Genomic DNA, 71,552 nt, shown 5'->3' on the forward strand with positions numbered 1-71,552 from the left:
GAGGCACAGCAATGTAATGGTATTTATATCTGGAAGATTAAGAACTTCAGTGGACTTCAGAAAGCCCAGGAAGAAGAGCGACCTGTTGTGATGCACAGTCCTGGCTTCTATACTGGCAAGCCTGGCTACAAGCTGTGTTTGCGCCTGCATATCCAATTACCAAATGCTCAGCGTTGCGCTAATTTTATATCTCTGTTTGTCCACACTATGCAAGGAGAATATGACAGCCATCTGCCTTGGCCTTTCCAAGGCACTATACGACTTTCTATTTTGGATCAATCAGAAGGCCCTGAAAGGCAGAATCACGAAGAAGTAATGGAAGCCAAGCCAGAGTTACTAGCCTTCCAGAGACCAACAATTCACCGCAATCCAAAAGGTTTTGGTTATGTGACTTTCATGCACCTGCAAACCTTGAAACAAAGAACCTTCATAAAGGATGATACCCTTCTGGTGCGCTGTGAAGTTCTAACGCGTCTGGATTTCAACAGTCTTCGCAGAGAAGGATTTCAAGCTCGCAGTACTGATGGAGCCATGTAGCCTCTAAGTCTTAACCAGAGGAATGGAGCCACTAGTCGTCATCTTCCACCACAGATTACAAGCGTGCTTCATCACCCGTACAGGCTGCATTTGTAAAAGATCATAGTTGCCAACATAGTTGATCTTCAACTGAATAGAACTTTCTTGTTGCTGGTATACTTTTTTTTCTGTATGAGGTCATGTGTTCAAATATTTGGTATTGTTCTCTATTAAAGTGATAAGCTACTTCTGTAGCAAGCTAACTAAATGAAGTGTTGTTAATCAAAACTTAACTGCCTACAGGAAAATCCCGTTGAGGTACCTGTACTTAAGTCGTATCAGAAAAGACCTGTAAATCTTTTCGCCTCAGCGCCTTGGAATAGATACTGTAGCAGGGAAACAGCTAAATTAATACAGATGAGGGTTTTGGGTTTTTGTTTGTTTTTCACAGAGCTTGGGAAAGTTGAGACGGTTTCTATATTGACTTATCTAGAATTTTGAGTTGGCTATGCTTCTCTTGGACTCTGAAGTCAGGTTAAGACTTTGCTCACATCACCTAGGGTTGAGGTATGCTTTGTCCCTTCCCTCCTTGCGGAATTAGCTTCAGGAAGTTGCATGTCGATGCAGAGTTGATACTAGTATTTCTGAAAGACATGTGCTAGCGTTGTGGAGAAGGCTAAATGACTCTGAGCTGAGTTCACTGAAGAAATGTTTGTCATGTGGTCTGAAAGTGCCCCCCTAATTCTCTTTATTTTGATAAATCTTTTTGTAAGCGTGTGCTCCGGGCCCAGAATGTCAGTCACCATCACGAGAGAGCTAAAAGCGTAGCATTTGAATGAGATACCTTTGTGCTGGTGGGATCTCCTCCTAGTGCTGGACGTTTTTCAGGTTGTGAGTGAATACCTGAGCAAAGGTGTGTCCTAACTGGATAGGGTGATGCAGAATTTGCTTTACTGTTGTTGAAACCTGAATTTGTACCAAAGCTGAACTTGTGACCTGCATCTGTTCGAGTGATCTCTTCTGGGTGACGTATGACCTATGTCATCTCCTGTGGATTCTCAGTGGACAGCTGGCTGTATCAACATCCAGCTGTCGTGGGTATTTCCTCTCCCGTGAGACAATAGGAGCTGGGCCACCCTCAACACTTTGGAGGGGAAGAAAAGACTACTAATTAGACAGTGTGAGGAAAAATTGCAATCCTGTTTGCTCTTAGGAAAAAAAATCTGGCTTCCATAGTTACTCCTTTACCAAACACTAGACTCACTATGTCAAGGATTCATGAGCTTCCCAATGTTGTGTGTATTACTGTTTTCTGTACTGATTGTTTGTATGCCATATGTTAGTTTTGACCAGTCAAAGCTGAGCAATTCAAGTTCACTGGTGCTAAAAATTGTAACTTATCATGGTGCTGATAAAGTTCTGAACCTTGTCTTTAATAGAGGGAAGAAAAAGGTTTTGTTCACCCCATAACTTAAGTACGCAGTCTGATACAGAAGAACGAACTAAGCCGTATATAAGCATATGTATATTATTTCTCCAAGCTAGTGAAATAACCTGAAGACTTGCGACACTGCAAATTAAAAGATACTGAAGAATATTCCAGCTCTTTGGCCTCATCAGAGCAATCCCATGGGGATCATCAGTGGGGAAGGTGCATATGCTTAATGTATACGAGGCTAACGAGAGACTACTCATAGTGTATTGGTTTGGGAGGGTACTCCTCCTGCCTGCATGAGGTTAAAAGTTCCAGGACGCAACGTACCGCTTTGCTTGTCATATCCAGATGAGTAAAATTCATTTTGCAGATAGAGCCTATTAGTTGAAGAGGGATTGTGTTCAGTGGAGTATTGTCACTACTGAAACATGAACTTCATGGTAAATGCAGTCAGTCGTTGACTTATGTAGTGTATTCTGTGTGTTTAGAGGACAGGTGAGCATGTATTATTAAAAGTAGGAAAAGATCCATGCTTTAAAACTGTCTTTTAAAACCTCTGAAGTGGTTTTTTATACTGAATAGCCTCATCCTATTAGCTGAATTGTTTCCGAGTGTCTTCAGTTAGAGCATTCCTAGTAGTTAAATCATTCTTAACCAACAGCTTTTAGTGTACGTGACAGTGCCCAGGCCCGCCATATACAGAAGGCGCTGTACACTAGCTCTCCAGTCATTTTCAAGCTATGTTAGTTATCCATGTTTTTCGAAGATGCTCAAAGACTACTGTTCTCCTCTCATTTTTCTTTTTTTTTAATTTTTTTTTTCGAGGGGGCGGCAGGAGAAACACTTGTGATTTGAGGGCTTCTTCCTGCCACGGTTCCTTTCTCAACCCTAGTCGTATTAACAAAAACGGCCTTAGTCTGTGTTCTAATAGTTTACACCCAAGACCCACTAAGTGCATTAATACTTTCCTTCCTTTTGAAGCTTTGCATTATGAACTGAATTTTTGCTTTGAGCCTTATCTGCTAGATCTGATACACTTCTGCCTTGGGAGGAAACTCAGTTTGGTGGCAGGTTCAGGAGTTTAAATGATTCAGGTTAATATCGTACAATAGCACAAACCAACAGGGAATAGAAGGCTACTGCACGTGTAATGCTGTATTGGCCACAGTGATACGAATGCTTTATTCACTGCTGCTACTCTACTGGGTTTGTGTTGTAATATTACCAAGTAGAACTCGGAGTGATGCCAAATTCCTGTAATGCCAGAGTTGTACATGAGAGACTTTCAGAGCTAATTTGTTAAGTATCGGTTAAACTTTTCTGTCATGAAAAATTATAAATGTTAATGAAATGTTTATTCATCTCCTTGTTCCATTTTCCTCTTTCTTCCCCCACCTTCCGAGGTACTCTTCATTTTAACTGCAGTTCCAGAGCTTTCTCTTACAAATAAGAACATCATCTTCGGCTAATGGAAGAACTTACGAGTCTACGTGATTACCATCTCAATGTATAGTCTTGATGACTATTATCTTTTATTCAAACTTTTCTAAGCTCAGCACGAAGAGATTCCGTTTCTATGTGAAAATATATTTTTACTGAAACAGCCTCTTTTCTTTTCCCCTTCCTCCACATCTGATCTTTTCTTTTGGGAAATCATTTTACCATGGTGGATTGAGGTACCATTGCTAGAACTACTTAAGTGGAAGCAGAAAGGTGTGCAGTGTTGAGAGTTGTCTCAAACAAATACGAAGAAATACGGGGATTTAACCAGTTCCCTGTGTAATTTCTTCAGGAGTGGGGTTCTTTAGTTCTGTAACGCTTGATGCTTTGCAGCATTACTGGATCTCAAGGAGGTTTAGAAAGTGGCTTATCTTCTTTTACCTTCCAAATTTCTGTTGTCTTGAATGTGTTTTATTCAGCCACTCTTAGTATGTGTATTTGCAAAGCTGCTATGGCATAAATTTTCCAATTATAATATATTGCAAATGTGTTTTCTTTTTGCCTCTGAATGCCTTCCCCTGCAGGGCAGGGAAAATTATTTTACTAAAAATGTTGGTATGTAATGTATATGTGGGAGCTCAGATAATGTGAGATGTACAGACTTGTTTTTTTAAGTGGGCTCATGTTTGCTATCAAGGGTTTGAACTTGCTAATGAAATAAAATCAGGGTGGCCTTTCTGGTCTTACTTAGAGATGCTTTCACATCAAATATATTGATGATGGACACAAAAGATTATTCTGGGGTCAGTGTTAAAGGTTTGTATTGGTTTGCATATGGACAGAATGAAAGTACTCCTGTTCCCTTGGAAGTTTCGACAGATTGTTTAATATATTTTGTAATTAATGCACAGCTATATTTCTGACAGGATTTAAAAAAAATAATTAAACTGTGCGCTGTATGTTGCATTTTTATTCAGATGGAGGGCTGTTGAGAAAGATGAACTGATACAGGACCTCTGGGGTAGTTTCTGTCTTGTGGGTTTCAGAGTCAGACGGTTTTTAATGAGGGAGACCGTGTATCATACAGCACCAAGGGGGCAAAGAACGTACTTCAAGATAAAAAAACTTCTGTCATTTGTAAAGGGTAGCGATAGTTTTATTCGTTGCTAAAGCCAAGAGCTAGTGTAATTGATAATAAACTACGTGTTCTCAGGAGCATCCTGTAATTAAAGGTGCAGCTCTGAAAAACACTGCATGCTATCACCTCTCTGGTCACATCCTGCTTGCTTGTTATATTTGTCACAAAAACAACCGTGGGGTGAAGCTTTGTTGCAAGATACTCAGAAACCAAAGGGAGTTCCTCTGTCTATAAGAGAAGTGTTTGTTTCATGGCAATCTGCTAATTTATCTCAGCCGCAGAGGCATTCTGCATCTGTTCCAACAGCACCTGCAGGAAGGGAAATCCTGATTTCAGACTTCACACCCTCTAGAGTGTATAGTGTTCAAGACCTTCAAATTCTTCTGGGGAAACTTGGTGGTTATTTACTATACATAGTATCTAATGCAGTGCAGTTAATGTCAGATTAATTATGTCTGTCTTTCACCTAATAGCTTCCATGAGTAACAGATAGGAAAGCATGCTCAGATACCAGGATCTGTTGTGTTAATCCATTTTTAATGCTCCATATTTTTAAGTAAGCGCACTACAATCTTCTGGGATGAGATGAAGTAATAATAGCCTTTTTTTAAGCAGGAAAGAGGCATATGCAGCTGCACCTGTGAATGGAAAGTCAACATGCAGAAATAGAAGATGCCAGCAATATGAAAGTATGTCCACACCCATGTAAATATAAATGTCTCATGTATCCGTACATTTCTGAAAAAGCTTGGCCTCGTAGCGCTAAACTAGATGTGGACCGGGATATTCTGAATTAATATTTTATTAGACAAGTACCAGGTCATTCTCCACAGGAAGAACGTGTTTGTTTTAGCTAAACTCCTTACTAGTGCAAAACTAATGGCTCTGCTGCCTTACTCATCCCCAAAAAGCAGTTGCCCAGCGCAAAGGCTGTTCCATCTGGAAAGAGAAAACTCCTCATGCAATTCCTTCCTCCGCTGTCCTGGGTGAGCACACACAGCGCTGAACTTCAGCTCTTCTCCTTTAGATGCTGTGACTATTCAGCCTCTCCCAAGACAGCGTGTACAGAAGTCAACAAAACTTAGTAAATTAGCCCCGAGGAGTGGGCTGCTACTAACACGTGCAACAAATACAAGGGAATAGAATGGGAGGTTAATGGACCAAAAATGGTAAGTAGGGAAACTAGGTCTGTCGGGATGAAATGAGTAAGTTGCCTGATAGATGTTGCACATTTTGGCTCAAAAAAAAAAAAAAACCAACCACCAAACCAACAGCCACACGCCACCAAAATCAACCCCAAACCCCCACTCATGCCAGTCGAAGAGGAAATTCTTATGCTAGCAGGAAAAATGACCAAAGGAAACAGACTTCACTGTCACCACTGTCTCACCCTCATCATTTCCCCCCCCACTGAGCCTTTGTCTGCTCCATCTGGAAGGGGCAGCTCGACCGAGCGGACCCTGGTGCTGCCACCACCCTTACAGGACCTGAGAGTCTTAGTGACCTGGAATACAAAATTTCAGCATCTGTGGCCTTCAATGTCTTTTTCCTTTACTTTTATTTTACTTTCCTTTACTTTTTTTTTCAGTTAACCCTAACCTCCTTGATAAAAACACGTCTCTGAGCGCAGAGGCAGCCATTTAACAGTGACTTTAAGCTTGTCAGGGCTCAGAACGCGTGAAGAGTTCGTCCTACTTCTGCAGTCTTTTCCAGTTTGCAAAAAAACAATTACAAAAACCACCAACCCACAGACAGAACTGTCCGTGTTTCTCCTGTTCTCTCTTCTCTCATTTCCTCTTGCCTGCAAGGAAGCGGAAAGAGGTTCTGTTGTAGTAGTCGTAGCTTGAGTCCACCCTCACTTGTATTTTTATTCCAAGCAGAACTGTTACTATCACGGCTTCTCATCCCCTCTAAAAGACTGCAATTTTCTCCATTTCAAAAAAATACGTGATATTGTAAAAGTGAATTTACCTTGCTATTTTATGATGGAGGAGGAGCAGATAAAGACTGAGATACAGCATCATGAAGATAATTTCTCTCCTCAAAACCTGGGGCCCTGCTTCACTGTCTAGTCTTTTGGTGATCATGTTCTTTGAACCCGTTTGTTCCACTGAAACAAGCGTTCGGGTTTCACAGCTCTGAAAAGCTGAGTTTGGTTGCGGTTTTTTTTCCTCTCAGATGGAATAGGAAAGTTTCTGAAACTGTGTGAGAGGAGGAGACTGTGGAACAGGAAAATAATTTCCATATTCGCTGCAGTCCCAGCCCTGACTGATGAGCCTCCTTTTCCTTTCGGTTTGTGCTCTGACCCATCTCCAAGGTGATACAGCCCAGGAAGGCTACCGAGTTCAGCGATTTCATCCTGCTCCCTTGTCCGAGCCAGTTCGCCACGGCCTCTCGGAGCTCGCTGCTCTCCCGTGCAGCAGTGGATGGTTATTTCGGCCGGCGCACAGCCCCTGTGGAGCTGCTCACCCAGCACTGAGTCTGGGTGCCCTGGTCTGCTCGCGCTCCCCAAGATCCTAGCTGATGGTTTCTTACTGAGGTACCGGTGGGTTCGACTTGGCTCAGCCAGACCTGCCATGTGCCAGCCTGCAGCAAAATGAATTCTTAGGCCATATGGATGTTTTCTGGTGGCTTTTGTCCCAGAGACTTATCCTGCTCAACAACGAAGGGGCCAAGGCGTAAACGGAGCCGTGTTTCAGCACTTGGGTACTGACAACTTTGGGGAAAAAAAAAAAAAAAAACCACCTGTATTCTCTCAGCTCATTAAAAGCTGAAGCGATGCTTGCTAAAAACCCAGTGATGACCTGCCCAAAAATGTGAGTTTTCAGTTTCTTACCCCTCCCAGCCAGAATCTGATTGCCACGAAACTCAGCTGCTAATCGACACGCTGAAAAAAAAGAAGGAAAAAAAAAAGCAACAGGACAAACCTGACCTTATCTCACCTGCTGTGCGGAGAAGATGGTTTTGTGCAGAGTCCTGACCCCTCTGCTACAGACCAGTGCTGGTTATGTGCTGGTTTTCCCTTCCGCCTCCAGCAGCAGATACTCCTCTCGCTGACCGCTCGCGCGGCAGCCCGGGGTCAGGCAAAGGTGTCATGTGAAGTCCATGAGTTGGGCTCATCAAGTCCTACACCAGTAAGCTTGAGCGTAGCATTTTTATTTCCATTTTGGTGTTCAGGCATGCGTGCAAGGACTTGTTTCTCTCCAAGATTTAACTTCACTTCTGCTGCTGCCTTTACTTTACTGAAGTTTCAGCCAGGCGTGGACTTGGGCTTTGCTAACGGGGTGTTAAGGAACCAAGGTACTGCCAAGGAAAAGTGACACATATAGAAGTTTTACCAGTTTCAGTATCACACCCAGGTGTGATTGATAAACTTCACCCAGCATGGAGTTTGAACTCACCTAAGCAAGTGCCTCCAGCGCGACTCACCTCCTAGAAACAGCTCCTTCGGCTAACACCTGGGTTTCTTCATGCCAAAGACCTTTATATAGACATGCGCCTGTCCTCATCCTTCTAGTTACAATTCAGTGACTCAATATTTAAAATTCAACTCAGTGAGCTGCTTTTTTTTTGGTTTGCTTCAGCTATGGCACCCGGACTTTAAAAAAAAAATCAAAAGTAGGTACAGAGCGTGGTTTTGGATCCCCTGGAAATGGAAGAGATTTAGACGTTATAAGGGTAGAAAACACAATGCTCTTGAAAGGCAAGTCAGAATGGTTGGGAAAGGGGAGGTCAGACCACGAGACACCCTGACCAAACAATTAAATAGCAGGACAGAGGCGAACGGCCACGGCAGATTCCTTGGTTCCTTGCACACTGCTTTCAGGCAGCAATGGAAGCCAGTGTGTGAACGCAAAGGAGCCATACTTTAACCTCTGCCTATTTCTGACTCTCATGTATTCTCAGTCCAGCTGTAATAGTCTCAGATAAAGATAACAGAGTAATAATAAAGGTAATAAACTCAATACAAAAATAAAAGTGTATAATATAAACATATAAAAAGTAAGTACATATTTGAAAATTATTAGCAGTATGTAATGTAATACAATAGTATTGATATAGTGTATTAAGTATATACAAATATAATGTATAATATAGATAGATCATATATAAATATACCAAATATATATAAAGATAAAAAATACTAAAAATCATAAACTCTAATAAAGATAGTCTCAGTCCAGTCCAACTGTCCCAAGATTTTTGAGCCACAACTGCACATCCAATGCCTTCACATAGTATCACAGAATGACGGGGGTTGGAAGGGACCTCTGGAGATCATCTAGTCCAACCAAAATAGGGAACTGGTTTAGGTCAACCAGCTTGGACTTCCCACGCCCCTGCGGTTGGAGAAACTTGGCACGCCGGCAGCGAGCCTTGTCGGGCAGCCGCGGACTTCGGTTCAGCCTTTTCCCCCCGGTTACATGTACAGACACTTTGCTGGGCAAAGCAGCTCTGCAATAAACAGGTAAAGGCGACTTTAGCAACCGCAGCGAGAGAAAGGCCACCCGTTAGCAGTCTCAGGAAGGTGGAGGATAGGAGACAGCTTGAAGGGATATACTGAGGACGGGCATGGCTGTGGCTAACCCGAAAGCTTCATCTCCCGCGCACAGACCTTGCTTTCCCCGCACGCGGCGCCGGGGGCTGTTTGTGGTGCTGAGCACCTGCAGCCCTTCTGGGCTTGGCCCATGGGTTCTGCCCTCCTCCTCCCAAAAACACGTTTTCTGCGGTAATACCCCGTACACCCTCTGCCAGCATTAACAAAATTAACTTACCTGCTTTCAGAGCCACTTTGTGTCTCTCCGCACGGCACAGGCTGGGCACAGCGCCGGAGCTAGATGCACCGCAGCCCACGGATGGACGCGGGGGTAGGGGAGGTGAGGGGTGCCGGCTGTCCCGGGCACAGCCGAGGGGAAGGGAGGGTTGGATGGCAAATGGGGTAGGAGTCAGGGCAAGTGACCAAGGGCAAGCTTCCTTCCCTCTAAGACTCTCAAAAGCCCATCTGAGGTTCCCCCACTAAGGGCAAGCCCAAACAAGCAATGGAGGAACACCACATCTGCAAAGTAAATATCCGCTCCCACAAAGGCCTAATTCTGCTCCGCTTGCCTCGCCACAGCCCCGACAGCCAGGGGTGCCTGCTGCTGAACCCACCCTCCTTATTTCATAGGGAGCCAAGCCTTCGGAAGGACTGCCAGGCCAGCGGAGGTGCGGGTAAGGGGCTGCCGCCGCCCTCCGAAGGCATCACTGGCTCTGCAGGGGAATTGGCCAATTAGGAAAATTAGGGAAACGACAATTAGGAAAAAAGAGAAAAAGCTGGGAGAGGTGCAGATCATAACCGATTTCCACCCTCCCACTGTAAACCCCGAGCAAAGGAGGATGGCAATAATGGCGCAGCCAGGCAGTGGATTAGCTAAAGCATTGGGGAAAGTCAAAGAAATAATCTTCTGAAGACGTGCTTTCTGTTTGTCCGGCTGATGAGCCTGGGCACCTTGTTCACACCAGCTTGTACATTTTAATAAGCTGGGAGGGGGCTCGCGGCAAATGCTGCCAGGCCTCATTTACTTCAGCGTTTATTTTCATTTCAAAGAGCTGGACTTCTAAAGACAGAATCACTACAGTTGGAAAAGACCTGTAAGATCATCAAGTCCAACCACCAACCCAACACCACCATGCCCACTGAACCATGTCCCGCAGTGCCACGTCCACATGTTCCTTGAACAAAGGACGAGGGGATGCTCTCTTTGATGGGGGAATGACTAGACAGTGGCAGCTGCTTTTTGCCGCAGTGCTGTTAAGGATGAGCCACCGCTTTTAACCAGGCCTGTGGGTGCAGCGGGCAGCACGCCTCCAGTCTGCCGCCGGGCTTTCAGGGAAGAAAGATGTCTAATGCTCGAGAGCCAGGACAGAGACTGACGATACCCAGCGCCAGCCTGAACGGAGGAGCTCCATCTGCGCTACCAAATGCAGCGATGCTCAGCGTGTAATAGCTGCCCACCGCTGTCTTCTGAGCAAAAACTGAGGATGGGGGAAAATCACAAGAAATCCCCTCCTCTCTCCCTCCCCACCGCTCACTCAAACTTGTAAAGGAGAGTCATTCTGAATCCCTGAGATTCAAAGTCCCGAACGTACATCGGAGCTCCCCTCCCATTCCCACCAAAGGGAACAAAAAAGGATCAGAGCAGAGCGTTTCTTGTAAATATTGTGCATATACCACCCAAGGGGGACTTCTCACACATACCGTCACTCCCCTCCTTCAGAACAGCCTCTCCCACCCTCTCATCTCTTGTACCAACCACACAGCAAATAAACGATAATTCACTGGCCTGAGATGAGCCCGAAAAGGGCAGCAGGTTTAGCACTCGCGATAGCGAAGCTGCCCCTTAGAGAGAGATACGCAGGAGAGGAGGGAGGACTTCTTGTTTCTGCCCCAAGAACCCTTGATGTATGTTAGTCGACAAGCGGTTAGTGCAAAGTGGATTAAAAACCCACAGTGGAAAAGAGGGCTTGCTTACCAGTAACGGCTGTAAATCAGTCTAAGAGGCCTACAGGGTAGGTGATGTACGGCGCGGAGTCTGTGGTTTCTCGCTGACATTTAATAGCTATAAATTCTGTTATTTTCCAGGTAACCCTGGTGCAGCGCTGACTCGAACCCTGAGCATCTCGCAACTGGCCTGTCTGCTCTTTGAGGAGCCCAAGCAACTCTCACAGAACACATGCTTTTGGGTTAAAAAAAAGAAAAAAAGAAAAAAATAGTTTTCAATGATGACAGCAACTGCAGAAAACTCCTGGGTGTGCGCCAATGCAGCCGTCTTCATAAATTTCGAGATCAGAAGGAATGATTCTGCGACTCCAATCTATTTTCCAATGTAACAGAGGTTGTTACTGCACAATCTGTAATAATTATGCCACAAGAATTGTGAACTGGGATAAGCGGGAGTTAGCTCTGAAGCCTAATGACGGACACTTCAAACAGCGACTCCCTGAATATTGCTGCAATTTATAGCTACTGCAAAGCTGCTCTGTATTATGGTAGGAGTTTAGGGTAGGTGAGACCCTTCAAGCCAGTGTATTTTTGTTGGGTGTTTTTTTTAAGGAGTTTGCTTTCCTTTTGCTCATTGAAAAGGCTGATGACCAAACTATAATTAAGCCTCTACCCCACCTTCTGTTATACCAATTAGCTGGGAAAAGATCAGTCTCACCAGCTATTTCCTTTACCCGCATATATTTCTTGTTCATTGCCCTCATTCTCCCATACAGGTGGGTCTCCTACACGCACACCCGTATTTGTGGCCCGGAGAATGTGTTGGCCATACACAACTAGCAACTACTGATTAATACGGACAATTTTCAGTTCACTTCTTTCCTCACTGCAATTACAATTTCTTTTTATCGTTTGGACTGGAGAAACGCAGCCCAAACTACGAATACGCCCCGAGCTGGCACTCCTTGTGTACTCAGGACAGTTTTCACTGGACCTGGAGAAGTGCTTCAGGCAGGATTCGTCCCCTGGAAGGGATGAATTTACACATCGGGGAGATGTAAACTGGCCCAACAATTATACAGCACTTGCTCTCCCGGGTGGGAATAATGGCCGGGTGTAACTAAGACGGGGACTCAAGGTATCTTCAGGTGCAAGTACTGGATGAGGGACAGCCAGTTCTCGGGTGTAAAAAGTGGCAGCTATTTTACAGCATGCAATTTTGAGCACCGTGTTAATGAGAACGTGCTGTTCCTTTGCTGCTAAGCTGCTTTAAAAAGTGGCATTTCTGTTTTTAAGCTTTTGTTTATTTAGTGAAGTGCTTGGTGCCCTCACCAGGAGCTGTTGGGATAGCAAGGGGGACTGTACGCACTCTCCAAATGGGTGGAGAAGTAATAAAATCTCAATTAAGCTGTTGTCATGCTGCCAGATCCGCCTTCCACATTTGAAAAATGAATAGGATGACTAATTATCTCCTCTTTGCTCAGGGACATACCAAATACTAGCCATGTTCTTCCCACTTTGAATTAAGAGGAAAATATCCGGCGACTTGGTTTAGTGGGCATGGTGGTGTTGGGTTGACGGTTGGACCTGATGATCTTACAGGTCTTTTCCAACCTTAATGATTCTGTGATTCTGTGTGTGACTTTCCTATGGAGCTGGAATGTTTGTGAGCGAGAAACAAGCTGACTGTGGGCTGAGCTTCCAGCTCACATCCCCCTGGGAAACTCCCTGGGCACCGTGGCGCATCCGCCCCAGGGAAAGTCTTGCTTTCTCACCCGCTTTCCTGAGCTCTGCTGCCAGGCTGCTCCGGCTGGGAAGCGGCGCTTGGCTCTTGCGGAGAGCCGTCCCGCACAGGGAAGGGGGCAGCCGGGGAGTGCAGACAGCCCGGCCCCCCTCTACGTCTTTCGGCAGTTTAGACGCCCAATTCGTGGCTCGCTGTAACGCGCGGACATCTTTCAGGAGCAGGTGGTTTGCTCACAGGAGGATGGTCTCCCCCATCCTCCTCCACCGCCCGCTGAAGACACACCACTGACCAAGCCACAGGGGAGATTCGTGGGGCTATGGAAAGGGCCCGACTCTGGCTCAGTGAGGAGGGGCCCCGACCTCGTGGCAGGGATAGGTGCCTGCTGCACTAAAAAAAAAAAAAATCACTGGATAAAACACAATCGCTCGCTTCTGCTGGCTGCAATTTCCACAGCCGAATAGATCTTTCTCTGCCTCTAAATTTCAGTAGTGAATGAGCAGAGGAGCTCACTTCCACTTGCATAGCACCAATACTTAAAAATCACCCTTCTTCAGCCTTTCCCAAGTATGAGGAAGACCCATAGAGTGCGAGTGTCAGGGCAGGGCCCTGCCTGCAGCCCTCTGCACAGGCGGCATCTTTTCCTCTTAGCACAGAACTGGAAACACTGGAATAAGCTGCCCAGGGAGGTGGTGGAGTCACCATCCCTGGAGGGGTTCAAGGAACGTGTAGACATTGCATTGCGGGACATGGTTTAGTGGGCATGGTGGTGTTGGGTTGGTGGTTGGACTTGATGATCTTACAGGTCTTTTCCAACCGTAGTGATTCTGTGAACTTGCAATTCTGGCTCTGGCAGCTCGGTGCAAGTCGGTGTCATCAACTTCGGCTGTTCCTACACCGCTCAACTCCCCTTTTTCTCGCTGGACACCCCCCCGCCCCAATACGAGGTGTGTGCCTGGCCCAGGAGCCCTGCTGCTGGCATGGGGAAGGAGCCAGGTTGGGAAGGAACAGGGAATCCAGTTAGGGAAACTGGCTACTCTGGGTCTGCAGCAGAATTAAGAAGTTCATGTAAGTAAGTACACCAAAACCACCACAATTTGTCCCTCACCAGACAGTTTCTGCTCTCTGGAACACACAGGCTGCCTGTAAGAGCCAAACATTTTCAGTTTGTCAACTCAAGAGTTGTAAGCATCAAAAGACCATGCTTTCCAAGGGAACCCATTGCCGTTCGGACCTAAAAAGAATACCCTACCTCAGCGTCAATCCCAACCCTGCAGCGCTCCTCCTGCTGCCACCAGTGCCAGCACCAAGATCTACTGCATTTCTTCAGATAGAAAAAAGAAAAAACCAAACAAACAAAAAATAAACCAGGTTGCTGCCCACCCAGCTGGGGACTGAAGAAGCTCAGCTTGCTGGCAATAAAAACACGCTGCTTGCGTATGGGGGATGTCAGAAAAAAGGACGGTTGTACTAAGAAGAGCTTTCTGCTGAGGCCCCCTCAGTAAGTTTATGACAGAATTGTACAGACACAGAGAATAAATGACTTACCTTAATAAGAGGGGACAGATTTGGTGTGATGTGAAGCAAGTCAATCTAGGTAATTATCCAGTTTGGAGGTAACAGACAGTCTTTGGGAGGTGGTGAGAGAAATCCCTTCCTCCCATCCTGCCAGCTCTTCCAGGAGGTTTTCTCAAGTGGATGACCATGAGGTTAGAAAAGACCTGCCCTGTGCCCTTGTCACGGCTGCGTGATGCGGTGAGCGGCGACGAAGTGTAACCCCAGACCAGAACCCTGTATCCAAAACGCAAGCGTTTCTCACGCCACAGCTCTGGCCCGGGGACAGAGCCTTTGCTCTCCGCTTCCAGGGGATGAGAGCCCCTCCAGCAGAGAGCAGCCCCCCAGCTCTGTCCCCCAGCTCTTCGGTGCCAGCCTTGCGCTGCCGTCATGGCAGGGCGCAGCTTTCCGACCGCTTCCAGGCTCACCCAGCCTGCCTGTAAAAGGTACGGGCTTGCAGAGGCTCGTGCATCTCACATGGCTGTGAAAGCGGTGCTCGTGACCAGACCCTCAGTGTGGTTTACAGAACAAGTTTCGTTTACTTCAGTTTACAAAGTAAAGCCACCAGCTTTAATTCTCCCTAAAAACCAAAACAACCGGGGAAGTGCATGATTCAGAGTGGCTTGGTGCAAATTTTTGCAAAGTAACAGACACAAAATCAAAATAATTCAAATTATACACACATGTAAAACAAAAGAAATTCAAGTTAAAACCAGGACTAGATTCCTATTAGCCCTAGAGACGATCCAAGAATATGTCAGGAAATAAATAAATCATTCCAATTTTCACCATAAAAGTGGGCACTGCTCACTAATCCAAACGGTTTGGGTATTTACAGAAGGCAAAGGGATTAGAGGAGAAATAGAAGGAAGAAAAGTGTTCGTAAGAGTGAACTGAAATGCTGCGGGGTGATCGCTTCCCCACATGCCCCACTGCGACTAAGAGAAGGCTTTAAATCACCGCAAGGGGCCAAAGAAATTTGGCCGAAGAAGCGGTCAAAGAATTTGAGCAGGATGCCATCACCTGCCCCATGCTGGAGGGACCGTGCCAAGGCGAGACCAGCGTGGTCTGCCAGGGCTGGCTGTCACCCAGAGATTCTGAAGCTCCACCGCAACCCATGGCCACCCTGGGGCAGATGACAAGAAGTAAGTTGGCCTGGTCAGTCCAATTTATGAATAGGAGGGCAATTTATCCTAGAATCCATCCAAAAGGAAGACTGCTTAAAGCCACATCTTCCTGGCCTCCGCCGGACTGTGCGTGCTCCGAGGAGGAGGCAGCCAGCACAACTCCGTCTCTCTTCTTCAACACGTAAGCACGGCTGGTGATCAAAACACATGGCATTTCCACAAAGGCCAACAGCCAGGGTGCCTCGGGTGACTGCAAAAAAAAGCAGGTCCTTTCAACTATCCCAACATTTGCAAACCACAGGAGACAAAGCAACACCCTCATTTACAAAGGCAGTGTGACTTGTGCTCGTCACTGGTATTTCTGATGCTTTGTTACCAAATAATAATCTACTTGCTTTTTACTGCATATGCTGCTAAGGCCAAATCCTGACAAGTCGGAGCTGTACTGTCAGCGCAGCCTGCGGAGAAGAAGATGCTTAAAGCCCAACAGAAGCAGGGCAACTTCTGCAGTTAATGTCATAGCGTACAAAAAAAAAAATATCCTGGAGGCTCATCCTAACCTTCTGTTTCCTTGTCAAGACAGATTTATTTACAGTCAGTACCCCAGGGACTAGGCTCGAGTGGCAGTGGTGTTATATCCATATTTTTAATGGGATTTGGCATTTAAGGCAGCATTTCAGTTCACCTCTAAGCCTTTAATTACACTTGCAAATCTGCTTAGCAAGGCATCAGCAGAGTATCCTAGGGGATACTCGAACAGCTTGGTTCTGTTCCCATAGAAGCAGCATTTGAGTACCAAGTGATGCTACAAAGCAGACAGTGCGGACTGCAGTGCCTGACACAGACACTTGCAAACTGGACCCACTCCTAATCTTCAAAATAAAATCAAAGACAAAGACAGCAAAGAGCCCTCGCTTTATCTTAAAAGCAACCGCGCTCAGGCAGATACCACTGGAGGTCAGGAGTGCTTCATGAATACACTACAGAGAGAGGACTTCTTTCTACAGCCGGCTGGTTATCTTGGTTATACGCTCTCATGAAGTCTGCAAGTGCTAAAAGTACCCGAGCAGCCCAAGGATGAAATCCTGTTTCTCACCTGGCCTGGAATCACGATGGCCCAGTGCTGAGAAGCACCTTTACGTCTCCCGCACAAGTACGGACTCTGCCCAGTCTCTCCTTCCCAAAGGAATCCATTTAGATTTCTCCTTCCATTGTAAGCCCTACCACCACCGAAATTTTGAGAGCAAATTGATGCCAAATGGCAGGACGCTCAGGACTATATTTCGCCCCCAATTTACACACCCACCCCCCTCCTTTGCACCCACTTTCCACCACCCCCCCCCAAAGCTACGACTGGAACCAAATACGTATGAAGTACTCAGCTGGGACTCTACGTATTCTCAGATCTTTCCAGGTCTAGGGGGAAAAAAAGTCTGATGTTTTTCGTATTTGGACTTTTCATCCATGCCCCTGGGAGGCAAAGTGAAGGATCTCCTGCTCTCACAAGCCACCTGAGCAGATCTTTCTGCAGGATGCAAATGGTTTCATCCCTGAGTTCAACTTTAAAAGAGAAAAACGCGGTCCGCAGCCATCACCACCCTAGTGCCAGGAGCGAAGAGAACACCCAGCACAGAGCTCTCCGCTGCAGGAACAAAGAGCAAACAAGCAGCACAAAGCTGGGAAAGATGGAGAAAAGCAGCAAGAGGCTAATTTGTATCATACCAAAGAAATGGACGGAAACCTGAGGCCAAAGGGTTTGAACTAGTAGAGGAAGAAAGCTTACAGAAGGTAGACTGCGCTGTTCAACAGCGAAACCTTTGCAGCCCTCAGTGCTCGTTTGGGAGCAGCCTGGTACCTCCATCAACAATGATCCCAGACAGGCAAGAAAAACAAATCTAGAGAGCATTTCCAAAGAGACATAAAATTCCCCAAGGCCATTTCAATGATGTGAGCGAAAACTCCAATTTTTCTCTTTTTTTCCCAGCAGGGATGACATGACAGTTCGTCCAGCTTAGTGCATACAGTTCTCCTCTCCTCTCAGCAAGACTGCTTCTAGCTGACCGACGTGCAGTTCAGCTCTGCAGGGTCCTGCCTACCTTCTGCCATGACTCCCTCCGGCCCATCGGCAATACTGGGCTCACTGGAGCACTGCCTGTGGCTAAAACTGGGCTGCAGGAGGAGGCATTTGTCAGTACTGTCTGACTCCTCAATCACCATTCCCGTGTGCATCATGGAGGCCATTGCCAGGAGCTGAATATCCGAGTGAGCGTTGGCAACAGTGTGGCGACGGATGCTACCACATTTCTCCAGGTAAGCCTCACCCTCCTGCTCTGTCAGCGGGGTCAGGGCCATCTCACTGGGCTGCCGGCTCGTCACCACGTGAGATGAATAATTCAGTACACCGGTCTTAGGACGGGATCTGGAGTACCGTCTCTCTGGAAGAGAAAAAGGAAGCAGGAACGGTCAATAAGGCACAGACAAAGCATCGCCCGAACTGCTAGGCTGGCCTCGGGGAACAGAGAGGACTCAGCGTGCAGCCACAGAGCATCCCACCTCGTTACCACCGCTGAACAGCCAGGCGCTCATTAGTTCATACTGATGGGGTTTGGAAAGGAGGTCTGTCTCTCCCCCAGTAAGGAGACACCTCCCATCCCACCGTAAGGCAACAGTGCTGCTGCCTGCGAGAGAAGCGAGCCAAGAAGTAACGGGTGCAGCAGAGGGACTTTCTTCAGCATCCTGATGGTCTCCTCTGGTACCCAGGGGGGCAAGGACGGAGTAGGAGCTCTCACGTGCAGGTTCGCTAAAATCAGTGACGCTAAAGTGGCACAAGTCCCCAAAGAAACATTCAGTGAGGACCTGAGTTGCCATCACTTTCTCTGGAAAATTGCTCTCAGGAGATGCCATTAGCTGGTGTCATGAAATTCCGGATGCTTACATTGCGCTGCCTCTCCAGCTGCTGAGGGAAAGGCGGTTCTGCTAGCATTACCCCACTGTATTTTTTAAAGATTATGCAAGGAAAAAGAACATTTCATCCACTTTAAAACACATCTGGTTTTGGGGCTAGAAACTGAAAAGACCTAACAGTGCACAGCAACAGCCCACAACAGCCCGGGGGGAAAGGCGCAGAAGAGGAAGGCAGTACTTGCACAGCACGGGTGAAGGCGCTGCCACAGAATTGATGGGTGCAGGGTCTACGATCTGCTCGGCAAAAATATTAAGGGGGAAAACCACCTGGTTTAAAACTCAAACCCAAGGCGCAGTCCCCAGCCCCGTATCATGAAGCACCATTTCGATTCCGACACCGAAAGCTTTAAGAAAAGCAGGGGTCTGAGTGGGTGCCTTGGCTCACTGTAATTCACTCCCCTCGCAGGTCAAGTCGGAGGGCATCACTTTTCACCTGCTGCCTTCCACCGCTGGGCAGCATTGCCGTGTGGTGGTCTTAAACACCTCGTGTGGTCTGTCCCCGAAGCGGCTGATAAAGCTATTCCCTACCTGTCTCTCTGTTTCTCACCAACTTCCTTGAAGGGCAGGGTCTCATTTCATAAAGTCGGAAGACTTTAAGCCATACAAAACACTTCCACCAAGACTGCAGAGCATAAGAGATAGAGTAACAAAATGCAAAGCACTCATCACTGAAGGTTATAAAAGAGTTTTGGAAGCTTGCATCAGGAAGAAAAGCAGAAAACAAATGCTATATTGTTGCAGGGAGGAACGGGTGAGCAGCCAAAGCCCCACCACTGGCAGCAGCCAAGCTATGACAACACTTCACCCCGCTGCTGCCAGTAACACGGTCATTCAAAACGGTTCGTTTCGTGCTTAAGAGTACGTGCAAATAATTTTTGAGGCTGGTTACGGTAACTATACTCTTTAGGTGTCATCTGCAGCTCAAGCCACAGCAAGCTGTAGCGTTGAAGGGCACTGGGAAAAAGTAATTTAAGGGGGGAGCCACACAAGCATCCTTCCGCTCTGCACCCCGTCTTGCAGCTCCGTCGGCAGCGGCAGGCAGGGCAGCAGCAGGCGAGCATCCGAGCACAGCATCGGCATCACCAAACCCCGTGCACTGCATCGTGCTGCCCGTGCCTGGGTCTTGGAAAGTTGTCCTGGCATAGACAAGACCGAAATAACACTGGTGTCGTCAGCAATAGCTGCTTCTCCACCTTCACCAGTACTTATCAGGGCTTCTTCATATCTGCCTTCTGCAAGCAAAGCGAGTATTGATAGCAAAAGAGAGAAGCCAGCGGTGGGGGCAGTTACACACCTGCAACATGACCAACCCAGGCTGAGATCTTTAAATGCATTTAGGTGCCCATCTCCTGCCTACACTAGGAAGCCAGACACCTTTAAGAGCTGTTCCGCTCTTGGGCTGAGAGGAGAAAGAGAGCTCAGCAGGCTCTTGAGGTAATGGTTTATTGCACTCCCCCATCCCATGACTTAATATTTACATTATGTCTATCCTGCAGTGGCTTCAGCTATGCAGAGGTGTCTTATCTAATCTCTAGAGAGGTCCAAGGAGATTAAACGGAACCAAGCCGTGCAAAACACTGCTGGTTTTCCAGACTCCACAGCTGCAGATTTTGTAGGCAAGGGCTGGATCTTTGTTCTTCCTATACTACACCTTCAAAATTGAAACCTGCTTCATCTAAAACAGTTTGCAGCCCTTCCCAAAAAGCCAGAATACACAGGAAAAAGAGAAATCGTGGCCATGGCCTGATGTTCACTTAATAGATAAATAAAAATATTCCCGTGAGAAAAAAGTGCCAGTTTTGTGTGTAAACTTTTAGTGCTGCTGAAAGAGCCAAACCTGATGACCTGAGAGATTAAAGTCCACTAAAAGCAAGCATAATATAGGAAGCAATAATATAAAATTATCCCTGCCCAGCCTGGCGACCTTGCCTTCACATGAACTGGCAAAGAGAACCTGAGATCCTTTTCTGTCACGTCCTTGGCTGCTGTGGTAAAATGGTCAACTAGTATCATTAGTTACATCAACTACTGCAGTCGTCTGCGATCCAGCCAGTCTGTAGTCACCGTTTCGCAGGCTTATACACGATGTACGTACTTGTTTGCGCGGGTGTGTACGCACACACACTCACTGACTAGCAGACTGCACAGAGCTGATGCACGTGCCAGCGTTTCAAAGTCTGACATCATTCAGCTTTTGAATATAACCAGAACCTGGATGGGGAGATTGTAAAAACCTGCTGGTATCAAAGGAAACACCGACGGTAATTCAGAAGACCACACTCATCCCCTCAGACATATATCAGCATGGAAACAGGAGCATCGCACCACCTCCTGCGTGCAAAAATAAAGCAAAGGCTCCGAGTTCGACCGTACTGAAGTAACTGCTGTAACCCAGACACCCTGCAATGAGCTGAGCCCAGAATTGAGCAGAGGTTGCAAACCACCCAGGAATCTGGACAGACAAGCGGGCAGCGTGCGCTGGGGCTCGTGCTGCCGCAGCACAGCTGCTGTTCGCCTATACCGCGCGGCTGGTTACCAGCGTGAGCATGTTTATGCTAAAAGTAGACCCATATTTAGTCAGCGTTTGCATGGCATGGTTTTTAAGTAGGCAAGCAATCGATAGCAGCTTATCCCCAGTGCATACTTTAGTTTGGAGAAACTAAATTTTAACCCTTCTCCTCCCTTCTATTCTGTTAGAGTCAAGCTGCTACTTTCTGTCCCAGAAATAGCAGCATTTCACCATACTCTTCTTGCCACCATGATCTTTGGAGGTGACAAGGGTGCTGCTCAGACACTGTGCTTCAGATACAGCTGGATGTGAAAGACTGTAGAAGACAGCAGAAGAGTTAACCAAGTGACAGAAAAGGCCCGTTTTGAAAAATACCGAAACTCCCCTCCTACTCCTCTTATGGCAGTCTTACCCACCGACCAGGACAACGCTAGCACTTCACTCGTAGACTTGGAAACCCAACTGTTTAATATCTGAGCGCCTTTGATAAGCTAGACCTTCACCTGTGTCAATCCCTGACCATAAAATTTCACAGAAGTTGGGACAGAGGAGGGAGGAGGAAGGTGGTGCGAAATAAACTAAAGAGGTTAAAGGACAAAGTGCTCAAATTTTATCTGATGTCGCCACAGGAATTATCCAGCTTCACAGCAGCACTGGAATGGTCCAGTATCCCGCTGTCACAACAAAATGGGTACGACTCCAGTGAAACACGTGCTGGAAGCACACATGGCAGAGCTGGTGGCACTCAATGGAAGAGTTCTTCGTTCTCCCCCCACCAGCAAACCTTCTTCCTGAGGTTGTAGCTGTAAGGGCTGGGAGCAGGAAGGCTTGCCGGGGCAGTTACAGGAGGCCACGTGCTGTGTAACTAACACAAGAAGAGGAAAGGCAGTTCGGTCGCTATCTACTAGGGCTACGCAGCCTTCAGCTTGCCTGAGGAAACAGCCCCGGCTTTTGACTTCTGAGATTGCTAATTCAGTTAAGACCTGCTAGGTCTCTGCTCTTCTTTTCTCCCCACAACAGTAGTGAAGACATTCTTAAGACGTTAAGCAATGCTTTGTAACGCCAAGGGTGAGGGCTGCAAGAAACTGCCCAGAGGAGTTGAGGAGCTTCCCGCAGTGGAAGATTTGAAGAGCAAGTCAGCTGTAGAAATGGCTTACATATGAGTGAAAGAGAGATGGACAGTGAGGAACTTCTCAATTTCTCCTCAAGGGAGGGGTGACCTGACTCTTTCGAGGAAAAAAATATCCACAGATGGGTTTTGTGCAACAAAATTTAAATCCTTTATGATGAGAATCAAGTAAAAATTAGGCTAAACTCTGAACATGCATTTATTGCTTTACTTTTCCCCCTTTACTTTCTTGGCCACAAAAGACAGTCTCTTAAGGGAGTTGTCGTGCATAGTTTAACTAGAAATTTTACTTCTATTTTGGTGCTTTATGGCCAGGAACATAAACTGGGAGGAGTTTTTAAGGGGGTTTTTGCAAGCAAGCTCAAATCAGCAGTGATGTTAGGTTTAATACATAGGGGCAATAGGGTGAATGTTTTCTCTTCTTCCCTATTCCCAATTTAAACACTGTTTCTTAGACAACTGGATCCCTTCAGCGTACTCCAGCCTTACCATGCAGGTTAATTTACATGGGCAAAGCAAGAAGGGTGGTGACAGAAGAGCAGGTGGGGACGCTGCCCTCTATGAATCCCCTCCGTGAGCTGCCCTCTCCCCTTCCGCACCTATCCCTGCTGCACTCCTCTCTCACTTTAAGTCAACTTTAAGATACAGCAGCCTTGCAGGCTGAAGCCTTATGTGTATTCACAGCTGTGGTCAGACACCTTCAGTCGCATTTCTCAACACTCGTTCGTCTTGAAGGCTCCAGTCCAGAGGGCAGTTTGGCCTCCACAGCATCCGTTGAGAATGCAAGCGTACCCAAAGCCCAACAGTGCGTTTCCAAAAAGCTACTACAGGGAACCTACTGGGCTTCATCGTCATTACACGCTGCCCAGTGAGAGAAGAAACTGGCTCTGAGAAAGCAAAAAGGTGACAGAAAGAGGGAGAGGAGAAAGAAGTTTGATTAGAAGTGGGAGTTAAGGAAAAGAAACCACCACCACAGCAGCGCTTTGAAAATACCAAGATTATTTACAGAAACGTGCTGCTCTGCTGTCAATGTTGCGTAATGCAAACACAAGTTCGTTCTTTCCTCCCGCTCGGCACAGGGTGGAGCAAGGGCAGAAGGCCACCTTGGAAACACACACAAATAAATGACAGCTAAAATCGAAGTAAAGGCAATGATTTCAAGGCACATAAACTTTACAAGGCCAGTCCGTGTGAATTTGTTTGGTTTTTTTTTTAGTAACACTAATGCCTTGTTCAGCTGGCAGAAATCCAGGATGGCTAGAAACTTCAGCGCAGGTCAGGCAGCTACCTTTCAAACTAGCCCAGCAGCACGCTGTTATAGACCTTTATAGATGTCCATAAACAGCAACACAATCAAAATTTGTCAAAGCTCAACTTTTATGGGGGAATGTGGTCTAGATTTAGCCTCAGGATCAGGTCTGCGAATCAATGCTGAACTGTATAACCACGTTCACGTACATAAAAGATATTTAATTGCCCGACAACCACAAGAACAAGAACTCTGAGCCACAGCTTGCCTAAAGTGATGCCATGGGTTTGTTACAGGCACAGATTGTCTGAGTCCTGATAAGTCCTACCGCAAGACCATCTTTTCCCCTGTGCTGCTAAGGTGTAGTACAAGACAGGCTGGGTGTCTCCAGCTTGCTACAATTTGCATTGAAGCAAAGGCTAAAGCATGTAAAAGCAGAGGGAGACCGGAGCTTTCTTCACTTGTTCTATTTAAATCTTCTTGACTATCAAATCAGTATCACTATGCCCATTTCTTAGCTAGCCAATCTCTTCTGGTTGGCCAGGCGTGTAAGCAGAGCTCCTGGATCATGCGTGGAGAAGTTTTCCACTGTAAGCATCCCCTTCCTGAACTGAAGTGCCAGTTCTCTCACCTAGACCCATTTATCCACAGTTTAAACACAGAATATTTTTTTCTCTTTTTTGAAACAGAGTCCTCAGATGGAAGGAAGACTCCATGCAAAAACAAAAACCCGTAATCACTCAGAATGAGGATCCAACAGTTTTGCTGTTTACGAAGGCTGGCTGATGCAGCAGTGAGCGTGGGAATCCAGGCAGCTGAAGCGGGCTAGCACGCAGGGACAGAGAACAGGCAGCAAAGGACCAGGTGCAGTCTCTCACTGGGGTGGGAGCAGTACGTCAGGCACGAACCAGGGAGTTTTAAAATCCAGCCCGTCTCCAGAGAGAGGGGAGAGTTTGCACGTATGTGTGTGCGTGTGCAGTGGTGGGGCAGTAATAACTCACTCAGTGGTGGAAAGTAAAAAGCCCGTCACAAAAAAATACATTCAGAAACATATCAATCAGGACACTCTCGAGGGTGTCTTAACCTTTGTTTTCTGTCTCTCACGGAGTCAGGCACTGTTGCCTTTTCTAGCACAGATGTGTACTGCCTCGCATTAACCAACCTGTGTACCCAACAAGAGCTTCTGTCCGATGCGCATGTCTTACCAAGCAAGCAGGCGCTACCAGAGAAGCTGTGATCCTCACACAAACCCAAGTACGGCGATACCACCTGCTTGACCAGTTCTTCCAGCTGTAGGTAGCCCTCACTGGGGCCAGTAGGCTCATGGACACTCTGAAATTCAAACGTAAGAAGTCAACATTACCCTTACATAGTTTTGAGTAAGATTTTTGAGTAAAGCCTGGGGTCTGTCAAATATCTCTGCACTGGAATATCCCAACCATATCGGTAGACCCTTTGGAGAAGCACAGCTGATTGATAAGCCCAAATGGAGGTTTGGGTGCCATTCGGGTCGACCTCCTTGTTCAAGTCACAGCCATAACCCTATGGACTCCGAGCAGCTAGCTGTCTTTTTTCTGACCAAGGGATAGAAAGGTACAAGGTACACTCACACTGAGGATTTGCACAGTGTAACTACAACGATATAATTACACGAGGGGCAGTTCTACCAGGAAACATCTCTTTGTAGAAAAGCCTTAACACGCCTTGGGCAAAGCACTGCTCTTTTCCTAGGCAGGACTGCAGGAAAAACACCCTCCCTAGTTCAGCTTACAGCTGTGAAGATGGTAGATAACACTAACCAATTTAACAGTAATTTCAGAAACCATTCACAGACTTAACTTCCTGCAAAGCCTCAATAAGCTTTTCTTTCTCAAACGTGTCACTTTGAGACCCTGTTTGCCCTCAAGATTCTTTTATTAAAATATTGCAGGGAAACTGAGCTAGCACTTTAGTATCTCCTGCTATTACAGTCTGGGTCACTGGGAACATCAGAAGAGCAAGAATTTACACAGAAATACCAGCTTAGCCTCTTTGCAATTTTGATTGCTCTTCAGAAAGTTTCATTCCCTGCCGCTCATTATAAGGTATACTGGAGAAGAAATAAAAGTGAGAGGAACCCAAACAGCCACCTGTAATACGGTATTTTGCAGGACTGTCAGGCTGGGCGATATAAAAAGATAAAACAGCTGGTACACTTGGCTGCGTTTGGCGTGCTTGGAAAAATATTCTCTTGAGATCTGGATAAAGAGGATAGTCTTCACAGAAGGTCTGGGTCTCTTGGGAGAGGCCTTTGGAAGATGTATAGCATTTTGCCTTCTGCCAAAAGGTATTCCTCCTCTCATGGGCACCACTCAGCATCCCAGCCAGCCAAGGGGCCGGCGTCGGGCAGCCAGCAGCCACAGCTCCTTCATATTCCACAATCTGCTGTGATGGAGACTCTCCCTGTCATTGCAAAGCTGAGAAACCAAGAGAACTAGGGCACTAAGAGGCATTCAGAGAAGCTGGGAGATGAAAATTTATGTGAAAAGAGAGTTCTGAGACTGTTCCTAGATGAGGAGGAGATGTACAGAGAAAAATACAAACACCAAAGAGCAGAACCCGGCCCTTTCACGGCAACATCCTTACCTGCTCCCAGGAAAGCTCAGGACATTCAAATTCAGCTTTCATTTCTACATTTACCGCTCCCAAATAAGCACACATCACTTCCCCTTCATCACACCCTCTGCCCTCCCCACTCTCCTGTCCAGGGTTCGTATCAGTTCAATGAGGTCAGGATACCCAAGTGGAGTCAGACGAAGAAGAGCAGAGGCTCCCCACCTGCAGAATTAACAGCATCTGGACAATGGAAGCTGGGAGCCTCGTCTGGACCAGAGGAAGAATTTCTTGCAACTTTACTTTTAGCAAGACCAAGTCTCTGAAGCCAAGAAGAGCAATCTGACGGATAGTCAACTCCTGACCCTAAAAAACACAGAAGGCACAATCCAAGAGTTGGTAAAGGGATGTGTGAGCATCGCACTAACACGTGTATGCACACAGACAGAAAGGGTCTATCCTGCCCATTGCTGCTGTGGCAGAGCAGCCCCCCAGCTGCTCAGGTTGAGGATTCATAGTACTCTTGGTCGCTTCCCTCTCAGTCTCTGTCCCACACAAATTCTGAAATGAGTAACAGCTCATCTGAGGTGCCACTAGGTTTGGAGTGAAGCCAAAAATGGGCCTGTATCTCCCCAGAAGTCTACGTATCCACAAAACCCAGCTGCCATCCAATTTGGTCACAAACATCCAAAGCCCAGGATGGATGCAGCTCGTGCTTTTGCCACGCAGAGCTGAGAAACCAGAGAAGGTTTGGTAGGGAAAGAGGTTGGTACAGAGTATTCCTTAACTAAGCCTACCTCTGGTCTGTGTTAGATCCTCCTTTTGCTCAACATCTGCACTTCAGACTTTGTTGATATGACAAAAATCCACAATTCAGTCCGTTACAGATTTTAGGGTTTAGGCTAGAGCAAAGCTAGCGAGATTGCTTGTACCAAACATCATTTAAAAAAGCAACAGCTTTGATTTCCACCGCCAGGCGCTCCGTGCCCTCCCAGTTACTTTTTTACATCAACGACACAAGTGAGCAGGCTTAACAGATGAAGATGATGTAAAACTTCTCAGCATATTTAAACACGGTTGGACTCCATTTGGCATTCTGGTGTTACCGCCTTTTCCTCTGCTATGCTAAAGACCACACGACTTTCTCTTGCCCCACCGCAGCTTAACAGCAGAAATTTTCCTCCCAGCCCTGCCCAGCACTTTCCAGCCTGAAGAGCTTCCCTTGTTTTTCCCAGCATGTTAATCTCTGCCCCACGGTCTGTTTGGGAATCATTTTATGGTCTCCATAATGCACTCAACGTGGCAAATATTTAGCTGGAAGGAATTACGAGCAGTTAACCATTAATTCATAATGGGTTTAATGTCATAATTAACAGCATCATCAATATGTAAATACGAATTAAAGGCAATATGCTGGAGGGCAGCTTGGCCATAATAAAAGCACTTTGCTGTTTTAAACCATCACTGTGTGTTTAGAAACACAGAGGTGTAGAAAAGACCAGTACGTGTCTCTGAACTCTATTTCAGCAGCTGCACACTTTTTATTTATATCATGCAGTTTAGTCCCGTTAACTTCATACCCCATTTCAAAATGCAAACATTTTGCTGTGCCAAACAAAACAAGATTTGCTATTCTTTTTCCACACCAAGTAGTTACATCAACAGCTGCAACTATACAAAAGCCAGTGACCTGTTTACACAGTTTCCCTCTGTACAGCAATTTAACGAACTTGGCTGCTTAAAGGTCATACTCCTGCAACAGCTATGAGCCTCGGGTTTAAACTTAGCTGAGATAGGAATTTACTTCTAGTTACTACCTTCGGTAACATACGCTCACACATTTGGCTGACTTACTTTCATTCTGAATGGGCGGTTGCCGGGATCACAGAAGAGCACAACTAAATAATCCTGTCGACATTTGCAGCAAAGGCTGGGGAACCAACAATAAATTGTCTACCAGAGTAGGACATGAAGAGCTGTGACTCGGTGAGAGAGATTTGCTAGATGAGCTCTCTTCACATGTGGTGACACACCCTATAAATAGGTACATACAGTTCTCTATCTGTAGGAAGAGCCCAATCTTGTTATTAGGGCACTGGCCCGGGATAAGAGCGATTTCCTACTTCTTGCTGCACCAGCAACTCTCTCTGTTGTAGCCTAGGGCAGCTTACTCAGAGTCAAATTCTTGGACATATTTAGGCGGTTTAAATCCATACATTTGTGTAGGACTTAGTTGCCTATTTAAATATGCTGTCTGTTACCTTTCAGTTCCTCATCCGCAAAGTGGCAATACTTCCCTAACGTCACAGCTTCTATGAAATATTTTGGAGTGACTCAGCTATTGTGACAAGACAAATACAGTAAGAAAGTTAGGCTTTCAAAGAATCTCAACATCCCATAGTCACCCTTTCACCGCTACCACTAAGGTGCTTCTAAAAGCTGCAGCCACTGTGCAGTAATTTTTCGTTCAGTTTCTTATTAGAGACATTTAATAGCAGGGCAGTAGATTTTTTGGGTAAGTGGCAGAATTATTAGCACCAGTGGGTATGTGACACCCAGTTAGCTCAGCTGTTTCCGCAGTGCACAGATAGCTGCCGTGCAGACAAACCCCCGCCTAAATAGATCAGGTCACTCCCTGACTGAGAATCAGTTGCAAAAGCAGAGAAAGGGAGGAGACTATAATTGCGCAGTTTTACCTGCCAAACACCTACCTTTAAGCATCTGCGGCAAGGAAAGAATAAAAATAAACACAGTAGAAAGGTTAGTGTCTGTCTTTACAGAAGTCCTTTCTCTTTTAGGAAATGCCAACTTTAATAGGATTAGAGGAAAAGGGCAACCTTTGAGCTTTACCTGCTGCCTTTCAAACAATACGAGGGAAAAATAATTTTAAAAGGCTCTGGAAAGCACGTCTTGTGGAAGAGGCAAAAGTCAAGAGGAGGAGGCTAGCGTTTCCACGAACGTCAGTCTCCTCTTTCCCTCTGACGGAAGAGGAGATCAAAATAGGCTGGGGAGGTAATACGACTGCTCGTATGGAAACCCTGACTAAAACTACATTAAAAAATGATACAGCTCAAGACTTCTGATGGGATATTCAGCTTTCAAAATACCCAGTGTAAACAGATCTTACATAAAGTTGTTCATTCATCCTCTACCCATAGATACAGTCGTCCCCTTATTAACGCTTCAAAAAACCCAACAGAGGATTTTCCAAAGGCACAGCTGGGACAAAACCCCTCCTAAAGTAGTTAGGGCGAGTTAAACACATTTGCTCCTGATCTAGTCTTCAGATTTGTCCCTCTGAAGACAAGTTGTCACTGTTGTCATCTGCACCAACAGAGTCCCAGGTATTTAAAAACGGAAGAACTATAAATACAAATGGCCCAGAGCTTCAGTCTAGACAAGGGATAGTCCAATAGTTTCAGCGTTCAAGCTTAGCTAAACATAGACAGGGCTTAGACAAATGGGAATAAATTCAGCCCAAACCACTGTGCTTGCCCAGTAGATTTTAGCAGCCCTTCTTTACACAGTTAATGCTGACTTGGGCAAACTCTGCTTCCTCCCAAATTTAGTTTAAAGGTTTTGAGACCTGTTTAGCCACTGGCCAAACAGTGCTGCTGGAACAGAAGAGAAGTTTCCGTGTGCCGTTAGCAGACATTGCAGTTACGTTGCCCCACCTGACTGAAGACGGAATTATAATTAAGATTACCTGGACTGGGTAGAATATTGCCTGGAGCGTAGGAAGAGTCTCTGTAAAATAGTGATCCCAGATTTCAGACAGGACATCAATGCGATCCTCACCTATGAAAACAGAGATTGGGAGCAAGAGCTTTAGCGACAAGGACACTAAAATCAAGTTGAATTTTCCCACAACTCTCTAATTCCCCAAATAAGAGATACAAACCCACCCTTCACATTCACAGTTTCCGTCCAAAACCGGACATTGCTCAGCTAAGCTTCACCTTCACTGACAGAGACCCAAGGCTGTGACCGTAAATTGCTGTCGCTTGCTGCAAATAAGACAGCTCTGTGCAAACATAAGACCAGTTCCAACGGAGTGAAGCCCCTCTTCAACCGCAGGCTTTAACTCCACAGCGAAGGATTGTGTAAGCTCACAGTTAGCATGCTCAGCTAGTGTGGGAGCACAGCCGCACGTTAGCAGCTGAATCTGAAAACCAGCAGGTCACAGCCAACGTCAACCGTTCTGCAGCAACTAAGTCAGGGAGAGCGTTTACAAGGGCTGAGCCCCCTCCGGCATCCCCCCGCTCCCAAGCACAGACACAGCAGTCAGGACCCTGACGAGCCACCAAGCCACGGTGCTCCTCTCAAACGTGGCACTTGGGAAGTTTCCTGAATGAAATCCACTCGTGGTATTTAAAGTGTCCGTTCATTGTATCTGTGTATATTAGCTTGTCCTCTAAGAGATGTGGGGTGCGCATAAGGGGAGATATTTTTTGCCTTATTGGTACAATAGTAAAATGTTAAGAAAATTCCACTGTTACGACAGAACTATCATAAGTTGAATGGCTTTTCCCTGAGAATTAATTTCAGTGGGACACCCAGAGACATGAATTGTTTTGCTGGATGGAAAGCTTTGTAATTTAATTAACCCTTCCGACTCGAACAAACATCCCCAAATGTAGGTGGGTAATTAAAAGGACGGCAGGCTAAGTTATGCAACTCGTGATTTCCGTAACAGGAATACAACTGTGGTCAAAAGCCTCATATTAACAAAAAATGCTTTACTGAACATAATAGTTTGAATAGACATTTTAAATTATGCTCCTAGGCTTGACTTACAGAGCTGTGTGTTCCTCAGCATTTGAGCCTAAAGCCTCTAAGTTGTTTAGGAGATTTTTCCCATCCCAAAGGCCAAAGGTTTGCGATGTTTTTTCAAGTTTTAGATACATTCGCCAGGAATTTCAGGTGTAGATACAGACCCAGGCTTAATAACACAAGTTTCTGACAAAAGGATTTTCCGGGATACCTTCCACAGAGCCTCAGCCGGAGCTCACAAGCAGTCAAGACTCAAGGAACAGTAATGGAAGACGGCTGCTCAAGACAGCTTCAGAGGCTCAGCCTCAAGGTGACTAAAGGACCTACATAAGGAACTGGAACACACATAAAATTGCAACTCAAAGGAGCCTTATGGCTGTGTACTGAAGTGCTTTCCCCATCTGGAGACTTCCACCCGGGCTTTCACTGTTCCTGCCCATGGGTTGTGCTGCTTCAGACACGGCCAGGGAGCAGAGAGGCAGCAGGACCAGATCCTGCAAACGTTTTCTTTCAAGCAGAGAGCCCACCGACGACCGCAGGAGGGTTCAGAAGGTGGCTTCACCGTGTCAGGTACGACGCCGGCTTCAAAACTGCAACCACAGGCAGTCAAGCACCTACCCAACACCCCCATAACAGCTACCCATTACCAGAAACTGCCAACTGTAAGTGAAAAAGGCAACAGGAAAGAGACTAATTGAATGTTTAATTTTTTCCCTCCTCTGCCTCCTCCCCAGGACTGCAACGCTTCGGTGTGTGGAGCCAGGATGAAATGTCATAGATAACTTTTCTTCTGAAGGGGAAGGCGGAATGGTTTGTTTCTTCAAGAAATCATAAATCCTACAGGCATTGAAAGAGATTCTGACAGACTGTATAAAGAGAAACCACGTTAAAATAAGAGGCTGTGATTGGAAAAACAGATGCAGCAAAACATTGCCATGCCCTGCAGCAGGAACATTATTCCGCCTCTGAGTACTGGGCCAGTAGAAATTTTCCAGGAAGACAGAGCTAACTGAGAAGCGTGCACCAGAAGTTCTTGTTGCTGTGACCACAAGGCCTGCAACAAGCCCACACATTATGAAAGAAAGGTGCCCATGAGTCATCTCCTGCAGAGATGACAGCCGGCACGGGCGAAGTGGCTCCAGTGGCACTTCAAACTAGGGATGAAAAACTGAGGCATAGGAAGAGGGTTTTGCTGTCTGCCTGGGGAACTTCATCTTACCCAAACTACTCGAGCAGCTGCGAACTGCTCCCGGGCAGCTCTCAGCTTATTACAGACTAGAACTCAATTTTCATAATGGTAAAACAGATATTGGAATAGTTTTCTATCGATACAGAAAAGAAATCCTATGCTAAGCTGCGCAGCACTCCTTCTGAAGAGCTGGGAGTGGCAGGGCAGGTACCCACGCTTGGGAAAATGCATGAGTCTGCCTTTTTTCCTCCCTTACAGGGCCAGTGCTGAAGAAGTACGCACCGAGGAGGAGGCTGGAACTGCTCTCCACAATGACCTGAAAGAGGGGTGCAGAGAGGTGGGTGTGGGTCTCTTCTCCCAAGTGACAAGCGACAGGACAAGAGGAAACGGCCTCAAGTTGCGCCAGGGGAGGTTCAGGCTGGATATCAGGAAAAATGTCTTTCCTGAGAGAGTGGTGAAGCGTTGGAAGAGGCTGCCCAGGGAGGTGGTGGAGTCACCATCCCTGGAGGGGTTCAAGGAACATGTGGACGTGGCACTGTGGGACATGGTTTAGTGGGCATGGTGGGGTTGGGTTGGTGGTCGGACTTGATGATCTTACAGGTCTTTTCCAACCTTAGTGATTCTGTGTGATTCTGTGCACAGCTCCTTCAGGGTCCGAGACCTACAGCCTGCTGATCGGGTGGAGAGGTGACTTGGTGAAGAACAGTGCAGAGGAATCCAGCACCAACAATGATGCGAGATTGTAAGCGTCTATTGGCATTTAATGACCCAGATACAGCAGGCTGATGATGAGCAAGGGATCTCCCCTACAGGCTAGAAAACTGGGTCAAATCAAACAGCAGCCTAGTTTTGAATAAAGACATGTGCTCTAGACAGCTCGCTCTGCTTGAGCAAACTGTTAATAAGAGCGACTAACCCCGCCACATCCAACACAGAGAGTCGCTGTGCCACGCTGGCCTTTCTCCACAGGCTCTGTGGTAGCAAGCGGCTGTACCCCAATGGTTTGAACAGAACTTCATGCGTGATCAACTTCTTTCCTGAAGGATTTCATTCCCACCCAAGTGACTGGGTTTTTCTTTAAATCTACACAAAGCCTGTTAGTTCAGCTCTCAAAAGCATGACACAATAACCAAAATCGTGCTTACATCGAGCTGCAAATCACATTGAGAAATAAAAGGCAGAAGGCAGCTCTCAGCAGTTTTGCAACAGGATCCATGTCCAGCTCAGAAGCGCTTTGAGCCCAGATTCAACTGCCATACAAGACCCACGTTCCTGCTCTTGCGATGAAGACGTGGCTGGTGGGGGTGTTGCCGGTACATGGCTATTCAGCCTGCCATCCCTTAAGCCTCGCAAGGGCTGTAGTGCAACCTGGCTCCCGAGAGGTTGTGTGACACCCTACGACAGCACCAGAAAGGGCTGTACGCTTCCCAGACATGCAAATCATCTTGTCTGACCAAACATCAAAGCACAACGCCCTTCCAAAATGGGTTTTTTACTATACTTGCCTTCACACAGCTTAACCTTCTCCTCTATAAACAGCAAGCCTTTCGCAAGGAGCTGGTTCTGCCAAGAGAGAACAGAGACATGCATTTGCCTTTTCTGAGATTTAAAATAAACATGGAAGAATAATTTTTTTTTCAGATGTTATCCACTTTGCATGCAGTTATCTGAAGATTAGTCATGTGATAGTAATTTCTCCCGGCACCACCACCAGACCTGGTCTCGCTGCGAGTGCTGTACCTTCGCTAACCCCTTCTCGTTCAGTCAGACATGAGACCACAACAGACACGGCAGATAGTTGAAACACGTGACAGGAGTGGGAAGGAAGGACCTGCCCTGGGTCACCGGGAGGGAGTCAACAAAATAAAATGGTTCTTAAAGTACCTCAGCTGTATGATGGAGGTGATCAAATCACAGAATCACTAAGGTTGGAAAAGACCTGTAAGATCATCAAGTCCAACGATCAACTAACACCACCATGCCCATTAAACCATGTCCCACAATGCCTCATCCACATGTTCCTTGAACATCTCCAGTGATGGTGACTCCACCACTTCCCTGGGCAGCTTATTTCTTAGGGCAAATTCCTTAGGGACTTATTCCAAAGGGCCAAATGCTACCAAACCATCCCACTCTCTTCTCCCTTTGCACTAGCTCAGTGCTTGCCTGACTGCACAGTAAGCCAGTTCAGTTCCCTAACCCTTCCTTCTCTATTCCTACCTCTTCTTTTTCTGTGAGGCTTTTTTTTTTTTTTTTTTTGCTATATTGAGCTGTTAGATCATCTCAACATACAGTCTCAAGCTGCAGAAGAAGCAGTAGGAGCCAGTTTTTTCTAGATAAACTTAACAGGCTGCCCAGGGAGGTGGTGGAGTCACCATCCCTGGAGGGGTTCAAGGAACGTGTGGACGTGGCACTGTGGGACATGGTTTAGTGGGCATGGTGGGGTTGGGTTGGTGGTTGGACTTGATCTTACAGGTCTTTTCCAACTGTAGTGATACTGTGAACTACCATGGACCAGACAGATCAAGATATCAATGTGCCTGTTTGCAGTCCAGGACATCTAAATATCTGATAAGCTTTCTGTTCCCATTTCCCCAAACATAAGAATGGTGCAAAAACAACACCTACCTTTTTGTTCTCCCAACAGCATTAGGAGAATCAGTTATTCTGAAAAGCTTTGAGAATCCCAGAGAAAGGAGCTGCTATCACCACATAACACGCTATTACTGCATCCTAAAAGGTTCAGTCCTACCGCAGAGATCATATTGATAGAGAATAAAGCCTCTGTCCCTCTGAAAGGAATCAGTATCAGGGTAGCACACAATATTCAGAGACACTCTCTCATGCTCATCCTCCAGCTTTTGTTTTTAAGGGGTAACCAGGTCAAAGTTGCACCTTTCAACCTTCCATCAGCTGAGAAGCAAGGCACATCTTTTTTCACTCCCAACGGACAGTGCCGTTACACCGCTGCCTGGACACCACCACGGCCTCCTGAAGAGCTGCCGTCCTGCACCCCTGCCCTTACGCTGCTGCTCTGGATGATAGACCTGCCTCCTGTAACCGCGTACCAGACGGGCTCGTCCATGACACACACAAGCAGGTAACCGTGTAAGCCACCCCAAGCAAAGAGCAGCACACCTCTGCATCCTCCCTGCAACAAGAAGCAATACTAAACCGGGGTACTGTTGAAGGGAATAAGAAGGAAACGTTGCTCCGTGACGTTCTCCTCTTGTACGTCACTTTCCAGAACAAAAGAAAAACTTGCCACTCAAGAGTCCTACTTGTTAGCATCAGAGATCATTGAAATGTGTAGAAAAGGAAGGGCTCTTCCTTAAATAGTATCTAATCAGACTCCAGAAGTCTTTTGCAAGTAGGGTGAGGCTGAGGGACTGAACAGACCACCATACATCCTATCAGGAAGGAAACATCTCTGAACGCAATTGTCCGGGTGGCGAAATTATATTCAAAAAAGCTGTCAGGTAGGAAAATACTCAAATTAATAAAATCAGGGGCTGAATGCAAGAAACTCCTTTTGCTTTGGAATCTCACCTAATGCAAGGCAAGCTCTGAGACCCCTTTGGGGCTGGGTGCCGCTGCAACACCAGGGAGAAATTTCTCCATTGGCATCTTTGTCAAGATTTCAGCAAAAAGGGCCTGGAAGAAAGAAGCAGCCATACAAGCTCACCAGTCGCCTCATGTGCTACAGGTAGCACGGGGAACTTCCATGAAAAGTTTCATCTCAAGTCAAGACAAGACTGTACGGACATTGTCTTCTTCATGGTGTGAAAGAAGTGTGGTGTTACACAACAGAGAGGAAGTGGGTACCTTTCCTTGGCTGTTGTCCCAACTCATGGCTACTTCATCCACATGAAAACATTAACTCACGTTTTGCTACAACGGCTTACTCGTCTTAAATAAGCCAGATATAAGTACTTTTTTAAAGCAGTGTCTCGAAAGAAAACCTGCATCCCCTAATGTGTCTCCAGAGTTCAGTCATGACATAAGGAAGAATGGGCATCCAATTCACCAGTGGCAAGCTCCATTAGTAGCTATAACGGTTAAATATTGTACAGTGCATTCAGGGGAAAAATAATTCATGGTCATGTTTGTAATTAGGGTAATTTGGCCCTGCTAGCAGGTGGCTTTTTTTCAGAATTCAAACCCAAAAATAGTTAGTATGATCTTATTCCCAAAATAATGTAAAATTCAGGTTCCTTTTAAATTAGTTACACAACAAAACCAGAGCATTTTAGGAGCAATACATGGGATGAAGCTGTATTATTCAAACCGCCCGTCCAAGTCACAAGACTTTGACCTTTACTAGCTCTAGCTGAGTGTAAAAGCAATCCTATCCACACAGTACGGTCAAGCTATGAACAAATTTCAATACTCTACTATCACCCAGTCCTAGGAATTCCAGCACAGGAATCAGAGCTGACTTGAACAGTCCTGTTTGTCAGTGGAACATGCTAAAATTGCTATCCTGCACGCAGGTGACCATGTGGAGACAGGAACCCAAAGCACTTTCGCATGTGACCTTCTGAACCCGCTCACAACCGGTGTACCAATGACTCTGATGAACTGCAGCTGAAAAGCTGTGGATGCCAACAGGTAAAAAGGAGAGGGCTCTGGCGATACTGCCGACGGCAAAGCAGATGCTTCCAGGCCTCACGCAGTGCACGGCTGTCAGTTTAGGAGGGGACACTTTGGTCTTCACCAACTTCTTCCACGGCACCGGTGCTCACCCGGGTTAGCAGCAGCGGGGGGACCTCCAGCGGGACACGCACTACTGGTGGCTCACGCCGTCTCCATGACCTGCGGCATCTCACGCTGCTTGCAACAGCTCGTTTAGTTTTAGTCAAAAAGCCATACATTTATTCTGAAAAAATAAAAAAGTCTACTTTCTGCAGTTTTTTGGACTCTGGAATTCCCCCCAATAAAACAATTTGATTTTTTTTTTCCTGCAGAAACCTATTTTCTGATTTATTGATCATCACCAACGTGACAAAGCGCTGTCAAAGAAAGCTGCGGGGAGCAAAGGGAACTTGTCAGTGAGAAATTTTTAATGGCTGGGGGGCTTTGTCTAGGGCTTACTCCTCAGTTAGGGTGAGCGTTAGGGTTGAGAGAAAGAGAAAGCCAGAGCTCCCAGCAGAGTGCAGGAGGAACAGGGCTGCCAAAGGATGGGGAAGCTGCAAAGAGAACGTGCCTGGGAGACACTTTTCACCTGGGTAATGACAACAGCAATTAGCAAGTTGGATAAATACATTCACACGATGAAAAAAAAATTGTAACGTTTCCAGATGTTGCCATCAACTAATAGAAGGTTACTATTTTGCAAAGATTCTCTAGCAGAAATATAGGTTTTGGAGGGAAATATTAAGTTGTTGTGTTCTCCATTCAAATTTTAGATTTGTCCAGCAGAAATAAATGACTACACACATCAGCCTCTGGACGACAACAAAAAAAAGACTTTCCAGGAAAAAACAATGTGAAAAAGGAGGGAGGAAGAAATCCAGACTGGAAAAAATTATGAGGGGGGAAAAAGTGAAACCCACTTACACTGTAAATAATTTTCTGCCTGAACAATAAGATAATGTTTGGAGTGACATTGCACTTTAATCTTTCCAAATGCTTTCAGTTTATTAATAAAGTACTTCAATTCTGTATTTTCAACCTATAGCTCAAGGTAATTACCTCTCATATATCGCAGGGAAACTTTACAGCTGGTATTTGATACTGTGTCATTTTAAACTGCTGTATAATAAAAAAGTATACAGACATATATATATGCATGAGGGCGTCACGCTTATTTTCTTGTGTTTCTCTCAAGAAATATGAATTCCTTCTCTATCTGCACTAGAACATTAGGTTTCAATTTACATACGCTTCCTGAGCACTGTGGATACAATTTTCCAGCTACTTTGCTTATAAATTAGTATTATTGATACTTTCTACTTTTAGAGATTTTTTTTTATTTTACAGCTATGTCAGCAAAAAAAAAAAATACGCATTTGTACACCTTTATGGGCAGCACAGTTCTATCTATTAAAACAGATACATTAATCATTACCCTGTAGCAAAGAATTTATAATGCTCTTATGAATGTATTATCAGTCATTCCATGTGCTAAATAGATTGCACCATCTCATTCTTAAGGTTGCTAAAAAAGAAAGCTTAGCTCCATATAGTTACTGCAGATGTTTCAATTATCCTCTCAAATCTTTCCTTTTCCTGGGGAAGAGAGACTTTAAAAAAAAAAACCACACACCACCACACTTCATTTCCCTCCTCCCCATTTTAGAAATATCTGGAAATTTTACTTATCTGTCTTTTCTGCTAAAGTCACAGGCTTAGAAATGGATTAAAACCGAACATTATCCCCTCAGATCAAGGCAGACAGGTAAATTTTCATTAAAAAAACCCCTACAGGGTTTGCTGACAAATCAATACAATCTAATAAATGCAGCCGCAGCAGAGGTCTGTATCAGACCTTGTCTAGATTACAAGTCTCATTTTACTGCTTTATCCCTGGTTGCCAGAGGCAACACAGAGGCACAGAGCTAAGAGGAAAAATAAATCTTTTATTTGCAAGCAAGACCAGATAAAGACTCGCACCAAGCGAGCTTGAAGGATGCGTTTATTTGAAAAAGTTCAGCTGCCACCTTATGTCTCTTGGCAATTACGGCTGAACCAGGGAGGCGGTTATTCCCTCCCCAAATCAGCGGTCCCTGGATCCCCGGGATGAAGTCCTCACCCTGCTGCTGGGACACCACGGGCTGCTATACGCTCACTGTGGGTACTGCCCTTCCTCTTGCTACGGTGAAGCACGCACCGCAGACAAACGAAGCCCCGAGTTAACCTCCCACGTGTACGTGCAGTCAAGAAATTTGCAGAGAGGTTTTTTGCAGCAGATAGAAGTGAGCTTGTGAAATCTTGCAGGTTGAAGCCCCCCTGCTTTTCTCGGCGCAGAAGAGCTGTTTCAGATATACCACCACCGAGTGCAGCTAAGAGAAAGCCTGCAAGTAAGTTTTCAAACGCCCCGAGTTTTGGAAGAGAGGATTCAAAGCTCCAGAAAAATCACTTTGCATTTTTTCCTTAGCAAAGACCGTCCCGCAACAGGCGTGTGCTCCCTACTCTTGCAAAGTAAGCTGTGCTGAAATCATTGGAAATAAAAAAAAAATCTGAAGGCAGTCACATGCCATGCTGTAAAATGGAGACACTTTCCAGGTTATTCCTCCTTTTTCCCGGCACAGATATTTTCCCCTTCCACTCCCCTGTTAGAGAAAATGAGGCGAGTTTCTCCATCCGTACCCAGAGGAGCAATCCCAGTTCCCCCAGCACAATGACTGAAGGTGGAAGCTGTCCCAGGCACAGCAGCCGGGGCTCCTCTCTCAAACCAGCAGTGATGGGCACCTTCTCCATCCCTCCCGCCCTCCCTCCACCTTGTCAGGAGCTGGTGATCCCCAGCGGGAGCCATGGAGACCCTTCCTGGGTGGGCTCCCGCTATGCTCCCCGCGAGATGGAACCCATCCGACTTTGCCAGAGGCAAATTAGATGCTGCCCGTTAGGAGCGCTCTGCCAGCAGCCTGGTCGCGATGACGGCCTCCGGGCAGTACCAACAGGAAGGATTTTGGGGTGCTATCCCTGCCACTAGCACGGTTTGCTCTGCTGTGGGTGGTGCGTTCAAGCAGAAGGGTGGCGAGAAGCAGCGAAGGAGCTTTGCCAGCGGCTCCGCAGCCAACGTCAAGGAGGCTCGAGCCATCACAGGCGACTTCAAATCTCGTCTGAAAGCCAGGTCTCTGCAGTATAGCAAGGCACAAAGGAATTCGCCTGCTAATCAAAAAATATCACTATTTCCCAATAAGCCACTACTCTTGGGGGGGGAAGTTTACATGAACACCCATTTAATTATGCACAAGTTCTGCTTTCCTTTCAGGTCTCCAAGCCAAACATGGCTAGTATGCCTTTAAAAAGCCACATTAAAATTAACAAATTAATACTAGTTCATCAAACAGAAACATAAGCTTGGAACAGGAGTAAACCGATCCAAAGCAAACTCGAAATAATTGACCCCATTTTGCGGGGTGAAAAAAAAAGTATCAGTTTTTCTTCCACACATTACAGCATTTCTTAAATGCAGCCCCCACTTCCAGCCAACTGAGGCTTTGTGTTCTAGTGTTAAACCACACTTTTACAGGCTCTACAAGCACACAGACACTGTTTCTTGGATAATCTGATGTTAATTTGAGAACAAATGCATCACCCAAACTTACTTGGCAAGTATTTTCTACAAAGTTATTGCCAGTTACACAAACACCCACCTATTTCTTGGCAATGTCATACAAAATGCAAATCTGTGTGAGCTGCAGCATCTCATACCTGGAGATCCTTTTTTTTTTTTCCTAGAAAGAGGGGAAATAGTGACAGAAGCAGAGAGATCACTTCGATCCTGCACAGAGAACAAACTGCAAGTATGAAATAACATCCTAAAATGACTCTTCTAGAGACAGCTTTGTTCAAAACAGATAAAAAAAGAAAGCCCACTTAAAGAGAGAAAGCGGGGCAGGGAGAGTAAGAAGGAGAGCAGACCACAGCGTGCCAGCGAGGCGGCAGCTACGGGAAAATCCCGCGGCCGGGCCCCCCGGCTCTGCGTTGGCGAGGGACCGCTCCAGGCAGGAGCCCCGCTTAGCTGGGGCATGGCACGCCGTCCCACGCTACGCGTTGAGCGGTGGCAACCAGGCACCATTTCAAGCGAATCGCGCACGTCTACGGAGCCGATGCGAGCGGGGCCTGGAAGCAGGTGTCCCCGCTGCTGCTGCCACCCAGGACTAGGTCCTCTGCTCGACCCGCAGGAACGGGGCTGAGCTGGCGGGTGACCCCCTCCGTGATAACGAAGCTGGGCAGTTGCTACGGAGTCTCTGGAGCTGCTCCATGAAAGCTCAGTCCTAGAAAGTGCCAGCCGAAGCAGAAATAATTAGCAGACCTGCATGAACAGGGGTTCCCAGCCAGCGAGGAGAGAAATACAATAATAAAGACCAGCTTGACCCAAAAGAGTATTGCAGACATACGGCCGAGCTCTGCAAAACACACAAGTGTGAATTCTCTCCCCTTGTGCAGCGGTCGAGCCCCTGGCAGCAGGGAGGAGACAGCACTTGGCCACAGAAGAACTGGTGCTGCCTTCGTCCAGCAATAACCATCACTCCAATAACCTACACAACTATTTCCTTGCCTTCCTGTGAAAGAGGTAAAAGTAGAAACCCGGCGCCAAGGAAGGACATGCCACACGCACCAGGTTTTTCTCTTTGACGGAGGAGAGAGGGACACACGGCATTTTTGGCTGTTAGCATTGCTTTACAAAGCAGCCTTTGAAAGGAGAGCAAGCGTCACAGGAGATGCTGGATAGGCTGGAGTCCCAGAAAGACATGCAGCAGGGACTTAAGCAAAAGCTTTACGGTGCCATAGCAGAGGGAGACTGCAGGTTTCTCCCTACCACTGCAGCCGCCCCGCACAGCTGGCTAACCTACAGCAAGAGGGACTCTGACCATGGGAAGGTTCCCCGCTCCCACTTCTGACCGCTCGAAAGGGAGAGGGCAAAAATCAATTTTGGCTTGGATCCGGGCTTGCCTCGTCGCTGCTGCTCACTTACATTCGCAGCTATCCATTATCATCTTGCTATTTTGACTTTGCTTGACACCCCAGCAACACGGGTGCTCGCACGCTGCGGTTTCTATGGTTTTGCATACAAACAGAAAGCCGGGCCCAATTCCGAGTCAGGACTTGTTGCCTCCTGCGGCTCTCCACTGCAGCAGGCTGGAAACTACGCAACAGCTCCGCTGCTGGTTTTAAGACATCAAAGCTTCGTTGGATTAAATGAGGAAATACAGTCCACTCGCCATCCCTCACCTACCAGCTCTGCCAGTGGATGTCAGGCTGGAGAGGCATCAACTCTGGGCATCTGACTTTCCGCATGTGCAGCCCGTGGGTGCTGGGAGAGGTCACAGCGCCTGGGAAGGGATCGGGTCTCTCCGCCTCGGGAGGAGGCAGTTTGGAGTTAATATGCATACACCGGGCAGTTCTGCTAAAGTGGTTAGCTGTGAAATAGCTAGCATTTCCATTTTCCCCTGTGAGTTTCAAGATTAACAAGCCCCCAGAGAGCGCAAAGAAACAGCTCATCCTTTCCAAAGGTTCTGTTTCGAGCTGTTTGCAGAATCAGGAAGATAATGCATAAATTTATCAACACTCACTAGTTTTGTATTTGAAAAATTTTCTCCACAGCCACGAGGGTCAGACAGCATGAAAACGAAGGGAGCTTCTCTGAAGAATCGTACAGCTGCCCCAGAGAAGTCCCAATCGCCAATACACCCTGTTCCTCCAAATCCCAGCTTCTTACCTTCCATGGTCATAGGAGTCCTCCCCACTGCGGTTCAGCTGACCACCAGAGAACTAACCCAGCAGCGAGAGCGGATGGTGCCCCGCTGGGTTACCGAGCAGGGGATGGGTACAAAGTGCCCCTTTTCAGCAGCAGGAAATTATCGGCTCAGTTCCCAGGCAAAGTCAGGACTGGAAAACCTGGCGCATGAAGCATTGCTTTAAAGCAGATCTGCAGCAAATATTACGAGTCCTGAAGTATCTGGCATTTACGCTCAGACTCCCATCCAAGGAGATGGCTTGTATATATAATAGGGTTGCTAAAGCAGCAGATTTATAAACACAAATCTCCTTCAGAATGAAACATCTGAGTTCCCACTGAAACCCTTACAGGAATTACATTTCTCTTTCAAATACAAAACAGACTCAGTAACTCTGGTATGATGACGATTTGGTAGCAGAGAAAGACTGCCTAAACCCCGACCGTTTCCTAAACATTCCTTTAGCAACTTCAGGAGCTAAAAACCGGTAATTTGCATGAGTGCTGGAGAAAAGGATTTGTGAGTAATCAAGTCAAGTTGATCACAAAGGTAGATTTGTCTCACTATAAAAGCTCTGCTCCATTTTAGTCTTAAATATTCAGTGGTTAGAAAAATTGTGTGTGTGTGTGTATAAAATATACATAATGTAAGAGCCAGAACTCTTATAACAATGGAAAATGTGATTTTAAAAATTTCTTAGTGGCTCCTGTTACAAGTTTCCAAGAAATGGAAAACATTTAAGTCAATTTATCACATCTAAGTATTACATGATCCAGTTAGTTGCTCTAATTGCTGCTAGGATATTTAAAACTGCCTGGTTACACATGAAAGCAGATCCTGCAGGGCCCATTTCAACCTAAGAGAACAGTAAACTTGGTTCTCAGGGTAGCTTTTCAGTGGGCTTTAACAGATGGAGGAGGAAGTTGCTGCCAAAAGACGCACTTCCACTCCACTCCCCACCCTGGTGACCCGCTCCCATCACCTCCCCCATGTCAGAGGTGATGAGCACAAGTCAAAGGAAAGAAAAAATGAAGTTTCCAACTACTTCAAGGCTATTCTTCAGCCAAATCAGCAGCCTGATTTAACTCTGCTCTTTTTAGTGGCAGTGGTATTGCCATAAATCAGCTGGCATCAGCAGTGAAACCGAACCCACAGACAAATGCAATAGTGTTGTCAGCCCTTCTTTGGCACACGAGTAGCCTTTCCCAGCTCCACGGCCTGAGGATTTTTGAGTAAAGACATTCGGGAGCGAGTGGTAACTTATCACTGCCACGCACTGTCAGTCTAGAATCAGAAATAAGTCTGCATCTTAGCTCACAGCGGGGAAAAGCAGCTCATTTCCTACAATAGCCTTTATCTCACAGTTTGTCTCATGGCTTGCCAGCACCAAGAGTTTTACTTCAGGCTAAGTCTGATGGAAGCCAAGTTACTACTTTCAACATTGAGCAAAAAAAAAAAAATCCAATAAATTAAATTTGAGTCCCAATGGCTTCGGTGGGAGAACAGCAGCTGCAGTTCTAGAACTAGTACATATACGCGGAGATATTTGCACAAGCGTGGACAGACTGACAGAAAAACAAACCCGGAGGCGAGCACAGCCAAGCCCTTGCACTGCACGCTCTGCGAGGCAAAGGCCACCACTCGCTCGGCAGTAGCGCGGTGCTGAGGACCTACATTGCGATTGTGACCTGTGGCTGTAGTACAGCCCTGCCGTCAGGGTGAAAGAGCACAGTTTTTGCTCCTGCTTTTGCAGAAAACAGTGCTGGTGATCAGATCCTTCTCCGGGGTGAAGATCAGATGCCCTCGGCTTGCTAAGGGGGGTGCAACACAGATATCCAGCCTCCAGCAGTGAGCAGGCTGTAGTCTAAGCAGTCTCTCAGTCGTCAGCTCTGCTACTAAGAGATCTAAGGAGTCTCAGCTAATGCCACTAGCCGCAGCGTGACTGTCACAGGCTTGAGGTTTACGGTCTGGAGGAAGAGAACAATACATCCAAACCCCAGCGCTGGGAGCCATCCGGTCCCCAGCAGTCGTCGGCTCCTCTTGCGCAGCGACACGATGCAGCTGCGTCTTACTCAGCGCTGGAACCCACCCAGGCCTCTTTCAGTACACTCTGAATTTTCAAAACCAAATAACAGTCATACGTCAGCACCTCGCATCCCTTAGGACCGTGCTCAGCTCCGTGCTCCGTTCGGGCTTACGGGTGCATGAAGTTGCCTCTGGATGTTTTCTGCTTGCTCCCGCCTTGCACACCATGCCTACCGCTGTAGTACCTGGGTACCTGATCGAGAGCTTTCAAATTTCGATTCACCACATATATTTAGTTGCAAACTTTCATTTGCCTGTTTCGAAATTAGCAGGAGCAGTAGCAGATTCCCGCTTAAGCCAGGCACTTTGCGCTACGGGCTCACAGCCTTTCCGCCCGGCTGCCACCAGACCCCGCTCACAGCCTAGGAAATGTCCCGCCGTTCAGCACCAGCAGCCGCCTCTTCCCAGTAAACACCTTCTGCGGATAGGGTCTAAAGAAGCGAAACATAACTACCCCTGGGGCAGGAGTTTGCTTCTTGCTTGACAGCACAACGTGGGGGATTTTTTTAAGTTTAATGTAGATGTAATCTAATACTGATAGGAAACAACACTAGTCGTCTTTGTCCCCTTTCTAAGCTGTTAGCACAATACGCAGCAGCGTCAACTGCTTCAGAAAGTACTGAAATTTTCTCTCTCTTACTCAAAGGGAAGAAAACTCTCTTGTTTTCAGCAGCCTCCTTCGTTTTTTTAATCAACACTACACTGAACAGCTTGCAACACTGAAAGCCATCAGTGCTCTCTCAAAATCATCCAACACACTTTCATGTGGTTACATTTGAACCTCTGCCTATCTGGACAGTATCAGTAAAAGGTAGTAACACTTATCCACATTTCTGATTGATCAGGTCTTCCCTCATCCTTTGCCTTTGGCTTCTTCGCACGTTGCATTTATTTTTGTGGGACTGAAAGGCAAACAGTACCCAGGTTGGTTTCCTGCTGATAGGGACTTCCTTCTCTGCCCCCCCACCCCAAAAACAGACAGCCGTTATCTTTCCTCTTCCCCTTCGCTGGCCCCTGTTGCAGAAAACCTACTCCTGAATTCTCTATGCTAGAGAAATAGGGTGAGAAAAACTACGAAAAGGTATCCCACCTTCTTTAAAAAGTTCAAGTGAATTCCTTCGTGACCTTGGCAGGCTACTAGCAGCCTTTCTTAAACTTAAAGGAAGATTATCCTTAATTTAGCACCTACACCCATAAACATGATTACTCCCAAGGCTATATGGCCCACATTAAAAAGTCCACTACCTCCACCGCCTTCTGCAGCAAACCAAAAATGAAACTCGTAGGCTACGTGCGTGTAAAAAGGGGTCCCAATTTTTTTTACAGGCTAAAAAGCTGAAGAGAGCAAACCTCAAGAGAAAGCAAGCAAATCATGTAATACCTGAAAGTAATCTGTGATGAAGGATCCAAGTTCACTCTTCAGCAGCCGTCTGTAGACAGAAGGAATGCAGCCATGAAGTAACAGCCATTGCTGGTCATTTCTCACAGGTATATCCGCACTTTACTACCAGTCATACCAAAGATACTTGAGTATATGTGAACGTGCCATTTTGGCCACAGTTAGATTTCTTTTACGTCTAGGTATATATTCTACAAATGCCCGCAAAGGCTATTCTTGAATGAATGAAACACTTTCCCTGAAGTCTTCTATTTATAAGCCATACACCTAGAACAAGCAAAGAAAACATTTACCCCCCTGAATGCACAGAAAGTTAGGGAAACAATTTAAAATTATTTAGTTGGAAATTCATCATTTTTTTTCTGCTTTTTGTTTAAACAAAGACACCTTTCATTTCACTGAAAAGAGCGTATCTTCCTAATGCTGTACTTCCTTTTCTCCTGGAAGTAGAAGGTGGGAGGATAAGGAGTAGAGCAATGAAGTAAACACACAAGCAGAAGCTGTGGCTTCCCCATGACTACCGCATTTAAAAAAAAAGGCATATTTTTCAAGGAAGAAAGTTGAGAAATTTAACAAGAGGTGTTTTAAATACATGCAGGCAGCAGCCACTCTAAACAAGTATTTCTAGTAAAAATTGCTGGATTGTAAATCAGGCTGTGATAAAAGTTTTAAATTCTAATACATATTTATATTTCAAAACACTTTCCACTGCAAAACATTGCATTTTTTTTCCTAAGAGTTTTGCTTTTCACCAACATGAAGTATGATCAAGAGTGCTTGAAAATGGCATTTGAATCAGGGGCCACAGAGTTCTCAGGCTGGGTTCTTACTAACAAACTACACCACTTCTCCCCTAATCTTTGCTGAAAGTAGATTTTGACAGCAACCTTCCTCCCTAACCGTTTTGTAGCACTTCTACCTTTATTTGCATGCCAACATGCCTCTACTCTTTCTCTCTCAGAGCGGTTATATTCACCCCACCCATCTCACAGCGCATTTCTATTTCTGTGAGATGGATAAACCAGATAAGTCTTTGGGGGCCCATTTGCCAGAAGCTCTTCCACCGGCTTCGGCAGAATCCGGGGGTTCTCCACCGGCTGATTGACAAGCCCACGGCAGGACTTCCCATCGCGTAGGTAGACCAGCAACTGGAGGCTTGCACCCTAGAGAGAAGCCAAGGGAGGGGACTCCTCCTAATCACGGCCAGGTCACCTCCTGCTTCCTGAAATCTCATCTCCCGATGGCATTTCTTACATTTCCTCTTGCTGTGACAACTGACTTTCAGAGCAGTAAAAAAAAAAGTATCCGGTGAGACGATATCAAATCACAGCAAGACAAAAACTTGGCGGCAGCAATCCAGAGCAAAATGTTACCACCTGCTCGTCTCCTGGTCTTGTCATTACTGTCCTACTTCAAAACTCTCCTGCATTTCCCACTGTCAAATAACCATGCGCTGTGGAGAATCCGTGAGCTGCATGGAGAACTACAAACAAGGAAAACGCTCGACCCAATGGCACACAAGAGTTGGCCATCGGACAGGTCTGGCTTTTTGCCCAGTGTCAAGCTAGAGATTCACCTCGCACATGCAGAGCTAACGTTGTGCTGGGAGCTACGTCAAGAGTCAGAGGTGCGAGGCTGCAGGTGTGCATACAAACATACATGCAGATGCACGTCCTTTGCTCCTTAGAGGGACACTAATGAGCTACTTGAACGCTCAAGTGGCCTATTTAAAGAATGACATTTGGAGCTGTAACCAATGCTCAGGGCACCTGCAGGAACATTAATCATGTATTTCAAGGTGAGTGCTTCCAAGTGCTGCCTGGGAGTGCCTGTCCGCGGAAGAGGGCATTTCCCCTCCCACCATCAGCACTGCCTACAAAGCATACACAGCTCACAAAGAATTTCCCATTCTTCACCCGGCTCTCGACAGTCTAGATCCACTTCAGCAACCCACATGAAGAGAGCGTGGTCCAGCCGCTGGGACCAAGCCCAGGCAACGCGGCTCTTCTGCCCGGCATGCTGCCTCCCCGCAAGGGTGGGAAGGAGCACCTCCTTGCACCGGGGAGGGAAAGCAGGCTGCAGCCACCGCAGCAGGCAACAGCCTGGCAGACGAGTCGCAAAACCCAAAGCCGGTTCCCCAAGTCTGCCGCCAGGCTGTGGGCTTGGGTATTTCCAAAGTCTTACGACATTTGTTTTTTCTTTTCACGTACAGAAACACTCATCCCATGGAGAATTAAGGCTGCTCCAAATACTTAAACCTAACCTGAGGACTTCTGACCTGAGCACACTAAAATACCATTAAAGCATGAGACACTGCTCTCACTAAGCTCTGAAAAGGAATTATATTAAACTTTCACCTTTGGGACCAGGCTAAGTAGGACGGAGTCTCACGCCCTGCAAGCTGCATTTATTTTGAAAGTAGGGAAAGGGGTAGTTTAGACTGCTGCTTAGCCCAAATCGCCATTTGAATCTTGGCACTCGGGCAAAACACAATAGGGATGGGGGGCATATAAAAGGAGAAGCAGAGACCTATATGACAGCATTCACAATGACTGAATATGGATGTAGTGGGAAAGAGAGAGAAAGGAGGAACTACATCCGTGAGCTCTAACGATACTCTTAGCAGCACTTGGAACCAAGGCAAGAATAAATTGTTCTTTATCTACTCTGTAGTGCTATCTATTGCTAACCAAACTTTCCAAATAATCAGAATGAAACCACAGATAATTACGAAACCTGCTTAAAAAAAATGATACTTTTAATCATCACTAGCATCAGTGTTAGAAAATGTTTGTTAGGCTTTTAGGTCTTTTTTAGCTTTAGGGTTCATATTTTCAGGTCTTGCTCTGCAATTATCATGTGAAGATTAAGCTTTTAAATTAAATGCTGTGTTTTGCTTTCGTTTTAAACACTCCACAATTCTGAGAAGCTCAAGTTTAGAAAAGAGATGTTACCACCATCACGAATGCCCTGATAAAAATGTGTAAAAAAAACAACCAGAAGAGGCAAACTCCCTAGGAGGGGACAAAATCCTTATAATCCAAGTCAATACATATCCCATCCTTGTCAAAGCTACACATCCACACAAGTCAGAGAAATATTATCCAAGTGCCCCTTGCCATTCACTCCACCCAACAGCAAAAAAGAACTAAGTTAGCCTGAAACCCCAAAGCTGTGCTTAACTTTGCTTCGATCCCTGCTCCTCCCACCAATATACTCTAACTGCAGTTCTGTAGGGGAACAAAACCAAGCAAACACCAACCAAGCAGCAACAAAAATCCCTTTTCCTGCATTTCAGCAACCTACCTGATACTTTCATTGAGGGTGTAAAGTTCATTGTTCTGCAAGCCTCCCCCTTTGAACACGTTTATCACTGCTGTTTGCACACTGCCAAAAAAGAAATGAGACAGTACAACATTCATAAATAACAGCCACCGGTATGATTTAACACAGAGCGCAACGTGAACTAGCCGCCAAAAGCTGAGTGGTTATAATGGGGTGGAGAGGTTAATTGCACTTAAATGCTTCCACTCCTTCTCCCCTGGAAATCATCACTCTTATTTACCTACATCTCTCATGGGAGACAGAGCAGAACTAACCTCAAGTTGTGCCTAGAGTAAGCGAGGGAAAGTCGTTACAGGGACACTGTTCACAAAGAACACGTTCACACCAGACACACCTTTAAACATGACTGTTTAGGGGATCTCTGCTGTGTGCTGCAGGCTAGTTGCTATAAGGAGACATAGATTTTTGGCAATATCTGCCAAACACATCACATTGCATTATCCAGTGACGCTGGGAGGAACCACCCAATCTGCAGCGTCTGGCAGGACCCTGGCTGTGCTGGAAGATGTTCTGCAGCCAGCATCACCTCAGTCAGACCCAACTTTAAGCCCTGTTAATGCTCATAAGATGCTGTTGGAGGATCTTCTAACTCATACTTCTCTCGCCAGCACAGAGGAAGTCAAAGGGACAGCATACAAGATGGTTTATCAGGTCTAAAGGCTTGCCATGGCTAACAGGAGGAGGTGTCATTCCCTTAATGGGCATTCCCTTCCGTGGGCCACTTACGGCATTTGCACGCTTCACGGACCCCAGCTCATTATCCTGGCACAAAACTGCGATGGTTTTGCTGGGCTACTTTTGTCCGACATTATAAGCTGAGCTAGGTCAGCAAGAGAGAGGGGTCTGCGGAGCGCAGAGCTGGTGCAAGGTGGCAGAAGGGAAGGTGGGAACGCCCGCTTTTGGTAGCAGCAGACCATTAGATCAGATCAGGGCATCTCACTCTTCACTCTAAATATTGTTTTTCCAGTTGCCATTGCTGCATGACACGCACTGCAGACAGGATTTGGCTGTCAATAGGAAATGCTGGTAGAAGCCACAAGCTTAGTTATCAGAGGAACTTGACTGTGGTAAAAGCTTTATAATATGCAAATAAATGCCTGTTGTGCATTAAGAAACTGGCCTTTATTACAGTACTAGGAATGTGTATTCCTAAATGGCACTTAAAAGATGTTAATTGTTAACAAAGAGCAATTCTGGTTTACTTCAAGACAGTATCTCTGAAGAACGCTGGCCAAAACCAAGGCTGAACACTACCAGGTCTAATTTTTTCCCCTCCACAGAGGCTTTCAATGCTGGCAAAGCTTGGGCCTGCCAGAAATTCATGCACACTTATAAACAGATGAGCTTAGCCATAAATGGTCTGAAGCACAAAGACCAGGCATGCATGGCTCTTACTGCGGGGCTGCTGCAGGGCGAGAGCTTAGCCCAGGTGGGTCCCACTCACCTGTTCCAGGCGGAGTTGGAGCTCAGCTGCAGAGCCTGCCGGGCTGCCTGGAACCGCGGCAGGTCACTGAGGACCGGGGAACTCATGAAGCGAGGTCGGGGCTTTCTGAACGAACCCATCTTGTGGAGCTGGAGAACCAAGGATGGAGCTACGGTGAACCCTCCAGTCATAGGGTCAGGTGGAATGGAGCAGGGCCGTCAGAAAGTGTCTTCTCTTGAAGGTCCAAGAGTCAATCTCAGTGATGTCAACGAGTCTTCAAATCCAAGGACTCAGCCTGCAGCAAAAGCAAAAGAGTCAGCTTTGGACTAGCTGTTCCCCACAGTGACAGGTTGTGACATGGACATGCATTGCAAGACGAAGGAATTGAAGCGGTCCTGCAAAGCGAAGAGAAAGGAAAAGAGCAAGACAGCGAAGGGAGGGGTGAAAATATCCGACCCCATTAACAGCAAATCTGGGCAAATCTTCCGGAGTTCTTCAACAACAGCCCCCTTTCCCATCTTGCCCCTTAAATAATGACCCAACACAGCCAGCCAGAAATACAAGCGTGGTCTCTCTTTCCATTTCAATTAGCAGACATGCAAGAACGGAGGTGCCTAAACTCTTCTGCCAGAGGCACTTTACAAATACCTTTAAATACAGGTAGCCATTCAGCCTGTATAAAATAGTAGAAGCTGGAGAAAGAGAAAAGGAAACTATTTCACCAGGAAGGAACAAAAGATGAACAATGCAAGAAAAGATGAACAGACAAACACAATGCTTTTTTTTTTTTTTGAGTAGTGTTGTGCAAGGGAATAAACCCACTCGTTATCAGTCCATTACAAAAAGGATACAATAGGGAGCTTCTGCAAAAGAGGTCTGACAACCAGATATTTTGAGAGTAAACAGGACTTCTATGTTTATTTTGTTTTCTACAGAATGAGAAGTAATTGCTAGGCCAAATACAAAATGCCCGTATTTTCCACTCTGCTCATCATCTCCATATAGATGAACATGGAGCCCCAAGTAAACCACAGAAATAGAAGAAGTTAGCTTGGATAAAAACCACAAAAAAACTTTGGCAAAGCTTCTGTACTTTGAAATCTCCCACTTCAGACAAATACAAGCAGTAGATGTATTTGGCAGTTTGCAGAATGGGGATGTGGGAGAAAGGAGAGGGGAGGAAAAAAAACCCAAACACAAAAGTTGTGTAACTGAACTGCACGCAGAAGATGTAAAACAAATCCTCTCTTTTCCACTACATCTTCAACATGAGGTGAAATGAGAGATGATCAGCCAAAGAAACATTGTGTATCTGCACAGTGCTTCTAATTTGACTAGTGCTCAGCTTCAGGAAACTCTTTCCACTCCCCAAACCATAATTAACTCTTTTACATGTAAGAGAACAGCTTTCCTCCCACCTGGGCAGCCCCATTTCACGCTGAGCTCACTTTGCTACCCCGCCTCCGCAGGGCCTTAACAGGTTCTGATCAACCACCATGAAGTCCTCGCAAGCCCTTGCTGTGCCACGGACACCACGTGCCCCACCGCCGAGGAAGTTAAAGGAGAAAACACCTCATTTTTAGGCACCGAAACAGGCGGTACTATCATTCTTGGTGCTATTCAAGAAATAAGTATGGTTGTTATTCCCCCACAAGCTAAATATAGTTTGCAGAGCTCTTTGTGGAACTGGAATATGGCTACAAGTGGAACTTTTTTGTCTTTAGACAACTCCTGGCTGTCTTTAGAGATGACAAAGCCCAGACAGCCTTTCATGGCATGAGCTTAACCTTGACTGTTGTTGCTTGAAAGGACAGCAATCTGTTGATTCTGTGGCTGTTCTGTTCCAATTTTTAAAAAAAAAAAAAATATAGTCATAACTTTTAGAAATTAAGAATAAATGTAAACTAATACAACCTAATCAGCAGGGTCTTCTGCGTGCACTTTGAAGTAACAGTTCATTTGATGTTGCCCACACATTTCCAATCTGCCAACAATTTCTCTATTGGCAATTGCAACCACATCAGAAATCAAAGGAAAAAAGCTACAGCACCTTGGAGAGCCGAGGGCAGGCTTTTCTCACAACACCCCAAAAGGTGTCCGGGAGGCAAAGCGTAAGTATAACGGATGTTTCTGTTGCAAAACAAGTGCTTGTGCCAAAGTTTGTCGTCTCCAAGTTCCAAAGCTGACAGTGTGAGGAGCTGAATGAGTGACAGCTCACTTCTCCCAGCAGTGCAGCACTATTTCTAGCTTAACAATTTTTACAGGGAAAACAGCATATATTTTTCAGAACTATAAAGTGCAATAGAAGTGTTGCTTTAGATCAGTTGTAGGCATTTAACAGGGCTAGAAAGCAGTGGTTAAAATGCCTGTGCTAGCCCACAAGCCTCCTCCTCCCACTATTTCAGGTGCCGTAAGTGCATATAAGTATCTTTCTCCCCAGCAATGAAATCATTTTATAAAGCTGCTTTTATATTAATTAGAGTTGGATTAAGTTGCAAGGGGAAAGCTTAAATTCAGAAATGTAAATTGGGGGAACAACCTTTGTGCCTTAATATACATATATTTAAAGTTTGTGTCGGAAATTCTTTGTCCTGTTCTGTGCAAGCCGTGAAACGCCACGATCAGGACGGTCTCTCCTGAGCTTGGGCTATGGATTTACCAGATTCATTGCACAGCAGCAGAACCGTGGCATTACGCAGGGCCCCACGACAAATTTCCTGAACACTTCTTACCAAGGGAATGTGCTTGTTTCTGCTCACGGAAACACACATGTTGTTTTCCTTAACCTCTGTTAAAGTCACCCGGACAGATAATAACAAGCTCTTGCCTGCGAAGAGCAGATAAGACACCCCTCTCCCCCATTTTCCCCCCAAGTCCACTCTGCAATCCCATGTCACTGTCAAGTCAACCTTACTTTAGGTTCTCATTGGGAATTTAAGACAAGATCTTCAGCTTTAGGACCAGATTCAGAGTCTTATTTTCATTTATTTAGGATTCAAAGATACAGGCACAGCAAACTGTTACTCTGAAGGCAGGCTAGCCACCAAATGGTACCCAAACATAACCGACCCTCATGTCACCAGAACTGGAAATGCCAAAGGCCGTGAGAAGGACCATCCTCTCCCCGTGCCCCCAGCCTATTTAAATGATGTTCAGAGTTTCATAAAGCTCGAAGTAACAGAGAACGTTTACGAGAAAACAGACTTTTGGCACAAGTAGTTTGCAGGTCCTGTGCACCTGAAGGTACAACAAAGCACCCAAACACTTCCATCAGACCAGATTTTCCTTTCACAGCAACTAGTTTCCACTGGAAGTTTTCCTCAAAGCAAGGCAGCCTTGTAAATACTGCTTCATTTTCGCAGGGAAGTTGCATTAGCCGCTTGTTGGCAATGTCCATGGCGTGCATTCTGCAGCGTCCAATTTTTTGGCTTTTTCTTGAGAGAAACTACCCTTGTGGCAAGAAAGGCATTAACATAGTTATGGGTTAGTAAGAAGCCCTCATGGTATTCAGGCTGTTTTAGCTATTGGGAATGAACAGCATTTAGGAAAATGCTGAGTACAGCAAGGAACAATTTTCCTCTTCAGTTTGCCATGAAAACTCTCATAGAATTACGCAGAAATATTCAGAAGCAGATACCGTCCTCCTAGAGGCCTTCAGTCCAAAGTCCCTCACATCTACAGTCTCCTCTTCCTAAGACTAAAGCGTCTTAGAAGACTACAAAATAAAACCTACTTGTAATAATCATAGTCCTATTATTTACCAACCACAGAACTAGAAAAAGAGAAGCAATCATTATTTTTCCCCCTTTTATACAGAGTGAAGGCAGACACCAGGGCGCAGCATGCTCTACCACCAAGCAACACACTCACCATTGATTATAAAAGGCACGAAGTCCTGGAGACTAAAGAGCAATGACTGAATAAGAGATACAGCCACACCAAGGTAATCTCTCACTGCCACATGCTGCAGCTGCCGGGGCAATGCTTTACGTGGCATCAGGGCATTTCAAACTGCTTGCCAGCTGATATATCCTAACACATTCCCCACTCTCATCTCGCTTAATGACCCTGCACGTCTTTTTTTGGCAAGGAGCTTGTCATAAGCAAGTCAGACAGATAGGTATTGCTCTTCCTTCCCTTCCAGCTGTCCTACCCCCTGGTCTTTTTTTTCCCCTCTTATCCTTGATTATCACCTCAAACCCCAGCTATCAAAACCATCTAAATCTTTAACGAGGGAGATAAAGACCTAGGTTTTACACATATTATGTGAGTGAGCAAACTCTTCCGAGCTGGAAGTCAATGTTCTCAACTGGGGGAGCGAAGCAGGACAATGAGTCAATCTGCCGACAATGTAATTTCATCCACTTGTAATTCGTTACATCTGAGTAAACACTTTTAGGATTAATCTAAATCTTTAAAGAGAAGACTCAAGCATGGAGACAAATCTTTTTCCAACACACACAGATACAGGCATTTATAAAAACATTACAGTCATCAAGCGAGGAATTTTTTATCGTTTGTTTTCTGTTAGCCATGAAAACCAACAGAGAAATCATTATAAAATGATTTCATGAAAAGACCTTTCCCTCCCAACAGACCATAATACATCTGACTGTCTGGAGGAAAAGCAAGATCAGGCAATATACCTAGATCTCTCTTTCTTTAGCTTATTCTTTCTTTAGTAGAGAGAGCAAGTTGGCAGCAATTCCTCCAAATTATTAAACTTCATGATAATCTTGGGCCAAACAAACAAAATGCCCATGGTAACTGAGATTTAACAAAAGAACAGACCATTTAAAATTCCTCTGATGCCTCCTCTGCAAGACTCAGAGCAACAGCCGCCAACGAAATGACGGGGCAGCAAAAACTACAACTGTCTTTGCTTCTTAGAGGAAGACTTGCAGCGACACTATTTCACACCAAATTCACGCCAAAAAGCCGCAAGTCAGAAAGTAACTTTAAACCAGATGGCAAGGGAGGGAAAGGGAGAGCAGAAAAATCACAGGATCCTCAATTCATCCAAACAAGCATTTCCCAGGTCTCCTGAACCAGAGCAGCAGAGAATGAGGGATTATCCAGATGTAAGTGATGTTTTGCCATTTAAACTTTTTTTAGTGGTAAAAAACCCAGACTCTTCATGAAGAAAGATATCCGCTTGCCCACTTTTCTCTCCCTATATGCTTTGTGCAGTTGTGACATTAATGACCATAAAATACACAAACTGGATACTGAAATGTGCACCAGGTTTTTTGGTAATGATTTTGGGCGTGGAAGAAGCATAATCTTCAGAAAAATCGCCCACTGTACTAGACCTACAGACCCATAATGAGCGGTTGCATCCTACCTCAGACACAAAAAATACGCAGAGAACCATCTAGATTCTTGTTAGCTGATTCTCCTTCTAGCCCAGTAAATCCTTAACAAAGTACGTGATTGGCAAAATCCTTGAATCGAGTTCAACTGCCAAGATCCGAAGAGACGGTTTCTGACAAAAATCCCTCATTTATTCACTACGCAGCCATGCTGAGAAGCGGAAAAGCAGCCCACAACCTGTAACTTCAAGTCTTTTAGGCCATTACAACTACATGGGCACATGCAGGAACTTAGTTTATATTCTAAGAAAACACAGACAGCACGTGCCACTGTTAAATTTACAACACATTTGGTCCCTCTTATAGCCCCAAATTGCTCAGCTTCTTAAAAATAAACAAGGTCTGCTTTTCAGAAGGAGAGAAGATGATCAAATTGAGATTTACTCAATAACTAATAAAGGTCCTTTCTGGTTAATGTTGATCGGAAGCTGTGTCTCAGATTTATGTTGGAAGGTATTGAAAGCAAGAGCGTAAAAAATTTGGGAGGCAGTCTGGGGCCCAGCCTGAAGGCTTGGTCCTTCCTACACCCTCAAACCTTTGGAAATCTGACTCATGATAATTTTAGTGCTTAATCCACAGCCCATCAAAAACAATAGGAATCTAAACATTGGTCTTAATACGGTTTGCATCAAACCCTGATACAGCAAGGAGAAATGCAGATACTTTCTCTGGTGAGCAGCCCCTCACATAAGGAACCGTGTATCTTCAGGTGAGCTCATGCTAGCACCAGGAGCGCAGCCTGTGCTGAGACATTCCCGGTTCAGGACGGCAAATGGAAGAGTGCAAGACCAGCCTTCAGGTCTGATAGCCTTGTCAGTAGGATTGATTCAAGCTGCAGACTTTAATAGATGGGTGGAAGAAGCCATCCTGTAATGCCACTTGTTTCGGAAATCCCACCGACAAACCAGCTCAGAAATTTCCCAAGGGGGGAACTCCAGTGAAGCTATGATCAGGGATCGCAGGCCACAAGCACACTCGGGGGGCCGTGCCCCTACCCCTCCGCACAAGGGCAGGACCCAGGCGGGAAGAAGGAGGGTGCTCCCCCAGCACCTCATTCGGCTGTGCCCCAGCTGCTGTCCCGTGGGGGAAGGAAAGGCGATTCCTCAAGCTCTCTGTGCAGGTTACGTGCCAGCTGGCAAACGCGGGACTTCAGCCAGCCAAAGCGCGTTACCGGCAGCCCCGTTGCTCACCTCCTGCCAGCCCCTGGCTGGCCCTGGCCCCTGCAGTGCCAAGCGCTGCCGGGGTCGTCTGCCCACCCCACACCTCCAGCCTGCCCCCCCACCCCACCCCAGAGCCCCGGGGCATCCCGAGCGGGCGCAGCCCCGGGCGGATGGGCCGCTCAGTCCTGCAAAACACTCCTTTCATCAAGAGCTCTTGGAGGATTACTAATAAGAGTAAAAATAATTATCTCCATTTTCTGGCTGAGGAAATGAAGTCGCAAAGCCAGCGGAGTGACTTACCCAGCTCTTCCACCTCCCAAGCCAGGATCTTAATCACCAAACAAAAACATCCCTCTAAGCTCCCTTAATGAAGCTTTTCAAATTATTCCACGGAGTTGGAGAGAACAAGGATTCATCTGATCTACCTCTCCTTTCCAAAGCTAATTCAGTACGAATAGGTGTCAATGTTTTTTATTATTATTCTTTTGCTGGGCTTCCCCACCATGAAGAGAGCAACTTGGTGCCCCATAAATAGTCTGGAGGTGCTCTACCGGCCTCGCCTATCCTTAATTAAACTTGATAGATTTTAACTATCGAGACAAAGTATGTCAAAGAAGTAACATCAACAGAATATGGGAAAACAGCACTCTCAATACAAAGTGTTGACGCTCTGGTATGCGCCCAGATATCCGACGATTTTACTGCTACTCTTTGACTACCCAGAACAAGATCTCACCTTCCCTATCTTCCTAGCACACACCCATCTCCACAAATGAGACCCCAGCATCCCTGCCTTCCTCCCCCCATCTTTTGCATATTCCCTCTTCAAATGGGACCCACATCACGCTTTTATTCATCGTGCATCTCAAACAAATTCACAAACAGATCTAACTCGGCTTTGATAGCACAGCCGTGTAACATTTGAAAAGAAACTCAGTGGTTTCCACTTAGTTATGCTTTGAGTTCCTGAGGTTAAAGCAAACCCGAAACTCAAAGTGAAACTCTGCTTAGAGTGAGAGGAAATATATGAGAAGAGGAGGGGGAAAAAACTTTTGCTTATATCCCACCATGGTCTGAGAAGCTTCTTTGTAATTCAGAAACCACTGCAACCCCCTTGGAGTTGATGGCCGGTTAGAAGCAAGACTGCTACTTCACATCTTTATGCGTGATAGTACAATTCCTCACAAAAAAAGGTAAGAAATCAGTAATGGCACAGAGCAAGCCAGTTCATTGTGAACCAGAGATCAGGTCATAGTAAAGAACATACAGAAAAAGAAATATCTTGTCATATAGGAGTAGCATCTAAGACATACAGGAGTAGCATCTAAGACAAAGTTATTTTGTTCTCTACCCCAGGTTTTCTGCGTTTTTTCAAAAACATTACTTAATTCTTTGGACTCACATCATTCAAAAAATGGAGAAAATTCTTATGGCTATTAAAAGGCGCCACATGTTTGCAAAACACTCTGAGATGCTTGGGTGGAGAATAGAGGAAAACACCTCATTAGAATCACTTAGCTGACCAGTACGAAGCTAGAGACAAATTCGAATTAGATGCACTAACAACTGATTTAATCTGGTTGAAACAAATCGTATTCCCTGTATAAGCAACTACCACACCAAAAACCTCGCTATGAAAGGCAAGAAGCAAAAACGTAGCGAAGTTTCAGAATCATACAACTGATGGACTGGATTGGGACTGAAAAAATACACTTACCTCTTTGGTTAAATAAGAACCCCATCTGATAGAGACGAGGAAGGGATAAGAGGGGAAAAAGTGGAGATGTATCACCATTTTCTGATTAACTGAAAGCGTTAGGGTTTTTTAGGCATTCCATAAAGTTGTATTCACGACAGCTACAGTAACTGTCCTTCCGAAATGAACTCAGTGCAGTGCTGTCCTAATCCACGGCAGCTGGCATAGATTTTTTAATCAGCAAGCTTATCTGCATCCCTTTTTTGAGTTTCGCCCACCAAGATGTAGCTCACTTCAGACAGCAGAGTTAAAATCACCATTGCTTTGTCTCCAATTCTGTAACAAGGCTTTACTCAAGCTGTTCCACTCTAAAAACCACAACTGATTTAATAGCAAAGTAGTACTCCAAGGAGCTCAGGCCCCCAGTTCAGTGGCCTATGTTATTCCCAGGCCAACCAGTCTTAAGCTCTGTTGACTACCGGAATGACTTTCAATCAGTACAGCTATATGGGAACAAGCCATAGCATGAAAACAACAAGAAAAAGATGACACACACATAAATAGTTATTTCCTTCCACCGTCGGGAATAGCATTTAATAGATGCACTAGTAAGTGCATCCTTACTGGAGAAAAACAGGCCAGAAATGCATCACTTGAATGACACAAGTATGAGTAAGCTATCAAACTTTTTGCTGTAGAAAAGGCCTTTGGATTGAATTGACAAATGTGTTTTCAAACCCGGAGACTAACTTAGCAGCTTCAACCTGTTTCAAATAACTCCCAAGTAGCATCTGCTGCAAAATTCAGGAAACACGTGTATTAACTCATTCAAAACAAGCTACATCACAGAATCACTGAGGTTGGAAAAGACCTGCAAGATCATCAAGACCAACCATCAACCCAACACCACCATGCCCACTAAACCATGTCCCGCAGTGCCACGTCCACACGTTTTTTTGAACACAACTGAACAGTCTGTAGAGATCACAGCAGTTTTGCTTAGCATATGGAGAAGCTGTTGGCTTGTATTTAAAAGGAGTAAAAGCCATAGCTGTTCAACAAGTAAACTGTTCATATTTGGTAGTTACATGAGCAGCAGAACTAAAACAGCCCTGCTCTCCCACATCACGCTCCCTTCCCAGTTTCACACATGCAGGAGGGGATAACCCCCACCAAGAGCCCTTCCTTCAGTGCGGGCTCTAAAAACATTTTCACAAAGCTCAGAGAAACTTTATCCTTTTAGTCCTTTCCTTCCTTGGTCAAATGTGGCAAAATTCACAAACTAATTAATAAAGCTACAAGAGGGGAACGGACAAGGGAGAGCCATAGGGATGCTTTCTTAAAGATGCCAGGCAGAAGCATGGAGGGGGGAGAACACAGTTTCAGAAGCAAAAAAGTCGTATCAGTCTAAATGTCATGACATGTTTAATTTTTTAGGAATGTTACTCAGAAAGCATGCAGAAGACACTTCAAAATCAAAGAAAACATCAGCAACTGCATTTTAGGAACTCTCTCTGCTGCAACTAGAACGACAATCTATCATCTTTGTGCCTTCTTGCACTTCATTTTGTTTTCACATCCTTGTTGTTGTTACTAAAAACATAAGTATACCCCACATTTTTAACCCTGGGGCTTCAAAACATAGCAGGTAAGCAGCCTGCTTATACATCACAGCCCACCCTCAGCCAGCTCTAGTATAACTGGGGTTTTGCTCAAATCCTCAGCACAATCTTCCATCCTCTGAGTTGCACTTAGCCCCATCTCGTGTAGTAAGAACGGGTTGTTATGCCCTACTGAATAAGCCCTGGAACCCAGCACATACTTGGTCAGTGTATATTTATGCTTGAATTCACATTAGCAGAAACAATGAGTACAAAAGGCCATACATTATGGGGAAAAAACCCCATAAATACTACAGGCGCCTAGAAAAGTCACATATGAAAACTGAACTCATTGAAAATGAGTTACCAAAAGGATACAATTCCAGTACTTACTTGTCTGCTACATCTAAGCCCTTGACGATGCATTCAAGTCCCATTCCTCCACTCTTTCCATAAGAATGGAAGTTACATCTACTTATTTCTCAAATAAAAGGTTAAATATCTCACCTATTCTGCGTCTGTAGTTGCTGGAAATTTAAGGAATTGAAATTCTTCCAAAAGGGATTGAGGAGTCTGTAAACACTACCTGTGCTGCAGCTGAACTTTGAAAGCGAACGTTGGAAGTCTTATCAGAGTCTCAGCTGACATCAGACAGCCCATTAAACACACTGCATCAAAATAATTACAAAGAATTTTATCTTGAAGGCTGAAGACAAATGCGAAACTGTCACCTTAACTCTGCTGTAAAACTGCCAAAAGGAAATATTGCTATTAAATTGACAGAGCAAAAAAGACTCCCATATGGGCTTGAGTGCGCTTGAACTTCCCTGCCCATCCTTGGCACTGCCAGCTTGCAGGTCCCGTCCAGGTAGAACCCAGCGCAACGCGCCATACCTGACCTGGCAGCTATTTCAATCAGATTCGGGACACCCCCCATCATAAACAGTCATGGAAAAATCCACCTCTGGAAAAGTTTCTTCCTAGCTTCACCAAAAAGCAGCTCTTTCTTTGACCCAAGTCGAAGAATTTTCCTCCCTCCAATATGCTATAGAAGTCCATGGCACCAAAATCTTCGCAAGAACGCCATACGTTGCCTACGAACTGTGTATCAAGAGCGTACATGGTCCTAGATTACTGTGAAATTTTCATTTACTTGGGATATGAAGTCTGCTTTTTCTTGTGTTTTGGAACACGAGAGAATCATGTTTTCTTTTTTTTAGTTCAGTACTTTGGTAGCGCTTTTAGGTTCATGAATCTCTTGCATGTTACAGCTAACAAGAAGTCGCAAACCTTCTGCGGGAATCTCTCAGCACTCTGCGCCCTATGTGACAGGTCAATCAATCACAATGGTCTCTCTTGGCTATAAAAAATATAAATAGCTTTAACAGGAGAAGCTGAATCTGAACAGCCAAAAAGAAGAACACAGTGATGATTCTCCACTTACCTACATAGCAATGCCATTAGATTTGGGTTGCTACCCCAGATCATGTTCTCAAACCTAACATCCTTCGCATGGCTGTAAAATAGCTGGCATAACTTACTGCACATATTTTCAGCTATAGGTCATTTTTTTGTTGCCAAAATGCTGACAAAGTTCTTCTCAGGGGTCAGAGGACAGGATTTTACCCCTAGCTAGGTGGTTTCCTCGTTTCAGGAAAGTCAATTTATCAGGAAAGCACAATGTCTTGTCTCCACTGATCTGCCTACACCATTAGGGACTAGTGCAAGGCTGGACCATGGCATCAGTTTTTAGAAAAAAGCTACGTAGCCTACACATCAGCTTCTGTGTCTTCTGCATGCTGCCTCACTGTGAAAGAAGATCTATGGGTATATGCATTAAATATGCATGCACATACAGCACTATATGCAAGATGTAAACAGCTCTTGCACACTGATCCAGGTACCGATGAGTTGTGCATAACTGAAACCTTTCATACCACAAAATTGCAGCATTGCCTATAAATACGCTCGGCACTTGTTGCTGACAAACAAAAAAATCCCTCTAGTCAAGACAGCCCACTTACATGAACAAACCATCATATGACTGGAAAAGGCAGAAAAAAAAAAATAGCAGCGCTTTGGACTATTCTTTTCAGCGTAGACAGCCAGGAGCTGCGTTGACTGGGGTCACTGCTGGCACGACGCGCGGCTGCGGCCGACGTCCCGCAGAGGAGAAGGCGGCAGGGGACCGGTTTGGCAGTTGAAGGAACCGAAAAGTAGATTATGTCCACGAAAATGGAAAGCACTGTAAATATTCCTGGGGCAGAGAGGCTCCGACTGCTTGTTGGGGAAACACGGGTGGCATCACCATGGGGGAGAGAGGCTGGAGGGAAGAGAGGAAGGGATGGAGCTACTCTTCACTTTTTTAAACAGGCGGCCTGCTACTCACGGCTTTTGTCTCCTCTTGCTGCGGCTACGTGCTAATTCAATTTATTCAGAGAAAGAGGGGAGAAAAATCTCTTTCCCTTCACCCCCGGTTTCAGAATTATTGTGTCTCCTGGGGGGAAGGGTTAGACCGAGGCATTTGGTTTGGAAATGACTCACTCGGCAGCGCGATGGAGCCGGAGGGTCTATTTTTAATATTTTTAAATGGAGAACTTACCCCGCTTTGCTTCGGAGGCACTGCCGGGCGAGGGGAGCCGGCTCAGCCCGCTGCCCGCCGCCCCCCCGGCAAACGTCCCCTCCGCGCCCCTCTGGTGCCAGCACCGCCGCCTCCGCGGGCAGCGCAGACCGCCGCCGGGAGCCCCGCGGCCGCGCAGCGCTCCCCGAGCGGGGGCCGGCGCCGCGCAGCGCCTCCCGCACTCACCCCGCCGGGCTGCGGGGCGGGCGGCTGCGGGGAGGGGGGGGGGGGGGGGGGGGGCCGATGGTCGCACCGCTCCGCTCCGCGCCCCTCCGCCGCCGGCCGCGCTGCCTCTCCGCCGCGGTCTGGCGAAATTTGCCACCACCCGGCCGGGATTTTACGCTCCCTGGCTGCCCGCCAGCCTTTATTTTTGCTGTCTGCCTCTTGCTGGCTCCTCCCAGCAGACACAAAAGGCGGCCGGGCCGGGCCGGGCCGGGCGGAGCGGGGGCAGCCGGAGCTGCCCGCCCCGGCCTCCCACCCCGCTGCGGGCTGGGGGAGGCCCGCCCCGTCCCGGCAGAGCGAGGAAGTTTAAATTCTTCTGACCTTTAGCGAAAGAGAGGGAAGGGAAAGGATGGAGGAGCTGCGGAGGCCCTTCCCGGGGCAGGGCCGCCTCCCCGGTCCCGGCGCTGCCGGGGGACCCGGGCGAGGGATGCCGGACCCGCCGCCGGCTCCTCGCAGGCCTCGGGGCGCGGAATTTGCCTTCGCACCGAGCTGCAGCTAAAGAAACGGGGCGTTACGGCCAATAAACCGTGCAGCGGCGGGGGAAGGGGATGTGCCGTTTGAAGATAGGGCTTACTCGATTTTGATCTGACGGTTCAAGGTTCCTCCGGCAGCCGCAGCCCCGCGCAGTTCAGCTGTCACAGCCTGCAGCAGGTATCGGGCAGGAAACTGCTGAAAAAAAAAAAGAAAAGACGGCTAATTCGGGGTCTTTAAGGAGATTAAAAAGCCGCAATTAGTTGCAATCAGCGAGCAATCGCACGGAACCGGTAATTCAAATGGTGACGCCGACTTTGGGAGAGGCTACTCGTTAATTTAAAGCGCTGGGCTTCTTCAGTGTTTAAAGGAGACAAACCAACTTCGTAAAATAGTATCGTTTTTCTCTAACTGCTTAAGAGGCTTTTGTGAATTAGTTTACGCGCAGTAGGGCTGATGCTTGGTAACCCAACGCTGCCTGTTAAGAGAATTCAAATCGTAACTTCACAACTGACTTGCATCTGGTCTTAGAGTGAGACGCTGCTCCGGAGCCGGTGTGTTAATCCATCAGCCCCCGCTGGGATCCTCTGGCACTTTTAAGTTGTCCTGTAGATATCCGCAGCAAGCTTAGATGAGAACACTTGCCGTATGTGTTTGTAGGAGAGGTATTCTCATGTCTCTCTTCCTCCTTTTCTATCTCTAGATGTGTAGGACAAAGATTCACTGAGGTACTGTGAACCTTACCTGCTGCCCGTTGCTACTACTAGTTATACAAATAGGATTTACTGTTATGAACGTGAAATCAGTACCTGGGGCTTGCAGACAGGACTTTACTGCAAGCTGTATGAACACATACAAAAACATGTCTCCTGTCCCAACTGATGTGGCATATGATGAGAGTTGATACCTATCCAGCACATAAAATTTTAGCGCGTCTGTTAATCCACTAACAATCAAAAGTGCCTATTGCCATTCATTCTGCACCAGCTTTTCAACAGTTATTAATTTTTCAGGGACAGTGGAGTGGAGTTTTAGTGGTGGTCTCAATCTGTGGCTCATGATATAGCCGGGAAGCGGCCACCACCATGGGTAGATTGACTGCAGAAACAAAGATGTGATTTATCATGGTTGAACTGTTCTCCATGGGCCAGCAAAGATCCTAAGGAATTTGCAGGTGAAGAGAATGGTGACCTGACATACCTGGGCAGGTGGCATGCTCCAGCTGAAAGAAATTCTCAGGTTTTCTAAAAAAAACCCATCATACAAGCTGGCATCTTTCCCCAAATTTTAACTCACATGGTTATGAATCAAAACTTGACAATGCGTTTCAGGTGTGGGACAAATACCTGCACATGCAGAGTTGTGGAACTCTGGGCTTAGGAGGGGGAAGCTGTTCGCCATACCCCTGTGGTTCTGCCTTCGGGAGTACCACCGAGGGACATCGTTGCCACAACACAGACTTACTGTGATCGTCCTGATGTATGGCTGGGCTCCCACTTGTGCGAGAAGAGGGAGGAAGGAGCTGAAGAGATCCCTGCCACCGCACCGGGAGGAAGGGGGAGGTCGTCTTTGATTTCCTCGTTAGGAAGAAGTGAGGCTTCTGTGGAAAGAAAAGAGTCCTTGTCACTGGGAGTGAGTTATCTTATGCAGGAGCATAGGCACTGGGAAGACTTTAATCTATGGCAAGGGCAGACAAGAAAGACAATTAGAAACATCAGCCCAGCAGAGAGAGAGAAAAGACCTAGGTGGAATTCATTTTACCTACCTTTAGCTATCTGAGATCATGCAAAACACACCTAGCTTTCAAAGGTAAGGTAAATCCTGCCCTAAAGCTTACCCGAGTGGAATAGGGTTGCAGTGAAAGGGATGTGAAGAGAAAAGAGTTATGTTTAGATTGACAGATGAGAAAAATGACCTTTAATGGCTCCTTTTTCCCTTTTGGCTTTGGTTAGAGCAAAAAGAGAAGAATATGGCTTCCAGAGAGAGCTCCTTGCCTTACACAGACAAGTGATAATTTACAGACGTCTGCTCTCAGCACTGAAGCCAGTACGTGGTGCAAATGGACTGCCGTGCGCTTTGTGTGAGAGGAATCGACTCCTCTGTGACCTTGTTTAAGTCTACAGCATCATCTCAGAGAACTGAAAAGCAGGCAAATTGACAACCTTAACGATGTTGCTACGGACATTTATGTAGTGGACGGATATGTGAAAAATAGCTTCAGCCTTAATTTTGTTTTTGACACTCTGCCTCAACACCACACATCCTCTCTGCAGCAGACTCTATAGCAAGACAGCCCTGAGCACACACACGTCCTGCTCTTGCACAGCCTGGTGTTCAATAAGTGCCAAACCACAAGAGTTGTGACTAACAGATGTGACCTTTTATCGGTTTGCTTTATCATGCACTTCATGATGGGATGAATCCACAACGTATCGCCTTCGCTTTGGCTGTGTGATCCAACAGGTCTTCAGCATCATCTGCTTCCCAGAAATGAGTTCTGGGAAAAGACCCACAGTGTGGTCTATGAGGAGGGCAGTGAGGAGAGTCTTCATTTCTGAAGAGCATTCCTAATTCTGGCACTAATTTTCAAAGAGCTGAGGGTTGCAGCTGACCCAGATTAAGAGGTCACTGTCCTTCGGTTTATTCTTGCCCTATTCACCAAAGATCTCTTCCCCTTTCCCTCTGCTGGGATAGCATGTCTCTGCTCCAGCTGTCCCATGAGAGAAAGAGAGAGAGAGCGTGTGCAAGCAAGCGAGAAAAAATTGACTTCAGCTAAAGTGGATGATTTTGACAACAAAGGATTAGGCAGCAACTACACGTGAAGTTACCTTGCAGATCCTAGCAAGGAGTGTGGGGCAGACAGCTGGGGATAAGCTGGGAGCGGCAACCTCCTATCCCAGCTCAGACAGTGAAGACAATTCTAGCAGTCCTCGGTGACATTGTGCAAATTATTTAACAATGAGGTTCACCTCTCTCTTGGGGTGAGAAAATTCCAGGTATCAGTGATGCTATGAATCTTAAACAACTCCTGCGAAGAGAACAAAAAAAAATCTTTTTTTCTTTAGTTTTCTTCTAATATTCATTTTTATGGTTTCAAGCTTGGGGAGGGGAGGGAAACACCTCCAAGCTGTGGGGTTGAGGGTACGTTATTCTATTAATTTTACAAGTCAAAGCTCTGGCACAAATGATAATCAGGAAACAAAATGTAATTCCACATGGAAAAATGCAGCTATACTACATCTGGCGAAAAATAATTCAAATCACAGCTATTCATTGGGAAGAAGGATTCGCAGAAGCTGTACTGCTGAAAGGGACCTAAAATAGCAGGAGAGCAGACAGTAAATTAGACATGCCTGTAATTTGAGATGACAGGAGGGGGAAAAAAGAAACAGAAACAAGAAAACAATAGGATAGTAGAGTTCATCAACAGAAACTGTAACAAAGGCCTCTGTTAGTGGTATTGTAGTGTAAACCCCCTGGAATACCGCATTCAGTCCTGAAGATCATCTCATCAAAAAGACATCTGCAGCCATAAAGGAATTAATTTTTAAAAGAAGTAGAAGTGACGAGGATTGATTTAGAGACGCTGTCATATGAGTTGAAAGAGCTACAATACAGATGTGCACGGCGTGTAGGACACAAAGCTACAAAAAGTAGGCACCGTGGGAGAACGACTATTTAGGTTTACAGAAGTGAGAGCAGTATTATTGCGAGGAAGGAGAAGCTAGGATGAAACAAGGCAAAAAAATTAGGATGAGTACTGTTACAATGGCTTGGCTCTAAGATCCACTGCCTGGTGGAGCAGTTGCTCCGGGAAACTTCTTGCGGTATTTTAAATAAGCACAACGCTAGTGTTTATTCCTTGGCCTACCAAGCACAGTGGGCTAGTTGATCTTTCACAGAGGAATTTTCCATCTCTAATTTCTGTGTTTCTAAAGCTTCCTCCTCTGTAGAGCACTGTTTGTCACGTCAGTGGCAAACCTCCGAGGAGAAGACAAACAAACTAGCCCACAGGGAGAGAAGATCTAAATGAAGAAAAGAACTAAAGCGTGTTTGTGTGTGATACTTTACAGTCACACCATAAATCATAGCCAAGCAAAGGCAGTGGCAACCAGTTTTCTCTATATTGACCGCTGCTAGAAACCATAATATAAATTGCCAAAGGACAAAAGCAAGCAGAATAGATCCTTCTTTCCACCCTCCTGCTTTAATTCTTCCCGTCCCTCTCCTGACTTCATTTGTCTCTCCAGCATCCCCATCCACTCCACCTCCCTCTTGTATTTCATCCCCAAGGTCAGGAAACTGCATGTTTAAATTCTTTACTTGGAATCCTATGCACCCATCCTAAACCCTCTCCAATCTAGTTTCTGTACTATAGGCATCAGAGTGGTATGTCCCATTTTCTAAACACCAGGTTTCGGGCAATCCTCAGAGCAGTTCCCATCTTCTCTGACCAGAGTCAGCCGTTTTTGAAACAGAAGGCTGTCCTCTTGCCTTTTGTTTTCCCTGATGGTCCTCTTGTGGTTTCTTCTACCTCCTTAATTGCTTCATCATTGTATCCTCCTTCAGCTTCCTAAGGAGGGCTTTTTCTTTCGGTCACTTTTCTTCTCCTTCATCTTGTCTCCAGGTAATTTCACACACACAATAACAGTTTCACTACCAGTGCATGGTTGTACTCTCTACTCCAGTCCTATCTCTTCCTTTTCCAGTTTACTGTACTATACTATAAATGCCCCCACCCCCCAAGCCCCCCCATACACATTTATTTGGGCATTGTTTTTAACTGAGACCTTTCTTTCTCTACGTCCTCATATTCAGGCAATGTCTAAATTTTGCAGATACTTTCTGTATGTCTTCTTTCAAATAATGTCCTTACTTATTCACCAAGCAGTATGTCTCAGCCTGACTTCAGTCACTTCATATAAAAATTCCTGTGATATCTTTTCCTCCAGCTTTCAAAAATATAATCTTCACTCATATCTATGCAGAACAGTGCTACAAATATCATTGCCCTCGCCTCTCACATTGAAAGCAATACCTTTTACTTTCCATCCCTCTCTTGGCCCGTCACTCTTTACTTAGCACCACAGCTCTCAGCCTGTCTTTGTATTACTGCAGTTTCTCACATCATAGTTTTGCCGAAATTAGCTGTGATTGCCACTGAAAAAGGCCATCTCATACTCACACTGGCTTTGGCCATTAACTCTGCCCAGCACTGTCCCTCCCTTGTGCCACCAAATATCTATTTGACTGCCCAGCGAACTGGATCAGGAAGATCATAGAATCATAGAATCGTGTAGGTTGGAAAAGACCTTTAAGATCATCAAGTCCAACTGTAAACCTAACCCTGCCAAGTCCCCCACTAAACCATGTCCCTTAGCACCTCATCCACACGTCTTTTGAATACCTCCAGGGATGGTGACTCAAGCACCGCCCTGGGCAGCCTGTTCCAATGTCTGATAACCCTTTCGGTGAAGAAATTTTTCCTAATATCCAGCCTAAACCTCCCCTGGCACAACTTGAGGCTATTTCCTCTTGTCCTATCACTTGTCACCGGGTTACAGAAATGACACCACCCTCACTCCCCACGGGGAACTTGACCTGACTCTGTTCTGTTGATAGCATTGGGAAAAGGCAATTGGACCCATTGTTATGTGAATCACACAGTGATACCAGCCTAAGAGCCCAGGAGAACCTCAGTGTGAGCCCTTAGTGTGAGGAAAGCCCTGAAAGCAGCACTGCAAGCTTCTCTGCCACGTGCTCTACCTTGTTGGGAGCCTGCTCCATGGGGCTCACTTTCAGATCATTTAGGATCTGTAGGCTGTGCCAGTAAAGAGGTCACGGCAGTAGGTCATTTTGGCAAGGTCACCAACGGCTCAGTCACCAGCTGTGGAGAGGTCTGATATTTCATGTATCAATCAGCTGCCTGCTGGCAACAACTTTGGGTTATATTGTCTTTCAAAGCTGCACACCCAAAGAGTATGCACGTGGTGTAAGACATCTTTCTTATGGCAAAACAAGTGAATCACTAGGTGTTAGATGACTCTTATTGGTGAATGGATGCCAAATCACGCTGTTCTAATTACAGGAGGTTTCTAAGGTGCCTTCCCTTATTCATCCCCGACTTGCTGTGATTCATCTGTTGGTTTTCAGTCTGTCTTTTTTTCACTTTCTACACCTCACTTGCTGGCCATGCGATGCTCTGCAGGACAGAAGCACTCCGACGGGGTGAAAGCCACTACCAGGGGTAGAGCTGTCTTAGTGAGAAAAAACAGGCTTTCGTCCTTAAAACACCTAAATGCATTCAGCACCTTCACTTTTGACGTAGCTCTCAGAGCCAGCGAATCTGTCAGTGAATCTGTGTGGATGCAGCAGAAGGACACGTTCACCTCCTGAGCTGACTGGCACAAGAAACAGTTTAGTCAGGGGCCAAGAAGAAATCATGTGTCACACCAGAAGTGATCCCAGTGGCTCTGCCTATATTTATATTCAGAAAGAATGCAGGAGAGACTTGAACCCTCCCAGCCGTCCCACAGTTGGGGGGATGATGTGCAGACATGCCTTTTCCCCTCGGAACAGGTTTCTCATTTGTTGTCATGTGGCATATGCCGCTGATTTGGCGCAGTCGCTGACAACTTAGCCTCACCTCCCAGGGGTGACCCTGCCTTCCTCGATAAAGGGATGAACGACAGAATGCAGCCGGATGCCATAGTCTGAATTTGTGGGTTTACAGCTTGGTGCCTATTCACTCGTCTGCTCTTGACTCCCACTGTAAATGCTAGGTCATTTCTTTCAGATGTAGCAGTGCTGAGGTTGAGCCAAACTGGAAGATGCCTTTAGTAGCTAAAGGATCTTATTTTGTCTGTCCAGGAATGGGGTTGTGCTGTGGGGGAGAAGGCTGGGGGTTGTCAGTGGGGTGAAGAAAACCCTCGGCCATTCAGAGTTTATCTACATAGAGAAAGGGACTGGCAGAATTAGTGAGTTATAACTCTGTAACTATATCCCTCTTTCTAGACCAGTTAAACTCCTTAAACAGATGCTCTTGTCTGCCATAGGAATGTCAGTGACTTCTGGCATAGAAGTGGTGTATACGGTGAGGTTATACTGTAGGAGTAAACTAGAGAGGCTGAGAAGGCTTGGTGGACAAATGGGGGCATTTGAAAGGTGGACTGCATTTGAAAACACAGAGTAAGAGTAAGATGCAAATACCCAGAATATGCACAGCTTGTAGTAGTTATGTGGATAGTAAAGTGAAGGACAGCTTCATTCCTCCATGAATCAGATGCCTCTGATGCCAAGTTATACATTTGTACCACAAAGGTACCATAAAGTGGGAGGACGGATATAAGATGCTAAAAGTGATGCTTAAATGAAAGTGCAGACTGTGTACCAATCTTCTGCATAGGATGAGTCTTTACAAGCCAGTGCACTTGTGGAATTCAGCTTGTGATTGGCAGAATAAATCACAGAATCACAGAATCATTAAGGTTGGAAAAGACCTGTAAGACCATCAAGTCCAACCACCAACCCAACACCACCATGCCCACTAAACCATGTCCCACAGTGCCACGTCCACACATTTCCTTGAACCCCTCCAGGGATGGTGACTGCACTCCTCATCAGACTTGTGGTCCAGACCCCTCACCAGCTCCGTCGCCCCTCTCTGGACACGCTCCAGCACCTCAATGACCTTCTTGTAGTGAAGGGCCCAAAACTGAACACAATATTCGAGGTGCGGGCTGGAATGTAAAGAATCCCATATGCATGTGCTCATATTGCTTACGAGCGATACTGTATGGTGGCCAAATGGCTGTGTGTACAGACACGCTCTCCTCCAGAGAGCTAACATGGGTGTTTGAACACAAGCTGTGGAATCTGTGTCTAGGGCTCTGCGTTTGTGTGGAAAAGAGTC

The 71,552-nt window shown here is 46.0% G+C and overlaps 2 protein-coding genes across 4 annotated transcripts in view; one reads left to right on the forward strand and one right to left on the reverse strand.

The window, feature by feature from the left end:
* Positions 1–704, forward strand: part of TRAF6 (TNF receptor associated factor 6) — an 11,597-nt gene extending 10,893 nt beyond the window's left edge. Inside the window, exon 7 of the mRNA XM_009807795.2 lies at positions 1–704. This exon is cut by the window's left edge and continues 161 nt beyond it. Within this exon, the coding sequence (XP_009806097.1) occupies positions 1–537 (537 nt within the window). The 3' untranslated portion in view covers positions 538–704.
* A 16,780-nt stretch (positions 705–17,484) lies between these two features.
* Positions 17,485–50,689, reverse strand: PRR5L (proline rich 5 like). Of its 3 annotated transcripts, none has more exons than XM_009808832.2 (9): positions 50,520–50,689; positions 49,037–49,117; positions 45,713–45,761; positions 33,343–33,400; positions 29,582–29,673; positions 26,101–26,241; positions 24,489–24,615; positions 17,833–17,867; positions 17,485–17,784 (listed from the first exon to the last, which is right to left on the reverse strand). In XM_009808832.2, exons 1-9 carry the CDS (start codon positions 50,687–50,689, stop codon positions 17,485–17,487), a joined length of 1,053 nt encoding a protein of 350 aa, XP_009807134.1. The 3 variants fall into 3 exon arrangements, with proteins under 3 accessions (XP_009807134.1, XP_059675872.1, XP_009807133.1); XM_059819889.1 differs by adding an exon at position 21,068 and having other exon boundaries at positions 17,485–17,867; positions 24,454–24,615; XM_009808831.2 differs by having other exon boundaries at positions 17,485–17,867.
* Positions 50,690–71,552: the final 20,863 nt, after the last annotated feature.

Source organism: Gavia stellata, chromosome 7 (genome assembly GCF_030936135.1).
Source record: "Gavia stellata isolate bGavSte3 chromosome 7, bGavSte3.hap2, whole genome shotgun sequence".
NCBI classification, from domain to species: domain Eukaryota; kingdom Metazoa; phylum Chordata; class Aves; order Gaviiformes; family Gaviidae; genus Gavia; species Gavia stellata.

Bases quoted from the DNA above. Each gene is read 5' to 3' on its own strand.
- PRR5L (XM_059819889.1), bottom strand. From the start codon at position 50,689: ATGACTGGAGGGTTCACCGTAGCTCCATCCTTGGTTCTCCAGCTCCAC. The intron at 49,118-50,519 runs GTGAGTGGGACC...CTTTTTTGGCAG, and splicing joins TCCAACTCCGCCTGGAACAG to TGTGCAAACAGCAGTGATAA. The intron at 29,674-33,342 runs GCAAGTATAGTA...CTGTTTTCATAG, and splicing joins GAAGGTTAAGCTGTGTGAAG to GTGAGGATCGCATTGATGTC.